The sequence below is a fragment of the Erigeron canadensis genome, chromosome 4, assembly GCF_010389155.1.
Source record: "Erigeron canadensis isolate Cc75 chromosome 4, C_canadensis_v1, whole genome shotgun sequence".
Classification (NCBI taxonomy): domain Eukaryota; kingdom Viridiplantae; phylum Streptophyta; class Magnoliopsida; order Asterales; family Asteraceae; genus Erigeron; species Erigeron canadensis.
In genome coordinates this window covers 44,372,894-44,433,426 of record NC_057764.1, presented here as the reverse complement: position 1 = coordinate 44,433,426, position 60,533 = coordinate 44,372,894, and the positions used below count along the sequence as shown (strand labels likewise).

General features: G+C 33.5%; 5 protein-coding genes, 1 long non-coding RNA gene, 1 other non-coding gene and 1 pseudogene across 7 annotated transcripts; 5 read left to right on the top strand and 3 right to left on the bottom strand.

The window, feature by feature from the left end:
* Window positions 1-1,326: 1,326 nt before the first annotated feature.
* On the bottom strand, window positions 1,327-5,967 carry LOC122598269 (meiotic nuclear division protein 1 homolog). The gene is made up of 10 exons (XM_043770866.1): window positions 5,822-5,967; window positions 4,820-4,900; window positions 3,701-3,817; window positions 3,463-3,501; window positions 3,223-3,330; window positions 3,065-3,127; window positions 2,931-2,982; window positions 2,435-2,479; window positions 2,274-2,353; window positions 1,327-1,560 (listed from the first exon to the last, which is right to left on the bottom strand). Exons 1-10 carry the CDS (start codon window positions 5,822-5,824, stop codon window positions 1,489-1,491), a joined length of 660 nt encoding a protein of 219 aa, XP_043626801.1. The 5' UTR covers window positions 5,825-5,967; the 3' UTR covers window positions 1,327-1,488.
* A 93-nt stretch (window positions 5,968-6,060) lies between these two features.
* TRNAE-UUC lies at window positions 6,061-6,132 on the top strand. The gene has a single exon. It is a non-coding gene; the product is annotated as a tRNA-Glu (tRNA).
* A 3,368-nt stretch (window positions 6,133-9,500) lies between these two features.
* Window positions 9,501-23,461, top strand: LOC122595695. The gene is made up of 22 exons (XM_043768119.1): window positions 9,501-10,576; window positions 11,972-12,087; window positions 12,332-12,540; window positions 12,979-13,098; window positions 13,613-13,747; window positions 13,820-13,945; window positions 14,298-14,353; window positions 14,436-14,526; window positions 14,644-14,761; window positions 14,838-15,050; window positions 15,374-15,701; window positions 16,379-16,472; window positions 17,487-17,595; window positions 17,753-18,024; window positions 18,531-18,658; window positions 19,126-19,360; window positions 20,253-20,441; window positions 21,134-21,417; window positions 21,913-22,093; window positions 22,186-22,428; window positions 22,874-22,965; window positions 23,037-23,461. Exons 1-22 carry the CDS (start codon window positions 9,696-9,698, stop codon window positions 23,182-23,184), a joined length of 4,368 nt encoding a protein of 1,455 aa, XP_043624054.1. The 5' UTR covers window positions 9,501-9,695; the 3' UTR covers window positions 23,185-23,461.
* A 4,983-nt stretch (window positions 23,462-28,444) lies between these two features.
* LOC122598117 (glutathione hydrolase 3-like) lies at window positions 28,445-32,492 on the top strand. The gene is made up of 7 exons (XM_043770718.1): window positions 28,445-28,610; window positions 29,043-29,386; window positions 29,694-30,212; window positions 30,666-30,901; window positions 31,098-31,362; window positions 31,827-31,964; window positions 32,058-32,492. Exons 1-7 carry the CDS (start codon window positions 28,484-28,486, stop codon window positions 32,322-32,324), a joined length of 1,896 nt encoding a protein of 631 aa, XP_043626653.1. The 5' UTR covers window positions 28,445-28,483; the 3' UTR covers window positions 32,325-32,492.
* A 959-nt stretch (window positions 32,493-33,451) lies between these two features.
* Window positions 33,452-40,085, top strand: LOC122595200 (mitochondrial-processing peptidase subunit alpha-like). Its single transcript, XM_043767532.1, has 13 exons — window positions 33,452-33,680; window positions 34,675-34,914; window positions 35,261-35,557; window positions 35,654-35,821; window positions 35,963-36,130; window positions 36,237-36,317; window positions 36,838-36,904; window positions 37,395-37,492; window positions 38,153-38,225; window positions 38,886-38,956; window positions 39,049-39,098; window positions 39,195-39,307; window positions 39,699-40,085. Exons 1-13 carry the CDS (start codon window positions 33,642-33,644, stop codon window positions 39,743-39,745), a joined length of 1,512 nt encoding a protein of 503 aa, XP_043623467.1. The 5' UTR covers window positions 33,452-33,641; the 3' UTR covers window positions 39,746-40,085.
* Window positions 40,086-44,203: 4,118 nt separating this feature from the next.
* LOC122597704 lies at window positions 44,204-45,546 on the bottom strand (annotated as a pseudogene).
* Window positions 45,547-46,675: 1,129 nt separating this feature from the next.
* On the bottom strand, window positions 46,676-50,953 carry LOC122598241. Its single transcript, XR_006323563.1, has 3 exons — window positions 50,670-50,953; window positions 47,700-47,819; window positions 46,676-46,958 (listed from the first exon to the last, which is right to left on the bottom strand). It is a non-coding gene; the product is annotated as an uncharacterized LOC122598241 (long non-coding RNA).
* Window positions 50,954-53,539: 2,586 nt separating this feature from the next.
* On the top strand, window positions 53,540-55,947 carry LOC122594884. The gene is made up of 3 exons (XM_043767184.1): window positions 53,540-53,892; window positions 55,582-55,663; window positions 55,798-55,947. Exons 1-3 carry the CDS (start codon window positions 53,562-53,564, stop codon window positions 55,838-55,840), a joined length of 456 nt encoding a protein of 151 aa, XP_043623119.1. The 5' UTR covers window positions 53,540-53,561; the 3' UTR covers window positions 55,841-55,947.
* The last annotated feature ends 4,586 nt before the right edge of the window (window positions 55,948-60,533 follow it).

Here is a 60,533-nt window from a genome sequence, read left to right as displayed (position 1 = left end):
TAATCAAACTTAATGAACCCACTCTTTTGAGAGAATCATATAAATTTACTTAATTTACTGTTAATGAATTAATTTACACTTTTAACATTTATTTCTAATTTGCATCACAAGTCATTGACTTTTAAAATATCTCTACAGCATCTTTACATCAATTACATTTACACTAATCTACACCACTCGACGGCGTCATCACCACCAATAGTCGTCGCCACTACCAACACCAGACATTGGTAATCTATTGACACCCTACAATTACTCTACGAAAAAATAAATCATACAAAATTACATCTTATACTTCTTCATAAAGATTTCATGCTATTAGTTAAATATGTCTGTTGTCTTTATGTAATCCGTTAATTTACATTTACTTTATCAAGATTTATTAATTTTACATTAATTATCTACTTTATTTTTAATATACTTATTATTACAGTATATACTTAACATTAATTACCTTAACATCAATTATTTACCAACACCATTATTTACAATACGCGATAGTTGATACCAACACCATTACCACTAATCGCGTGAATATACCCCTCTAGTTAATGTTAATCATTATTCATTTTGTGTTATTCACGAGGTCACATCTATCACCAAACATTTTTGAATCAAACAATTGTCTGTTACAACAAATTAACAAGCCTCTCACATGTGACATGCCTATAATCTAGTCACTCGTCATTACATACACTAAAAAATTACGAAATCTTCTCGTGGAACAACAAATGGAACCCACATAAGGCTTGAAAGCTTGATCTTGATTCTTGAATGACCATAGGATGTGGTTTGCAGTAAAGTTTTACTATGGGTATAATTTTGATAAAGTGGAAGAACAGAAATGGAAACTACATTTAAACCCTCAAACCAAACACACGCTTAGTTTGAATACACCAGTGAGGTTTTACGATGGGTTTGGCAAAGCTCCATTTTTGTGAGTTTTAATGCCTTATTCCCATCTTTATAAACCAAATAGCACCTATAGCGTTTATACCTATTACTATATTTTCAAAAACCCAACACACCCTTAGTTTGAATACCTTTCAATTATGATATTCACATTTGAAAAGGATACATAATCAAGTTATGATGTTTCATTTTGCATACTTTACATGACATATGGGCATGCAAGTTGTACACTATATATAGGTGAAGTATGCATAATTTGAGCGAGAAACAATTTACACGGAACACGTAGAGTATAGAATAACATGCATTCGGGAAAACGTATCTTATAAGAAAACACTAGCAATGCTTCGTTAATCGTTATATTGATATCAAGTCTGACCAAGTAGGATAAATCCTTGTGTAACAAACAAAACATAAGGCCAAAAAGTGTCTGGAGACTAGATTTAGAAATATTGGATTCAAATGTGCATATGCATGTGTAATATAATAACAATTTATGTCGTTATGGGCTACCAGTTATGTAAAGATACTGCAGAAATGAAATTAGAGAACGAGAGAAGCTGTGGCTTCCAGTACCTATTCATTATCTTGCTTGACAGGCACTACTGCTGGTAACTCTATATAGTCAAAATCATCAGTTATCCCTACCTGGATACCACAAAAAGTAGACCCATGTAAGAACCATACATTTCTGGTTTCTCATAAATTATTAGTGCATAGGTTTTGTTTGTTTAGAGATATGCAATTAAATTCAAAACTATTTCGGTAAGCATAAGCATTTTCATGCAGCCCCTCTTCCAATTTTCCTAACAAGAGAACACATAGATGTTGGTGACATTTGAAGGTGGCATTGAAACCTGATTACTAATGAATTAGTCAGCTCGAGTAGTGTCCTATCGCTAAATAGACAAATGACCAAACGGGTAGAATAAAATCTAGTGAGCAAACAGGTGAAATAAAAATAGCTCTGAAATCCGCCCAAGGTGACTTTTATTGCATTATAACTGAAACCCTCTCTATGACACTGATTATTTATGAAAAGGTACAAAGAAATTGGACAAATGCATGCTCTGGTTCAACCCAACTCAAAAAATCTGCTCTGTACCCATTCCGGAATTGCCTAATTAACCCAAAAACATGACCACACCATTCTGTCAACCTCTAAAGAGGTCCAAATATCTGGTCCGAAATCCAAATAGACTTCAATACATATTTATTTGCTGCATATATATATACACACACACATATGTGTGTGTGTGTTCTTTTACAGTCACAGGGTGGTGTGTAGAAATAAGAATGATATTAAATGAGTTAGAAAGAAGCAAATTCATTGGTTCAAAGAAATTACGATTCACATTTACCTCATTGTACAAGTGTTCAAGCTGTTCTTTGGCCTGAGGAAAATTGTTTGAACACCACTGCCGCAATGTAAATATATTATCTGCAAAATATTAGCATGGTGCAGTAAGAAATAACTGAGGTGAAAGTGTGGAACTAGAGCTTTCTGTGTGGGAGATCAAACCTGTCCATCTGTTCGCTGCTTCATAGGCAACTTTTATTGCTTCCTCTGGAATCGGTAAAAGATATCTCAGTATGTTTGTACAAATTTACTAATTTCATGGCAGAGGAATTTTGGCTCATCTACTTATCAACAGAGTTGAGCAGGTCAAATAATGGAGACGGGGAATATGAGTTATATTTCCTCTTAGATCGTTTTAACTCATGTTTAGATGAATACTGTAATGATAATGCTTTTAATATCAGAAGACTTAAATATAATGATATCTTTTAAGTGCAGGAAAAAGAGTCTTTGCAGCCAAACCTGATCCCACCCATTTCGACTCTAAAAATGACATGTTTCAACTGTAATCGTGTTGACCGGTTGACCCAGCCCACCCAGGAACCCATCTTGCCAACTCTTGTATTTGAAGTCAAATCCTCAAAGAAAAAGGTGCTTTACACCATAAAAAATACTAATATAAGTGAAGAAAAAAAAAGAGCATGTGTCATTTAATTACTCATTGCTTCGAATGTAGCTGGATCATTGTCTGCATATTGTCCCATTTCTTTCTGCAATTCAAATTATAACCGTGTCACTATATTTAAAGTTATCTAGTGATTAAGATTCGGAGACAATGAGAAGTGACCCTACTTTCAGATCACTATACTTTTGTTCAATTGCTTTAAGCTCACTCATTGCCTCTTCTCGTGCATCCTGAAAAATGATAAGTTAGAAAGCGGCTATAGAAAAGATACATAATAACTTGTTTCTACTCGTGGAACAATGACATTAAATTATCACCGACTCACCGAATCCTCTCTGCCCTTCTTTAGGGAATCACATTGTTCCACAAGCTCTACATGCCGCTTCTTGCTGCTTTGAAGCTCTGACTCAAGTTTCTTCGTAACATTTCTCAGCTGTTGAGCAAAAATGCATCATGCATGTATAAAAAAAATCATCCACAATGATGATTAGCAAAAATATGATTTAATACTATAGTATAGCCACAAAAAACTTATAATTTATCTTGAAGTGAAATCTTACTCTACCTGATTCCCAGCACAGCTAGGAAGACTCCAAAAGTAAACCTGAAAGTATGTTTATGAGCTATTACTTGAAGCATTGGACTAAAAAGGAATTACAAAAATTCTGCATCACAATGCAACTGTTGACAATAGATGAATCAGAATTAATATGCATGAGGTGTTATTTTCACTTTTTATTTCATGACCCATTCCACAAAAGAAACATGTTGCAGATTAGTAACCTATTTACAGATATTCTTACCGAGGTTCCAATCTTGTCTTTTGAGACTAAGTCATCATCCACTAGACTTTGGACAACATCTTTGACAGATTGGCTAATGACGCCTTTTTTGGGACCCAACTTTTCAAGTTCCTTAAGCTGACATTGATACACCAAATGCATATGTTAACATGAGTTTAACACATAATACCAAAAATTTGATCACAGCTTGGATGGTGCAGGATAAAAAATTTAACTGCCGTGCACTTTTGAAAGCATTAGCATGCATACAAACAGAACTTACTGAAGCAATCGATCACATCAGACTATATCAATGAACTCAAATCTATAATAGGGAAACCTTTACTTTCTATGCGGCTAACTTGTAATGACAGTAAGAGCCTAAGAGGGCAAGTAGAAATCTCCCTACCCGAATCGCTAATGACTGTACAGTATTAACCGTCCCGTCGGAACTGATATCTAACAGAATATCACTAACTAGAGAATATATAAAAAAAAAAGTTCAAGGGAGCAGTGGCGATTATACAAGACAGATACTATACATAGTTTTCTACATAACCTGATCGACTTAAAACGTATTTATTTACCCACTTTAATTATCAAAGGCTTGTGTTAGGATTTTTGCCAGTTGAAATAACTGACTCCATTGTTACATCGAAAATCACTGTAAAAACCTCTAGGAATACCAGTAAAACCCTTTTCATGTCTTCCTAGGGCTTATCTTTTAAACACCAAAAACTTAACCACAACGAAAACTAATAAACAACTGCTTCGAATTATTTTCAAATTCTTAAAATTGAAGCTACTTTTTCTTCCAAGCGCTAGACCAACATTAGGTTGTATGATAACCATCGCCCGCTAAAAAGCACACTACAGATCAAGCTAGACCAACATTAGGTTGTATGATAACCATCGCCCGCTAAAAAGCACACTACAGATCAAGCTTGCTAGTCAGGACAGCCTATGGCTAATGTCAATAGTATTAACAGTGAAAAAAAATATATAAGCATCGTCTAACTTTCTCATCAATTAACTTTGTATTATAAAAGGGAAATGCCAAATACGCAACTCTAGCACTTGAGCAGATAACAGAAACAATAATGTATCTAAATTTTACGTGATACTCTATTGTCTACTTACAAGGTAAAAATCTTGAGAGTCGTAAAAGATTTGAAGCATCTTCTCCCGTTTCTCTTCCAATGACAAACCTCTTTTCTTCGACTACACCAACATGAGAAGAAAATAAACTTGATATATACAGACAATAAGTAAGCTTAATTAAAACCATGATAAAAGGAGGAATAAAAAACTTAATTGCCATCATTAGCAGCAGACTATCATACATTACGGTCCACAAACAATACAGTATATATGATTCACAGCAGCTGAAAATCAGATCAGCCAAACTCTGCAATTACTCTATTCAACATACCGAATTAGTTCATTTGCTTGCATAAAAGTTCATCTAGAGAAAGCATATATTCACACCAAAAAGGGTAGGAAACAATCCTGAAGTAATTGGACTAAATGCATAAGATGTATCCAATTTCACACGTTTTACTATTTTGTGCGTCCAACTATGAACCTTGGTATTGGTACCTATCAGCCTTTCAACTATTTTCATTGTAAACGGAAATACCAATTACCGAATCAAGAGGTAAACGGAAACATACAATAACAATATTTCACATTTCAACACATACAATAGCAAGTTTAGAAACTGGATACAAACAATAACATTATGTAACAAGTTGGATACATTTATATGCACTTAGCCCTTTCACTAATTTCATTACGTTTTCGGAGATAAATACAAACTAACAAGTGAATACAAACACAAACACACATACATCTGAATTTATTCTAACAGTAGTTATTCACACAACAAAAATTAGAGCGAGAGATAAACCAGCTACTCCGTTGATTGACACATCATTTGCATATATTATAAAGTACGGAAAAATTAGGGCATCATATGTTTGGGTAAATGGGTTAATCCGCATATCAGAAATTGAAAAAATAATATAAAATACTCGTAATATTATCTAGTTACAAAACTATAAGAGTGACATATAGATCAATTACTTGTTAACAATTTTACAAATAAATATCATATATACATATACAGTAGATGAGACATACCATGGTGAATTTAGATGTTTCAGCTGCGGGGAAAAATGAACTGTAGTAGGTGAGAGAGAGCGAGTGATATGTGTGAAGTGAAATTTTTTGTGTCCAGTAATGTGTGAATGCACGAATATCCAACTCTTTTTTTCCCCCAAATTGCTGCATTCAAATATTCAATCTGGCGGAAATAATGAAAATAAACACTACTTATAGCCACAAGATATGAGCCATAAATAAAAGAGTTTGACAAGCAATCCATTGTCGTCCAGCGGTTAGGATATCTGGCTTTCACCCAGGAGACCCGGGTTCGATTCCCGGCAATGGAACTCTTTTTTACTTTGCGTTTTTTTTTGCTAAAACAACTTTTTTAGAAAAAAAAAAAATTTACTAACGAGTTTGATGTTTTAGCTTTTTTAAAATATATAAGGTAACTAAGTTGTTGACAATAGATGATCCTTTTTGTTGAAATCACATATTTTTGTTGATAAACTTACATAACTTGTATGGAAATGAGCCACATCTTAAATGTATACTCCTTTATAAAGATTATCAACCCCTTAAAAATAAAAAGTATTACACAATTGTTACATACGAAAGTATGAAATTGCTTTTAATAAAAACCCCATATGGAAAGTGTTATTAGAGATTACAAATTTCACTCTTAATGAATTAATTTATACTCTAAACCCTTATCTTGCTGATTTATATTCTAGGTCCTTATCTTAAAAAATATTCCCACTATTATCTTTACATCAACTTATACTACTCGACATCAATTGTCAATGTTATCACCACCTATCACCAACACCACTAAACCGTTGTCGCCATTACCGTCGCCACTAAACTGTATTGCGCGGGTACTATGCTCGTCTTAATTTATACATATTAATATATTATTATTATTATTATTATAAAAACATCACTTATATTAGAAATTGATAGAGTTTGCAAGAAATTAGTGGGAAGCCGAGGTACTATCTAGGTGCTCATTCCTTTAGCTATAGCAAAACTAACTCTACTAAATATATGTGCGGCAGCACGCGCACCAATGTCTTGAGTCGTTGAGAACCTTCGAACTCGCTTTAGTAAAGTCACTGCATCCTTTTCAAGTTCTCCAAATGATGAAAAAGAGAAGGGCAAAAACCCATATCCAATACCCGCACACTTAGCCGCATACTTGACACGTTTACGTTGGGCCGCTTCTTTCACTGCACGGCCATACACAAAGTCAGCCATACCAGTCTGTGTCAAGGGAGAAGACCCTGTCAAATCGACGCATACATCAAGTCCCTCGTCCTATGAGTAAAACAATATATCAGCTGGACGTAAAGGGTTGTCTCTTTCTCCCGTAAGCCCAATATCAACTTCTTTACGAGTTGAAATCCCAAACCGATAACAAATGTCAATTAAGGTGTCATGCACCACGTTATGCCGATGCTTAATATATGGGAAATTATTATTAGTATTATTATTATTATTATTATTATTATATGGGAAAAGTGAGTATGGGGTTATCCCCCATCTAAGCTTAGATGAGAACCCCTTACATACAAATATTTTAATATGTATAAATTAAGAAGAATATTGCTATGATCATATGTGATCGACTTGCATACATGTGATCATAGCAATATTCGTGCACATGTGATCAATAATCCAAATCTCCACATAATTGTATAACGGATGATAATCCATGTCCCACACAATCATAAACTTCAAAATTACACATAATTTATTCAGAAAATGATCAAAAAACAATTTTCATGTAAATAACAATCATCGGTTGGGCTTGATTTGAAAAGTTGTCAAAAGTTATCGCAAAAAAAAGGGTTCTCAAAATAACTTTATCATATATACATATATATATCATAGCGTTAACTCATTTATCTCACTTCAACTTATAGCTTTAATATTATTTATGTAAATTACAAATATGTTTTTTCATATTAAAAAAAATGTTATTTTGTACTAATAAAAATCATCATAAAAAATCATCGGATGTGTACAAAAAATGTATTTACCCCATTACTACATAATTAGATCAAAGATAATAATTCTTTTAATTAAAATTATTTTGTTTTTGAATCGTCAATCGATATTCGACATTATAGGATACCTTATCATACAATAGTGAAACTTTGAACGTATTTTATACTACATATATAGATCATGATCCGTGAAGCGATTAAACCCATAAAATTGTAACTTCAGGGAGTCGAACCCAAAATATATGAAAAAACCAATGATGCATCTAGATGACTACTAAAAGAATAAAATTGTTTAGCCCGAATGCAAGTCATAGTACATGGTGTTACAGTTTTCACCTATTTTTGCTAGATAGACCTCTCAATGCATGATAAACCAGTACAACCGTTTATTGCACAGAAAATGGTGTGTGTAGACAAAAAGGATAGTCCGACAACTATAAGCTATATATAAGTAGGCATAAGCAAATGACCCAAAAACCCAAAACCCCGCCAAGGCCAATTCGAACCAACCTGAACTGCCCGACCTATGATCTTATGAGCTGAGTTCGATTCTGATTTTCGAGCATCGTCGGATTTCAGGTTTTGTCGTGCTAGGTTTTGACACATGTTGGAAAACTATGAGTAAATGTCTCGAAAAAACTCGAGACCCGCATGAACCGACCCGCCCGAGAGCTTAATGGGTGAGATATCGGTTTTGATTTTCGTGCATCATCAAGTTTCACATTCTATATGGTTGGGTTTTGACCCTTGCTCATGCTTATACGCGAGTATCTGCCCACCATATGTTTGTGTAGAGAATGTTAACCAAATATGTATTCTTTATAAAACACATTACCCCTCCTTTTTTTCAACTTTCAATTTTTAAAAACTTAAAATACTCATAACTTTCAACACATTCTCTACCTACACATCACATTTACCTAAAACGAGCATGGTACCCGCACAATGCGGCGACAGTAGTGGGGAATGCGGTCTAGTGGTGTCGGTGATGGTACTATTGGTGGTGATGGCGGTGTCAAGTGGTGTAGGTTGATGTAATTGTGGTAGTGAAAATTTTTAGAAGATAAGGGCATAAAATGTTAATTATTATTATAAATGTTTAGAGTGTAAATTAATTCATTAAGGATAAATTTAATATTTTATAAAAACTTTTTCCATAATGATAATTTATTAAAGGTAATTTAGTAATTATGTATGTAAGTATTATGTAACTATTATAAAAATAGAGAGTGTGATAATTTTTATAAAGGAGTAAAGATAATTAAAATGTTAAGGGCAATTACAGTAATTCAAAAACATAAATTACTAAAAATTAAAAATGAGCCTTCTACTTTATAAGGGAGTAGAATAGAATAAAAATAGAAGTATTCTTAAAATATTTTTCCAACTACGTTTTATATTAATAATTACTCTGCCAACAACACCGTCAACACCACCCGTTACTATCACCGGCCGTATCATGCGAGTAGACTCGTAGCTAAAAAAAAAGGATTGAGATGTTTTAAAGTTGAAAGTAACTTTATAGGTAAAGTTATGAAATTATTGACCTTTAGATTAAATTCAAAGCTCAAGATTTAAAGATAATCTTTAAATCTTAACCCTTATTTAAATATAGAGGGTCAAGGAAAAAAAAAGAAAAGAAAAATGAAAATACACCCCAAATTTGTTCCATAGTACACGACTACACGTCTGGGTCTGACGAATAATCCCCAAATCATCATCTCTGATTCATGATTTTGTTATTAAAATTATACGTAAACACCTATATATATCTATCTATCTCATCTCCCCGGTGGGCGCCCACCGTCTCACCACCGCATCTCCGTCACTATCGCAATCATTCACTCTACACAATTAAATCAAATGAAACACCTAATAAATTCATATATTGATAATATGACATGATCTGTATATATATATATATATATATATATGATTCAAATTCAATTTACACTTGCTCAATGGCTACCCATATGTTATATTTACTAATTAATGTAATACTTATTACTATTAGTGGATTCACATATCCGAAATTTGTAATTTCCTCATCAAGTGTTAACGAATCGTTGATTTTTGAGTTATTTCACGGAGATTACTCGCCGCCCTCGCCACCACCGCCGTCTCCGCCGCCACATCAGCCGTCGCTATCATGCGAAAGTGATTTACGAGGTACGGGTAGTTTAGATAGTGTATGTGAAGTGAATTCTAGTTTGATATTTATAAATGATGTGTATATAGAAGGGAAAGGGAGTTTGATTATATCGCCTAGGGTTAGAATTAGTTGTGCTGTGGCTGGATGTTTGATTGTGGTTAATGTTAGTGATGAGTTTAGGTTAGGGTTGGATTCGGAGGTCGTAGCTGGGACGTTTTATTTGACGGCGGGAAATGTTACATTTGATGAAGGTTCGGTTTTGAATGTTACTGGTTTGGGTGGTGATCCTCCTGAGTATACGAGTGGCAGCCCGAAAGGTGTGTTGGGAGGTGGCGCAGGGCATGGTGGGAGAGGTGCTTGCTGTGTTGCAGATAATACCAAGTTACCGGAGGATGTTTGGGGCGGTGATGCCTATGGGTGGTCGGATTTGGGAGAACCGTACAACTATGGGAGTCGTGGCGGGACGACAAGTAAGGAAGAGGATTATGGTGGAGAAGGAGGTGGGAGGGTTTGGGTCGAGGTGGTAGATGTTGTTCAAGTTTACGGGGGGATTTTTGCCGATGGTGGCAATGGCGGGGTTAAAGGTGGAGGAGGGTCTGGTGGAAGCATATTCGTGAAGTCCCGGAAAATGTAACAGTCTCTTTCTTTGTTATTTTGTTTTTTTAATTCCTTTTACTGCTGTCTTTTTGAATTATTAGGATACATGGTTGGTTTTAGGGTTTGCCATATCTTGAATGCTCGTTTCTTGGTTCATGTGAATTTAGAGGTTTCGAATTTGAGATATAATATCTGACGACATGTTGTAACATTTGGCTTGTTGTAAATTATGCTGTCTTAGACATACATCCATTGAATATTCTTTTTGCTATATTTATGAAGAACCACCCTGGTGCATCATTGTAGTTCTTTCAACACCTATTACAACAATATGATATTGTGGTGTGTGTATCAGCTTGAGAGGACTTTCTATCAGATCAACTTGCTTTTCACTCTCAGACAACAAATCTGTATAATTAGTTTTTGGCATCTTATATCATGAACCACCTTAAATTTCGGAAACTAGTTGCTCTCCTCATCACCTATTCAAGGTGTAATCAAAATTTATGACATCATAAGTGAAATGGATAGTTAGATTTTGAAAGTATAAATATATGCGTTTGACAAAATTCTTTAAATCTTGTAATACAAACATACACATTTGTTTTTCTTTGAAAGACAAACTTTCTTACTCCTAAATAACTGGAATGCCTAGGATGAAACCTATGAATTCACGAAATACTAATAAATCCCTCCCCCCCCCTGGCTCGCGCGCATGCGTATTGGACCCTGGTGGGAAACCCCAAGGTACAAGTACAATAAGAAAGTGTTACTGACTCCCTAGTATAGTAGGGCTGAATAAGTATTTGAATTTTATTTATTTATGTTACATGGGAATTGCAAAGTATCAAAAGTTGGTAACATGGAATTCTTTGTAGGTGTGTAACTCTTGGCCTTTCAATAAAATAAGTAAACAGTAACATTGGGTTCTATAAGGCATAGACCACCTAATCTTAGATGGGAAACAAGAAAACCAAACTGACATTTGGATGCCCTTATTCAACAGTAATATGCATGTTGCATTACCTTAAGTCTACACTTAAAAATACACTTGCTCTTGTTAGATACTGTGGAAAATACACTCAGATTATCTTGCCACTCAAAGTAGGAAATTGGAAACCAAAATAACAAGCAACCATGGTCGAGTCTAGTATTTATATTTCCATCCTATTTTATTTGGGGTGGAGATCCACGCAGTGAAGTGTATTTTTTCAGTAGGATACACCGTAAGATCATTGGTGTGACGAGGATTTATGTGATTTCAACTTTTTATCAGCCGTCTGTCTTTCTATCTAGTTATGTAGTTAATATGTTCTAAATATTTTTTTAGTTTTCCATCAAACCTGATTTGATTATGTAACTGTCTATTAGGTTTGGGTTTTGACTACAAACCATAACAATCATCCTTGTTTGTTCTACGAAGAGCAGGACAGGTGGTGGCATCTTAAGTGCATCTGGAGGTAATGGATTTGCTGGAGGTGCGGGTGGAAGAATATCTGTTAACGTATTCAGTAGGCATGATGACCAATCAATTTTTGCTCACGGTTGGTCCATATTATCTTTTCTTTAATTGGTCTGTACTTTTACTTCTTGAATGAAGAAAGATTGTATCTGTAAATGTTGAGTCAAGTTTGGGACCTATCAGTAAATCATTAAAGCAAAAGTAGGTGTGACGAGGAATACCGTAATTCCATCATTTATGAATCTTATAAAGTTATCTTTGTGGTCTTGATCGGAAACATTTATAATTTAGATTTGCTCACGGAATTACATTCTTCATGTTTGCAGGAGGAGAAAGTTATGGCTGTCCTGCAAACTCGGGTGCTGCTGGGACCTTTTATGATGCAGTTCCACGAAGGCTCAGAGTTAACAACCATAACATGTCAACAGATACAAACACACCTCTATTTGCATTCCCGAATCAGCCCCGCTGGACCGGTGTTGAAATTCAAGAGTATGCTAAAGCTGCTGTTCCTCTGCGTTGGAGTCGTGTGCAGGTTGTCACGATGTTTACACAGAGGTGGCAATTTCAATCCATTTATACATGAATGAGCCGCTTCGGATTGTTTTCTATCTCTGAAGGATCAAACAAGTAATATAATTTTTTTTTGCTTACAATGAAAAAGGTCAAATGGGTTGAAAGTCACTCGAAGTGAGTTTTTAATCCCTAGGACCTTCAAATAAATCTATTCAAAATGTTTATGAAAATAATATGATTTTCGTAATGGTATCTGATGCTGATACGTTAATTATTGATAACATTGATAACGTTGGGCAAAAAGGTTGCCCATTTTTGATTTATTAAACAAGCTGCTCGACCCAGTCATTTTGCCACCTTTATGGTTACTGCGATTCTGGATGTACATATCCATTATAAATTTGATTGACCTTTTGGTTTATGTCAATATGTTATAATGTTACTTTGTAATATATAGGTTCAAGGAACACTTAGTTTGTCAGCCGCTGCTGTTCTAAGCTTTGGTCTTCCTCATGATGCTGTGTCGGAGTTTGAACTAATGGCAGAAGAACTTCTAATGAGTGATTCTGTTATCAAGGTATGCGTAGGGCATTGTATATGAGTCTACTTTTATATTTACACTACTAGCACGTTACCCGCGCAATGTGGCGGTGCTCGTGGCGGCGACAATGTGGTAGTAGGGGCGACTGTTGGTGGTTAATGAGGTGTCGAGTGGTGTAGATAATTGATGTAGAGGGTTAATGGAGATATTTTTAACAATAAAGGATTGATAGTGTAATTTAATCATTAATGTTAAGGAGGTAGTGTAAGTGAAAATATCTTAAGGGGTGCTAAGTGAAAATATTACATATTTTTCAACACTTCCAAAAATAGAGTGTTATTTTTTGTATAATATAGTATAGAAATATAGATATCTGCTTTTTGTTTCTTTACTGCATTATATGTTTTGTACATGTTACTACGATTTCTCTTTTACGATCAATTCCAGATTCTCTGCATTGTAAAAACTTCAAAAGTTTTACCCTTTCTACTGTGTTTTTATCTATTTTTGAAATGGAATACTTATTGCCGGATTTGATATATTTTCTTAGATATATGGGGCTTTACGAATGTCTGTTAAATTGCACTTGATGTTGAATTCCAAAATGATTATAGATGGCGATGGAGAGGGTGATCCGATAATTGCCACTTCATTGCTTGAGGCTAGCAATTTACTGGTTCTTAAGGTAACTTTTTGGTAAAAATGAGCCAGTCTCAAAGTTCAATGAATGCAGTGGTTAATAATTTTCTTATGCCAGGGAGGTTCTGTGATACAATCAAATGCAAATCTTGGTGTTCATGGACAAGGTTCATTGAATTTGACTGGAGCTGGGAATATTATAGAAGCTCAGCATCTGGTTTTATCAATATTCTGCTGTATCAGTGTAAGGCTAGTTGTGTTATTTATGTATAAGAGTTGTCTAATATGTGCCCTAAGATCACACAGAAAGTGCAATTAATGCACGGGATATTCTTCTCATAAAATGGAAAGATACCAACATTCTTATTGGAAAATGTAATGTTCACTTTTCGAGAAGAATATTTGGTGCATTAATTGCAACTTATGTTTACCCTTAGGGCACATATTAGACGATCTCTTATTTAAACTATTGGGCACATAGTAGATTAAAAAGTCTCTGGCTATTTGAAGACACTAAAATATAACGAATTCATGATACAAAAATACAAATGCGTTTGCTCATTTATTCGTAATTCAATATATTCGGCCACATGTAGGTTGAACCTGGATCTGTGCTCCGAGGTCCATTAGAGAACACAACTAATAATCACCTGTAAGTACCTATGGTTTAATGCTTTAGTTGTAGTCCGTGATTTGGTTCAGACTTTGGTAGATAATATATTGATATATGATAGGTCAAATTGTGAACTTGAGGTTTGCCCCATCGAACTAATTCACCCGCCTGAAGATTGCAATGTGAACTCTTCTCTGTCCTTCACTCTTCAGGTAACGAGTTACTATACTAAATTTGATTAAGCTTTTTCTCTGACCAAGATATATCTATCTGAGCTAAGAGAGTATAAGGTATTCAGGTGTTTTCTGATAGTCAAAATGTGCATGCAGATTTGTCGAGTTGAAGAGGTATTTGTTGAAGGTTCGATTGAAGGATCTGTTGTTCATTTTCAGTGGGTCCGGACTGTAGTTATCCAACCTTCTGGAGCTATAACTGCTTCTGGGCTAGGTATCATTTTGTATTTTGTATTTTTTTGCTATTATAGTTAATGTTTAATATTGACTAAGATTCGGAATTAATGCAGGCTGCATCGGTGGGGCGGGTAAAGGAAAATTCTTAAATGCAGGTCCTAGTGGTGGTGGGGGACATGGTGGGAGAGGTGGGAATGGATACTTCAACGATAGTATGATTGTGGATGGTGGGCTTACTTATGGCGATCCTGATTTTCCGTGTGAGCCTGGCAGTGGCAGTGGGAATGATAGTCTGGGCGGTGCAACTGCAGGTGGTGGTATCATAGGTAAGCTTCCGGATTATGAATGTTAAATCATACTCCTACCTCTACTCTTAGACGTGCTTACACAAAAATAGAAGGTTTTGAGTGCTCAAGGTTACGCACTTGCATGCATTAATGATCTTTGCCTTTAAGCACATACAAACCATCTATAGGCTATAGCTCATCTTTCACTTATCTTTTTGGTTTTGCCGTACCTCATCTCACTAAAGTTTTTCTTTTAGCTCTTATTGAACGGAAATTTTGAATTTATGTATTAGCTCATTGGCATTGTTTTCACTTCTATCTTTTTCATTTTTCATTTTTCATTTTATAAATAACTTGAATAGTGATGGGGTCATTGGAGCACTCTCTGTCAAGTTTGTACATCTATGGCTCACTCACTGCCGATGGAGAAAGCTATGGACAAAATATTAGAAAGCAAGATGTCAACTATATCACTGAGACTAGCCCGGGTGGTGGATCTGGTGGAAGTCTACTTCTCTTTGTTGATAGACTGGCTCTTGGTAATTCATCCTCCATGTCAACCGTTGGAGGCCATGGTAGTCCAAATGCTGGTGGTGGCGGCGGGGGAAGGATTCATTTTCATTGGTCAGATATTTCCGTCGGGGATGAGTATCAATCTGTGGCAAGTGTAAATGGAAGCGTTAATATTGGGTTTGAATCTTGACAAATTACTACTTTTTTTGTACTTTCCGTGCCGTTCATATTTTATTATTGGATCCTAAAGATAACTTTCTATATGGATCACCCGACCCAATCCTCTGAACTGTTTTTTCTTTAAATAAATATTAGTTATATTAATATAATAAAGGAAAAATCATACGTTTAAATAGTGATCGACATTTCTCAGAAAAAAATATGTAGGATGTTTATGATATTTTGGGAGACTTTCAATTTATATGAACCATTTTATAGCTAATGATTTGAATTTCACCCATCTAAGTTGGAGATAGAACAAAATTCGAATTAACCCATATGTATCCCTATTGTTGGATATATGATTTGTGATCTAATCATTCAATTCCATTTTAAGCAATATGGTATACCTGCACATATTTGGATGGAAAATATTATTTTTATTCCTGCATAATCTGTCTTGACCAAAATATTCGGGATGAAGTTACTCACTGGATGCTTTTAAAGTTTAAACACTACAGGATACCCATTGTTTTTAAACATAATTATTCGTCAATTTATATAGTGTTCATACTTCTGAGTTTTAATCTTATCATTTAACGTGGATCATTAAACTACTTATGTATGTATACTTATGACATCTAATTCCGTCTTTAAGTTCTCTTATTATGATTTTGGGTAAATTAATATCGCAGAGGAGGAGTTGGTAGAGGTATGGGCCAACCAGGGGACAATGGGACTATCACTGGGATATCCTGTCCAAAAGGGCTATATGGTATTTTTTGCGAGGTACATTTGTTTCTTTCCAAATTCCAACCCTTATGGTCTTGAAAGTGTAATATATAGTATTGACTTGTTTGAAGAGCAGAAAAAGTTACTAGAAATACTATTTAGGAAATTTATCTACTTTCATTTTCTTTTTATCTCAATTCTGTATTTGGCCATTTTAACGGTATCAATCGTAGATAATTTGACTGTCATCATTAAGGTTGGCAATTTCAACCCATTCTGGTAAATGGGTTGATCTGGTTTTACTTGCAATAGAAGTGCTCAGTTAAAAAAAATTAGCTTAAACAGAAACAGGCTGAACATGTGAGCATGACTAACGACCTTAAAGTAACCCATAGTCTATTTAAAGGCCTGAAACCTTCCAAATGTTCTTATAAAAGAGGAATTAAATTATAATTTTAATAGTATAGTTTAGATCAATTGGTACCGCCACCATGCGACCACATGGGCTTACAGATGAAGGCTGCAAGTCACAGGTTCAAATCTTGCCAAAGGCAAGCGGAGAAACTATATCTTGTGATTCACTCATGAGAATGGTGAGTTACTGGGCATGAGTTACATGCGGCGTGCGTTTTGGGTACCAAGACGGTACATGGGACCAGAGGGTTTCCATCCATTTACCCTTTTTTTTGGTTGTCTGGCTTACCCATATAAGTATTTTTTGTCAACCCTGTCGATAAATAAAAAAGTTACCTGTTATGACCTGTTATATGGACACCCATTTTGCTACTTATATAAGTATTTTTGTCAATCCTGCCGATAAATAAAAAAGTTACCTATTATGACCCGTTACATGGACACCCATTGTGCTACTTATATTATGAAGAAGGAAGTTTCAAGCTTTATACTAATTATGGACAACAATCACAAGATTCTTAAATAAGGATTGGTGTCTCTCTCTTTGTGTGGACTTACCACCGCCTGCTTTGTCTAGGAAAATCATTATCTAAGATATGCAATGTTGATGTTGGCTATTTTCACTTTCACTAGTTAATGGCGATAATTTCAATGTAGGAATGCCCACTTGGAACCTACAAGAATGTCAGCGGGTCTGAAAGAGCTCTTTGCTATGATTGCCCCGCTCTAGAGTTTCCACATCGTGCTATTTTTACCCCTGTTCGAGGTATTTCAGTTTTGGTTTCACTCGTATCTATGGGGAACATATCAGTTTCATTTCTAAGATAAAAAAAACTACAATATTATACCTAAGTGATGAAGTCAAGGGAAGTGGGCACCTTAGGGGGAGGTTTGTTGCTTTAACAGTGCATATAATGTTACAGGTGGTGTTACTGATATTCCATGCCCATACATGTGTGTTTCTGAGAAATACCATATGCCTCACTGCTATACAACATTCGAGGAGTTGATATATACTTTTGGAGGACCATGGCTATTTGGTTTCATGCTCCTAAGTTTGCTCATTCTTTTTGCTTTTGTACTTAGTGTTGCTCGTGTAAAATTTATTAGTGGGGATGAGTTGCCTGGCCTTGTTCCTGCTCGACGTGGCTTGCAATTAGATCACTCGGTTCCTTTTTTGGAGTCACTGAACGAGGTATGAACAATGTTATTGCTACATAGACAGCTCAGTTTCAGATAGTGGTGGCAAAATTAAAGGCTGGGCCGGGTGGGTAACAAGTCAAAATGGATTATTTTTTTGGTACCGGCTGAAAAAGGTCTGGTTGGACCAAAATGTTATGTCCCAATTATTAAAGTTTTATACCTTTTAGCTTGTGTCTCAAATATGATTACATAATCTTATTATTAAAAGCCTACCCTTATTGTAATAATAATGATTTGTTTCTTTATTATTTTTTTTAAATTATGCTTTTGGGACACTTTTAACCCATCTGACATTCTGACCTATTTATAAGGGGAGTGATACGTGTACTACAACAAATGATACATTTACGACATATAAGCATTACTGACTTGTACTGTATACCTTAAAACTTATACATTGTGGTGAATTAATCAAAAATAGTGGTGCAATTATCATTTTTCTATTCATAAGTAATTGAATACTTGGCCCTGTTTGTAACTGTAGCTTCTTTCTTCTAGGTTCTTGAAACAAATAGAAACGAGGAATCTCAAAATCATGTGCACAGGATGTACTTCTTAGGATCTAATACTTTCAGCGAACCATGGCATCTTCCTCATTCTCCTTCAGAGCAAGTAGCTGAAATTGTGTATATGCCTACTTCTCCCTCTGGTGTATTGTAATTTCAGTGGTGGCAATTGTGACTGGTCGAAATTTGCATTTTTTATTGCTCAAAATGAGAGTAGACCAAGTAACTTATTTTGTCGAAAACTTTGAACTAGGTATTAGTAATTAGTTACAAATATTATGTTATCAAAATAACAATCTAAGTTTGAAATAAAATGATTTGGGAGGTTTCAGGATTAAAAGTAGACTTCAGGCAACTCTTGACTCACCCGACTCGTTGGACATGTTTCTTTAATGGCAAATATATATATATATATATATTTATCCGTGAGACCTTTTTGCAATAACAAATTACCTGAATTGGCCTATCAATACTTGAATTGCTCGATATTACCATCTACACCCGTTTGATTATATTTTTTTAGTGAGCATTGCTTTCAGTTTAAAGGATTAAAATAACATGAAAATATTTAATTTTTGGCGTTGCAGATATGAAGATGCATTTAATAGGTTTGCAGAAGAGATTAATAGTTTAGCATCTTACCAATGGTGGGAAGGATCTTTTTACAGCATACTTTCTATCATTGCCTATCCATTTTCCTGGACATGGCTGCAGTGGTGTCGCAAAAAGAAAATACAGCGACTACGTGAGTTTGTTAGATCGGAGTATGATCATGCTTGCTTGCGCTCATGCCGTTCCCGTGCTCTGTATGAGGGCCTTAAGGTTCCCTTTTTATTTTTATTACCCTTTTTACACTAGCCATAGTTTTATTACACAGTTTGCATGTAGTGTTATATAAGTGGGATTTTATAATGCGGTGCTTGAAGAACTGTGTATTAGACCCATCTTTTAATGTTGTCCGTTAACTACTCTAAAGTTAGCCCATCTTTTGGCCCGGTTACACGTAATGCGGTTTGTAAACCGTGTTGGAACCCCAAACCCCACACAAACGCTCAAAGACCCCCCACCTGTCCAAGTAAACTTATGCCGAATTTTCCGCCATTACTGGCATTTTTTGTTCCTGGCAGTTTCGACCCATTAGCTTATAAATGGGTCGATTTGGTTATCTTTGATCTCTACTCGGTCAAATATTTTTATTTTAATTGGTCAAATGTGTCAATTGTCAAAAGTCACCAAAAGTTAATGTATAAAACCTTAAAAACAGTTTTTTTTTCCTTTCAAAAAATGAATAATATTGAGTAATAGAACTTATTAAGTTAAAAAAAAAAAAAACTTAGTATATTTGATGCACTTATTATTTGTCAGATTTTGATATTTTTGGACAGAAAGTGTGTCGAGTCAACGTGATCTGTTTTGGCTTACCTTTTTTGCCCAGAACACATTGTTAACTGGCTATCCAGCCTTATTGAATTTTGCCACCTCTAGCCTGATCACCACCCAGACTCTGTAATATGTGTATCCCAGATGGCTGAATATTTTGAGCTTGAATTGAGATTCAATGCAGGTGACCATCCAGTTACATTATGATACCACTAAACAACTCCGAACGTTATGGGTTTTTGATAGCCTGTATTCAATTTTACTATAGTTAGTTACAGTTTGAACAGCCACTGGGTGATTCAACCATAGTGTCTTATTTTTGTGTTAAATGCAGGTCTCTACAACTTCTGATATGATGCTTGCATATGTGGATTTTTTTCTCGGTGGAGATGAGAAGAGAGATGACCTTCCTCCTCCACTTCATCAAAGATTTCCCCTCTCTTTAGTTTTTGGAGGAGATGGGAGTTACATGGCTCCTTTTGTTCTTCATAGTGACAATATTATAACCAGCCTCATGAGTCAGGTTTGGCTTGATTCAATGTCTGACCCAAAACACAATTTGACAGTCTTATATAGAGGTGGCTAAATGAACAGGTCATTATGTTAGTTCAAAGGATCAAAATGGGTATAGTTTTTTATTTACGGAGTTGAACAGAAGTGATGCAGTTTTTCTTAGCAAACAAATGGCTCAAACACTAAGGATGAATCAAAGACATAAGTTGAACCAAAGGGTTCTAAGAACACAAGTTCTTCAATAAAATATCAATACTAAAAAAACTCCTTAAACTACAATATTTGAGACCATATATATAGAAGCTCCTAACAACAAGTTAGGCATGGAACTTGGATAACAATTTAAAAACTTAAACTAAGCAACATAATTTAAGATAGACACAAACCAAATCAATCCTAAGTATAAATAATATAATTAATAGATAAACTAATTTCTATTCCAGCATCAAGAAGTATCCTTAAACAAATGTGTTTGGTAATAATTTGGTTTTTGAATAATATGATTTAGGAGGTTTTATGGTATAAAAATACTTGTAAAGCAACTTTTCATCCTTTTGAGGTTTGACCTAGTTGACCAGTTACCTTTTTTAGTTTTTATGGACCTGTTGTGGATCAACCCATTAGTAAGTATATTTATCCAAATAGCCATCTCTAGTGCATTGAGTTCTAAGCCGATCATGTTTACTTCTGTTTCTTTTTCAGTCTGTTCCCTCAACCATTTGGTATCGGTTGGTTGCTGGTCTAAATGCTCAGTTACGCCTTGTGCGGTGTGATCAACTGAAGTCAACTTTTTCACCAATTATCAGTTGGATTGACACATTTGCAAATCCAACTTTAAGTACGCTACACATACGTGTTGATTTAGCTCGTTTTCAGTCTACTGCCTCTGGCTATTATCAATTTGGACTGTTGGTTTCTTCTGTTACGAATGAGTGGCCATCATCTTCAACTGGCAGGCCATCAGGTTTACCTGAGGTGCAGTCAAGGTATTCTTGTTTTGTGCCCTTTGGCTTGTGTTTATCCTCACATCTCAAATTGTTTAAATAAAAAATACAGGTTGTCACCAAATGTCTATTTTTCCCTAATTTGATTCATTCAAAGATTTAGTTTATTATTGTAGTAATATTTCTTGTGGTTCGACGACCTGTCATGTAATAAAAAGAATATACTATTAAAAGTCGGTTGAAAACAAAACTGGGATGAATATAACAATGACCATCAGTGGACTGAAATCATAATAAGGTTAGATTTCATATACAAGGATCACAATTCACATACACCTCTTGAAGGGGAAGAATTGTGTCCCTTTTGGGCACCTGGTATAAACCATGTGGATAAGAACCTAATGGAATGCTTCAAAGTTCAAACTAAACATGTTTTAAGTTTTGACTCGTTATTTAACCTGTTTACCTCTACTATGTGTGGTTTACTCTACCAAACTGTCCGGGATAATAATTTCATACTTTTGACATGATGTGTAGCTATTTTTCTAGTCATCGTATTAGAGCTGAAGAGCTTAGACCAGAGTCCGAATCTTTGATTTCACATAGAAGAGCATCAGGATGGATTCTAAATAGTAGTAGCTTACGAACACTTAGAGAGAACATGTTGTGGTACCCTTTATCTTTTGTTATTTGCAACACCAAACCAATAGGTCATCAGGTACTTCAAATTCTTCTGATTAGTGTGAAATTTGATGGTTCTTTTTTTCTTTAATATTTACTGAGATAATGATTTATTACTATCCATGGCAGGACCTCGTTGGGTTGGTGATTTCTATACTTCTTTTAGGAGATTTTATCCTTGTCTTGCTCATGTTACTTCAGCTTTACTCTAATTCTATGGTGGATTTCATTTTGGTGTTATTTCTTCCACCTCTGGGTATACTTCTTCCATTCCCAGCTGGGATTAGTGCTTTATTTAGTCATACACCAAAGCGCTCTTCAGGACTTGCGCGTTTTTATGCTCTGTGGAACATCACATCCTTGGTGAATGTTGTAAGTTCTCTACTTCTGAGTCCTGACACTCGAATGTTCATTTGGTGGGTGCTTGGTGTTTCTTCTTGCTGATTTAGCTATGAACTGGTCGATTGAGTTTTTTGCTGTCTAGAGTCAATGACAAAATAAAATAACAGGTTATACATGTCAAACAGGTCAAATAAATCCAACACTCTTTTGCAAAACATCAGTTAGTGCTAAAATAATATTTTGTTTGTAATTATATTTCATAAACTAAATACAGTTATTCAATTAGCTGAATCAGAGGCTAATAGTTAAAATGGGTAGTTGTGCTTGTGGCAAAGCTTTTAGGTTAACTTTTTTCTTTTTAAACATAATAGTTATATATACATATATTCATTTAGAAGTTTAGGAACAGAAGTAAGAATAGAATTAATTGTAACGCTTCTGTACATAAATCAAGTCTTGCTTCTTTGCGAAACAGGTTGTTGCGTTCGTATGTGGATATTTTCATTACAAGAATCAATTTCCACTCGACGACAATAATTCAACTGTTTTGTCGTGGAGCATTAGCATGTAAGCTAGTATTTCAATCTTCATCATATAGTTGTGGTATTAAATGTTAATATGATGGTCTGTGGCTACAGGGATGATGGCGGATGGTGGATGCTACCATTTGGGCTCTTTCTGTGTAAAATACTGCAGGCACAGTTAATAGATTACCATGTTGCTAATCAAGAAATTCAAGATCGAACATTATACTGTAATGACCCCGACACTTTTTGGCAGTCATAAGAAGCCACAACCCAAGAATGATTACACAAATTTTTTTAACACTTTTATGTTAGTCTTAGAATCAACAACCCTTAATACAACCACCTGCTGGCTTAGGTTTAGACCAGGGATTAATAGCTTGTGTCCTACCCCTATATTCTTTTTGTGACAGGGATCTTAAAATGTTAGATGGCTAGGGTTTTGTTAAAAAAATTTATTCATTTTTTTGCCCTCATTTTGGTGTCAAATTGATCCTCGTTATATTTCAAACATGTCAATGTTTTTCTTTTTCGCTCTAGGATACGGAGGAATTTCAGAAGCTTTCAACGGTCTTTTGTTTCTTTGCGTGTACATGAGCATGAATTGCAGAGTGTTTTTTTTTTTTGTGTGTGTGTGTGTTTGTGTATATGTTCTACAGATTCAGTCGTGGTCTCGTGGAACCATAATATATGTGGGAATAATCATAAGAAAAATTGTAGTGCTTCTGTGAAACTTTCCAATACATAAGTTTTCTACTAGATCTTTTGGGCCCCTTGCAATGCTACATCCACAAACAAAATTTTACAAACAAAAACTAGAAACACACGTGGCATCAATAACCACCAATGAAACTATATTTATTTTCTCTTTCTTGAATCACTTTTTTTTTCTATTGGGCCACATGTGTTTGTAAACATGGTTAGTAAACTTTTGTTTGTAACTATATCATTTCTCTTTATATTGTAAGATTACAATTTCTATCAAGTGAATGACAAACAAGAAACAAGTAGCCGGAGCTAAAGTCCACGTACACCTGTTTTATAAAATTAAAATCATGTCGCTTTAGTTGCATATTTTTTTATTTTATTTTTTTTCTCTCGGCATGTAAAGTTAAAGAGAAGTGATATTCGTACCACTTCTTTTGATAAATTTATCACAACTGTACGTTATTGGTTTGTACAATCTGTTGTAAAAATTATACGTTATGGTAAATTCATCAAAACTGTGTACGAATGTCATCTCCCAAAGCTAAAATGATGGACCGTTTTGGTGTTTTAGTTAGAAGTCTGGCACTATCCAATAGGGGTTTCCATTTATTTACTAAAGAGAAGTCAGAAGTGAACAAAAGAGTGTAAGGCCTTTGTTGCTATTATATAAAGGAAAATGATCCGTAGTGCAGACTTTATCTAAGCTTAGGTATTGTTATTTTAAAAAAAAGTTCAAATTAAATTTTTAATTTTGATAAACATATATAGTTCTTTTTGAATTTTACATAACCTTCTCATGAATTTTACATAATTTCCCCTGTTTTACCTAAGATAGATATTGCATGCTTTACTTAATTTTCCCCATTATATAAACATCTATTCGGGGGTGTTTGATAAGAGATAATTATAAAATGTAAAAAAGGTAATATACAGTAAAATAAAAATAATAGGGAAAAAAATGAATATTTAAAAAGAAAATAAAGTATATTCTTTAGTACAAATTGAAAATAAATATAAGAAAATACAAAATATATATTGCGTTATCAAATTTATTTATTATTTTCTTTTTAGTTTTCGTCTATTCTCTTGATTAATGAATGAAGAGAATGAAAATTATTCTTATTTATCTATCTTTTTTTAAATGTAATCAAACATGAAAAGTTCATTTTTAAACTTGATTAAAATCCATGGTTTATCTTAATTTATATCGTCTGTGTCCTTTTCATGCTGATGACGATGAATGTTACATCGCACTTGTCTTATTCAACCTTTTTACAAGCTTTGACAATGGAGTACATGTCATCAAGATATCTAAAAATTGAAAACTATTTTATCTTTTGACACATCATTGTAAAATGTTGAAATTGTTGTTTATATGTTTCATTTTTCAACTTTGAATGCACAAAACCTTATTCATAAATTTGAATGTGTTTTTTTTTTTTTTTCCTTATTTGTAAATGATCTTCAGTTTCAAATAGTGATTTTTGCATGTTATTGGCCCGTTTTTTTTGTTCTAGTTGTGTTTTGTTTTCTTTTATGATTTAGTTTTAAACAAACAAATATTCAATTTTTTAAAGTAGGATGGTAATGTTTTTTTTTATTATTATTTTGATGTGGAAGAATGAAACTTTATTAAAAGGCTTAAAAATCAACTTGAAAAATAGTTTGAAAATTAAGAAGAGATTATGAAAGAAAAATTGGTGAATTACACTTATCATGTGTCAAAGGTTTAAGACTCATTTCAAGCTATCTATTTAAATTGATTTATCATTACTTTTTTCTTTATTATTTGTTAACTGAATTATTAATATTGTTGAGAGTATTTATTCTTATATTTCTTTTCATGTTTTTCATATTTATTATTATCATTTGAGTAATAATACATACATTTGAAAATTTTGCGTAATAATATGCTTTTTTCATTTATTTGTTGTCGCATGTATTATATAATTTTTTCTTTCTTAATGTCTACAATTAATTTTGTCATCTGTCTACTCTTATTTGTTAATAATGTTATTAGCACTATTTAGGCACATTAAACATTTTTTTTTTATTATTTTGATCAAGACCCCCACAGTTAATTATATATGAGTTGTTTAATGTGCTTTAAATTATTCACTTAAAAATCACCTCACCATCCTTTATATATTGATGATGATGATGATGATGCGATAACATAGGTTTTAAAGTCATTGCTTTTATCAAATAAAACATAGGTTTTAAAGTCCTTGATTTTATCAAATATTTTGTATTATTTTCGTAATTTTGTTGAAAAAATATTTAGTAAACCAACCATCACATTTTGTAAGACTGTGGAAACAAGATAACTAAAGAATATTCTTAATTATAAAAGGATTTATGACAATTTTAATTTGCATAAAAAATCCATACATTACAGATCTAAAGTCCACTCATGAATTTATGTTAAAAATATAAATATTTTATGCATGTTAATGAAAAGCGTCAACCCATAGAACTGTCATTACTATTAATAAAAATTTGAATTGCATTAACTGATTAGGAATATTAGTAAAAAAAAAAACATGTGTGTTTCAAAACATGCAATTGTGAATTGTCTTATGTAATGAAATAAGAGTAACCAGCTATTGACTCCGCGCGTTGCCGCATGTATGTTTTTTATACAATAAAGTTTTGACAAATTTATGTTAAATATTCGAACTCAAACTTTAAAAATGACAACTTACAAAAAAAAAATTAAAAATATTATAAAGGAATAATAAGTCGTAAAAACACAAACAATAACTATATGAATGCTTTAAATGTTTCATGAATGTAAGACCTAAGCATGATGAAAATTATTATATATTATAAATTATAAATGTTATGTATATGTGTATAAAAACGGAAGAAAATAATCAAAAAAACAAATATATAAAAGTAAACCATAAATGTGTGCAAATTGTATGATGAAAACCTGAGAACCCAAAAGTTTAGTGTTAATAAAAATGAAAACGAAATTTTTTGTGGGATACAAGTTAAAAGATGAAACTTTTAATTAAAAAAAACAATTAAACATGTAGCAATACAATAAAAATAATATAAAAGAATATTAAGATGTATAAAAACAACATGAACGTAAGACGTAACGATGATAAAAGTTATTTTATAATGAAAAAGTTATATGTATAAAAAGACAAATGAAAATAATTAAAGACCAAATGTTAAAAAGTAAATCGTAACTGTGTGAAAGTTGTTTGATAAAAACATGAGAACCTAAAAGTTTAGTGTCGCAAAAATGAAAGTGAAAACTTTGATGTGGGGTAAATGTTAAAAAATAATAATTTTAGGGGGTTAAAACGAAATTTGGTTAAAATTTAAGAGGTTAAAACGAATTTTAGTTAAAATTAGTATGTGCTTAAAAAACTTGTACATTCCACGCATAAAGTACTTGTACATTTACACAAGTTTTTAGTATATAATATCTATATAATTATTAAAACAGTATTTAACCGAGTTTTTTAAAAGCGTTCTCAAAACTAAAGCTATGTTCAAATATTTCACGTAAGATTTTAGCTTATGTGACATCTCTATGTTTTATAATAATATTTATAATACATAAATATTTAAAATTGATCTTAAAAGATTTGGCAACAAAATTTTTAATCACAATTAATTTTAACTATATTTTAAAAATTAAATAATAGAAAATTATCTAATCTTATATTAAATCACGTACTAACCAAAAATCATATAAAATACTATTTATATTTATATCCATAATTACAAATGAATTGTTACTTAATAATATTTAAAAACTATAAATACAAAAACCTCTAAATCACGTACTTTTAATAATTTTCATATTGTATTTTTTTTAACATGTATTTATCTATTACATTAAATTTATGCTAACTAAACTAATTTTATTGGTTATCAATCTCAATATCAAAAACTTTAAACCGCACAACGTGCGGGTAAAAAACCTAGTAATATATATATATATATCTATACTCTCTATATAAACAAACTACTCCATGCCCAAATTAAACACTTTACCTTTAAAATCCTTATTTTACCCTTATAATTTACACTTTCCCAAACACTTTATTCCTGAACTTTCTAAAATATCATTAGAAAAATCTTATGCATCTACGTATCTATCATTCATATTTTGGAATAGAGATGTTTATGCGTTTAAGTAATGGATAATTGGATATTGTGGTATGTTGATATTTGCAGGTTATTCATTATGTATAGTCATGTAGATTGAAAGTAGTTTTTTTTTCAATTTTATTTTAATCTTTATAACGCTGATTTGATAAAGGTTAGTTGATGTAAAAGACAAGATCTCAGTTTAATTTCTATATTCGATTAAAATTATTAGCCGTATCACGTGTATTTCTATTCAATACAGCCCATTGTTTTTTGTTCATGATACCCCACATTTAACCACCTTTCTTTTTCCACAGGTGACGCTGCAACGTGCGGGTATCCCTTTAGTATATATATACCGATATACGCATTTCATATTTGTATTGTAATTGGCATATATAAACGAAATTACATACATTTTTTAACTAGGTGTGAAAGTAAAATGATTTAAAACTAGCAGTTCATCCTTCGTCTTTTTCAAATAATCTCAATAAAATCTTACCTTTTTATCCCCATAAATAAATAAATAAATGATAAAGGTAGCCAAAGTAGAAATTGTAAAATATATAAACAAAACATTTCCCAAAAAGTCAGACACCAACATTGACGGAGCTTCTATTCATTTTTCCAATAAATATACTATACGTATGTTATGTTATTATAATATAATTATATAAAGTAGTTTCTATAAAAAGGAAGCATTAATCCCCACGCATTTTCTATCTGTGTCGTTAGAAAAGATGATGAACGAACACACACCTCTTTTGCCTGAAAAACAAAATTACTATTATAGATACAACAAGAAATGTACAACAACAACATCTTCTGCTGTTCTGTATTTCATCATGTTACTCATCTCTATATTCTGTAAGTGATATATACATCATATCCTTCTTATTTTCATCTGATGTACTTTGACTTTTATCATAATTATATACTACATAGCTTAAATATATAGTTTTATAAATATACTTCACCTTGGTCATTATGATATGAATTTCCATCTTTAACTTGAATTTTACTGAATAAACTAAAGCCAACTGGATAAGAGAATCAGCATCAGAATCAAAACCCGAACCAGGACCACATCCGGTTAGATTCTGTGTTTGGGCTGTTTTGATGGGCTTAGGCCGAAAATTTAAGAAGCCCGTAAGTTTATTGAATTCACCAGTTTATGGGCTTTAAGCCCATAGTTGTAAACTAATAAAGCGGGTAAAACTTAAATAAAATACTAGTAACGAGTAAAAATGCCAATACTGTATGTTGATTTGGCTGGATTTTTATTTTCTATTTTGGCAGTTATTTTACTTACATTTGGAGGTGGTGATGTAAGTTCCAGTTGGTTAAATGATGGAGTTATAATAAGGTTTAAAAAAAGAGTAGTAAAAGTTAGTGATGTAGTGGAATCACTAGAAGCAGTGGTTGCTGCTGATGATGCTCGTTGTTCCGAAATTGGAGCTTCAGTTCTTCAAGAAGGTGGCCATGCCGTTGATGCTGCTGTGGCTGCTGCTTTATGTCTCGGGGTTGTGAATCCGATGGCTAGTGGTATTGGGGGTGGCGGTTTCATGGTGGTTCGGTCTGCTGATACCTCAGAAACACTAGCATTTGACTTTAGAGAAACTGCTCCCTCGGCTGCTTCAGAGGTTATTCTTTAGTTATATCCTTTTTATTTGTGCTACATATGCATGATACAACAATGTAGGTCGAAATTTTTGTGTATAAGCAATCTGTAAGTATATAAGTTACTAGGTACGATTATGACGAGAAATGCTTACAAATTAATGGGCGTGACACATGATGTGGACCGTCTGCGTTAAAATCTTGTTCTCTTTCTTATTTTCTTTTAATCATATACATTGGTTCTTTGCTATATATCCATAGCTACATAACCAAAGTGTGTCAAGTGTGAGACGGTATATGCTGAATATTAATAATGTTGTTATTTCACAGGACATGTATGCGAATGATATCGACTTGAAATATAAAGGAGCATTATCGATGGGTGTTCCTGGAGAGATAGCTGGGCTTCATAATGCTTGGTCAAAATACGGGCGTTTGCCTTGGAAAAGACTGTTTGATCCAGCCATCCAACTAGCAAAAGATGGGTTTTTGGTCGCACCTTATCTTGCCAATAAGATTTCAAGCAATGCTGATAAAATCAATAAGGATCCTGGTTTGCAACAGGTGTTTGCTCCGGATGGGGAGCTTTTAAAAGCTGGGGACATTTGCTACAACCCGAAGCTCGGCTGGAGCTTAGAACTTGTAGCAAATGAAGGACCAGACGCGTTTTATGCTGGTGTGATAGGGGAGAAGCTGGTTAAAGATGTTCAAGCTGCAGGTGGGATCTTGACAATGGAAGACTTGAGGAACTATAGTGTTGATGTTATGGATGCACTTGCAGTAGATACAATGGGGTACACTATACTAGGAATGCCCGCCCCATCAAGTGGTACCTTGGGTCTAGCTCTGGTATGTTTTTCTTCTTTATAAATACGTTGCTGAGTTGAATTCTACTACTCAACAATGTGTTTTCTAGTAGCAGATAACCAAAGGAAGCACCAAGTTACCACAAAAACTTTGATACTTAATTTACTAAATGTCCTTTAATAAGGATGTGGATTGATCATGATTGTTAGAAGTGTCAAGATGTGTTGCTTGGGTAACTTGTCAAATGAGTACTTAATATGGGTTGAACAGGGCCTGTTTGGGTTCTCTAGAGTCACATACACTTCTTTTTAAGGTATATAATTTTACTATTGTTAATAATAGTTAATGCACTGGGTATTTTTACAAAAGCAATATTGGTACAACAGTAAGTTATATATCACCGGCCTGAGATAAAACACAACCCAAATAATCCATTTGTAAGTACATGGGTCGAGATTGACACCGTAGATTATGACTACATATGTGAAAACATAGGTGTCAAACATTTTAGAAAGCTATGAGAACTCAAATGCTGCCAAAGGCTCGTTGGGTTTACACCGTTTCATTGAAGGTTTGAAGCATATGTTTGCTCTTCGGATGGATTTGGGTGACCCGGATTTTGTAAATGTAACTAAGACTGTAGCTGATATGCTTTCACCCTCATTCGCAAAGAACATTCAGGGGCGGATTTTTGACAACACCACATTCCCTTCGGCATACTACATGCCCAGGTATATTAGATCTTCAATATGTTGTTTTTCAAAGTCAAAGTTAGAGATGGCAAAATGGGTATTTAGGTTGGTAAGATACTGGGTCAAATGAGGTTGGGTGAAATTGAGTGTTTTAACGCACACAAGAAGATTTGTACATATTACTACCCAAAAATTTGCCAATTGATGTCAAGGTGATCTGTTATTGTTGAATCAGGTGGAGTCAACTTCTAGACCAAGGCACAAGTCATTTTTGCATAGTGGATGATGACAGAAATGCGGTATCGATGACAACGACCGTAAATTACGCCTTCGGAGGTGGGGTTTTGTCTCAATCTACAGGCATTGTGCTAAATAACGAGATGGGTGACTTCTCAGTTCCAACTGAAGTATCTGCAGATAGCCTTCCTCCTTCACCTTCAAACTTTATCAGACCAAACAAGAGACCATTATCATCCATGACTCCGATTATTGTCCTCAAGGTGAAATCCCGGTTCTTCATGATTTGACCTTTCAAAGTTAGATGAGCTATATCTGTGTAGAAATGACAAGACGGGTGGGTCATCGATTGGTTATCGGGTCAAAACGTGTAAATTTGACAAAAGGGTAGAAATTGCTAGCTTTAGTTGTTTGCACTAAGAATGTACTTGTAGTTTATTTTTCGCCCTGTTTACTTTTGAGCTTGTTTTTTTCTTTCTTTAAAAAACAAGTGAATTGACCCATTTATAAGTAAAGGGTTGAAATGAATGACTCAATGTTTGACTTTAAAATAAAATGCTGGTATAGAAAACAACATCTGACAATTCAAACCTATTAAGAGTTGCATCTGACCTTAAAGATACTTGTATGTATTGTCAGTTGACATTAGCATATTACTCGTACATAAAGATCCAGTTTTTGTGAGTCACATAGACTAAGTTTGACCAGAAAGTTGGGAATTTTACAGGATGAACAGTTAGCAGGGGTGATCGGAGGCAGTGGTGGAATGTACATTATTCCAGCAGTTGCGCAAGTTTTCATCAACCATTTTATCTTAGGCATGGACCCTTCAAATGCAGTTCAGTCCCCACGAGTCTACCACAAGGTCTAACCCATATTTTGTGTCCCTTTCAATCTTTTCCATTTTATTGTGTTGTTTTGTCTATCAATCTCATTTATGTTCTTTTTGTATATGCAGTTAATACCAAATGTGGTGTACTATGAAAACTGGACTGTTATTGATGGTGATCATATCCAGCTTTCAGATGATAGAATGAGATTCTTGGAAGAAAGGGGTCATGTGTTGGAGCCAAAAGCAGGTGGAGCAATCTGTCAACTTATTGTCCAAACGCTAAAGAAACCGATTGAGAATAGAAAACTGAGGTATGATCATCAACAGGTTTTGAAAGGTATGCTTACCGCTGTAAGTGATCCAAGAAAGGATGGCCGGCCAGCCGCTTGCTGATGATGATCTTTCCGTGACAGTGTTATTCTTCTTCTTGTTGTATATAGTCTTCCGTAAATAATTGGGGTTTATCTGGCTAATGCTTAGGTTCCTGCATAGATAATTTTAGTCAAAACATTGTGAACATGACTCATTTTACATGAAGGCAGTATGAAGCTATTGAAGTAATTTTATGAACTTCTTATAGTTTCATTCATATATATGTGAAAATTATAAATTACCCTTCATCATTTATAGGCTAATAATGACTAAGGTTCCTTGAACAAAAATGCACGAGTAAGTAATTTGATTTAGTTTCAGTTAAAATATTCATATTTTGATTTGATATTGTCATTTTAGTAAATGGTATTAAAACGTATTTTTTCTTTAAAAAAATCCATAAATATTGTTACCTTCATAACTTTTTTCATTTTGTCTCTAATATACTTTCCCATCACATGTTAATATTATCAAATTTTCCATCACAATGTTAGAGTAGAGTAATAAAAGGCCAACATTACTATGGAAATATGGTATTGGTTAATGAATTTACACTTGCAAAAAATCAAAAAGTTGAACCGCATAATAATGAACAAAAAGTTTATTTCCTCTATAAATTTTGTTGGTAAGCTTAAAGATGCTATTGGTTAATGAACTTATATATATTTGTTCAGAATCGAAAAAATTAATCACTAATAACTAGTTAGTTTTATTTCATTCCGGTCAAAAATCCAATCATTAATAACTAAATAGATTATTTTTGATTTATGTTATAAGGCTCTCCGGAGCAAAGCCTCTTCTTATGAGGCGTTTCTTACTTTTTTTGGTCCTACACAAGTACGCCAAGCTTGTTCTGTCAATTTTCTCACGTCATCTGTTGGTTTTTGACATAGAACGCCCCTCAGGGCATTGTTCCCGGGGGGTTCCGGGGCATTCTGGGGGAAAAAAGTGCAATCGAACGCTTTCCTCCGTTTAGTCTAAGTAAATACTCGTATAACATGTCTAAGGCGTTAGATACAATAATGACGGAAACCAACCATGAAAAAAAATAATAATAATAATTAAAAACCCAAAAGAAAAAGCCCGGATCTCACACGTGCCACTTGAGAATACCAAACTTATTCTCACACGTACGAACCCCCCAAAAAAATTCGTTCTCTCACAATTTGCCCCCTCAATCTGCTTGCTTCTTCTGGGCAGCAGCTATCTTAATCCAAATTAAATTATTATTATTATTATTACTATTACCAATTACCAAATCTATTTATTACAACTTTATTTATTATTTATATCGATTTTGAGTTGAAAGTGAATTAGTAAATCGATTTTTTCTTTGTCATGTATCGTGCCGCATCCTCCAAAATCAGAACCCTCAAGGTATATATATATATATATGTTTTGATCTAATTATATTTTGCTTATATATGTATATTAGGGTTCTTAAATAAGATCTGATCTTGATGTATTTTATATCTTTATGATTATTATTGCCAGCTGAATGATTTTATAGTAGAAACTAGAAATAAATAAACAAGTGCGAATTCATAAGGGGAATGGAAAATGTAAGGATTGAAGCTTGTGATTGGTTGTCATTAATTTTAGAATTCGGACGGGGTCGATAACTTGTAATGCCTTCGATAGTATGTGTATGTAAGAGAGAATTTGCAGGACATAAATAAATATCTCTCTTTCATACTTCTGTAAGAAAATGTTGTGGTTGTGTGATTTAGCGATTAGGCTGATAATGGTAGTTGTATGGAAGAAGAGTTTCAAACTGGTTTTCTCCATTAGAATATTGGGGAACTGTCTCATTTACTATTAAATTTACGACCTTTGAGTTGCTAACATGTATGACCTCATAGATGACCACCAATGTTTCTGTTCAACTGTAAATGATCGAAGTTAAAGTGTAATGAGGATGTCTAACTTATGGACTTTTTGACTCTCATTCATGTGGAGCAGTGGGATTCATATATTGTTGTGTTTTTGCATTTTGGGTACTGCTATGTCTTAGTGTTCATTTTTTATGGGAGTTTGACATTTTCACTTGTTGGTGGATGAGAAATCTGACCTTAGAATAGAAATATCAGACATTTATGTGTTAACTACGAGACTGGTTTTAACATGTGAGGAACATGTTGATTAATGTTATATTGTTCTAAGTATGAAAGACAGCTTTTATATCGCAATCAGGAACATCTTCATTTTTATATATCTTTAATAGTGTGTGTTATAAACACCTTCCCTCAAACATGAGAACTAATGAGTGCTATGAAATTCAGCGATTATGAACATTCTATTTGTACATCCTTTTTTTATGTTGTTAGTATATACTAATTGCTAATGGCTGTTGACATCGGGAATGGCACAGGGTCATGTAAGCAATAAATTGCCAACAAGGCTTTCAAGTTCAAGTGCAGTTGCAGCCAAGGCGTCATCAGGGGGTCTCTTTAGCTGGTTCACAGGAGGAAGTGCTTCAACCTCTACTCCTTTGGATTTCCCTCTTAAGGGCATTGAACTCCCGCCTTCATTACCTGATAACATTGAACAGGGAACGACTAAGATAACAACTCTTTCAAATGGAATCAAAATCGCCTCTGAATCTTCAACAGTAAGTCATGTTTTCATGCTTTCATATTTACCAACGGCGGGCCATTTAGTACACCATACTACCATGATTAAATTAAGGTTCAACATATTAGAACTGGAATAATAGTGAATAAGCATATCACAGCATTGACACACAGCAAGTTCAAAAGGAGCTTGTGTTGCAGTTTGAGAGTGACGTTAAACCATACGGGCTTACAGGACCCGATTGTTTAATTCTGATAGATAGATGGATACGTTTCTTTTGTGTTCATATGAAGCTCAAAGATAATGTTAATTGAATAAACCTTATATGAGCTGCTCAATGTTAGAAAATTTATGCTGTTGATTGATACTAATTTATTTTACAGAACCCTGCCGCTTCTATCGGGTTGTATGTTAATAGTGGCTCAATCTATGAAACACCAGCCTCATTTGGGGCTACACATGTTTTAGAACGAATGGCCTTCAAAAGCACTACAAATCGAAGCCACTTGCGCCTTGTGCGGGAAGTTGAGGCTATTGGAGGCAATGTGACCGCCTGTGCTTCTAGGGAGCAAATGAGTTATACTTGTGATGCCCTGAGGACATATGTTCCTCAAATGGTAGAGCTACTTGTTGACTCTGTAAGAAACCAGGCCTTCTTGGACTGGGAGGTTAAAGAACAGGTGCTCCCTCTTTTTTTTTACTGAATATCTGGTACTATATCTCTGTTTGATCTTTTGCATATTTTTTTGATTGAAAGTGACGCATTGTTGTTGCAGATTCAGAAAGTGAAGGCTGAAATTGGTGAATATGCTAACAATCCCGAGGGCTTGTTGTTAGAGGCAATTCATTCAGCTGGATATTCTGGTCCACTTGGGAATCCCCTTCTCGCCTCTGAAGGTTTACTAAACAGAATAAACAGTACAGTGTTGGAGGAATTTGTAGCTGTGAGTTTCATACCATGGAACTTTAACCATATGACTATATGAGTGATTTTTTACTCGCAAGTAGCTTCCGTTCCTTTCAATAATTTTAAAAAATATTATTCATTATATGTTGATTTGGCTCCTGAAAAATGCTTTAATTAGGCAAACTATACTGCTCCTCGCATGGTTCTAGCTGCATCAGGAGTTGACCACGAGGAACTGTTGAAATATGCAGAGCCTCTACTTGCTGATTTGCAAGGTGGTACTCAGGTTGCGGAGCCAAAGTCCGTATATGTTGGAGGTGATCACCGTGTTATGGCTAATACAGGGGTGTGTCTCGTTAGCTGCACATTTATCTTTCTTGTCATTATTTGTCCTTCGAACATTTGTGTTCTGCCCCTCCTAATGAATTGACCTAGTTTCCTTCTATTGTCAGAGTACTAGTTTTGCTCTTGCATTTGAACTTCCTGGTGGCTGGTCGAAAGTTAAAGAAGCCATGACCTTGACCGTTCTTCAGGTTATTTATCAACTTTGAACGTTTAATTGTTTATATATATATTTATTGACTGCAGCTATGCTCTTGACGAGCCAATTACGTTATTCCTTTCCCAGGATGCTTTACTTTTGTTTTTTTAACCTTGGGCTGGGGTGGTTGGATAATAATTTACAATGAGTAATTTTGAATTTTTGATACGCATCAAAATGGGTTCGTTTTATATATTATGATTTATGAACTAGTTAGTGCGTGAAATACAATTATGGTCATCATATCGTGTCAATACTAATGTATTTTTTTGGTTTAAAGTGATTTAGGTCTAAAGCACTGGAAATACACATTGCATTACTTTAAACCATTTGCTTTCGTCGTCTTCTTTTTTTCCTTTTTTTTTTATCTTGGGTTTACCCCATATGATTAGTCAGAAATAAAAAAAGATAACTCAAATCAAGTTATTCATAAGTAATGGAATGGTTTTGCTGCCTCTTACTGTATGGAATGTCATCTGATGACAAGGAATTAATATATTTTTCTCTCACAGATGCTAATGGGGGGAGGTGGATCATTTTCAGCTGGTGGTCCCGGAAAAGGGATGTACTCGCGGCTTTGTAAGTTACTTGACTGACTTGACTTCATCAATTTTGCCATAACTATATATAATTATATATGTGTATTCTCATCTTGTGAACATGCACTCTTGCATTAAATATTACGGATTTGTTGGGGACACAAGACTTTGTAAATATGAATGAACCAGGGGTTTAGGTAGAAGTACATCTAGACAAACTTTTAATAAAAGATGGTCTTTAAATATGAATGGATTAGGGTTTTAGGTAGGCGAACATCTAGACAAATTAATGATATCACGTTTATTGTTGAATGTTGAATCATAGTATCAACTGTATGTGGCCATAGTAGGGTCTCATTGACCAAGCTGGGCTGGACGCCTATGCTCTACCTGTTGACATGTGATGTTGCTCATTTTATTATTCTGTTATAATTAAATCTAGATCTGTTTACAATATATATAGTTTAAATTTTCAGCTCTTTCAACTATACTCCCAAATTTATAACTTTTAGAATTATTTATGTAAGCAGATCTCAGAGTTTTGAATCAGTACCCTGAAATTCAGTCATTTTCAGCATTCAATGCAATCTATAATCATTCTGCACTTTTTGGGATCCAAGCTACCACAGTAAGACATCTTTATGTTCTAATTATATCATTGTCTGTTATAATTAAATCCATTTGTATCCAAGCCACCACAGCATGACATTTATAATGTTTAATACCTGTTGAATCTACGTTTGGGTTAAAACAGGTCCTGTTTCGGTATATGCTAAAAAACGGTTCGGTCAACCCTAGGACCCCCCCCCCCCCCCCTTTTTTTTAATATGTTTTGGAACTCCTTATAAGTTGTTAATGTGTAACTTATGATTATATAAACATAGAAGCACTACTATTACATGACAATAAAAATTTAGATTTGCTAATAAATCACATTAAGAGGCGGTGTGGGTTAGAAGTAGATTTGGGGGACCTTTAACCTTTTTTGACTCACCCCGTTTGGTTAAAAGTAGATTATGGGGGACTTTGGACCTTTTCACAAATTCACGGAAGCTTTATTGATAAATTTGAGATGAAAGGCATTCCAAATCGACCCATTATATAACTCATAATCAAACAGGATGAAATTGCCATGTCTACCTTCCAAGTTTGTTTTCCTTTGATTTTCTGCTTGATCTAGTTTCCCTTTTTCCCCCTTGTTTCATTAACTGCTGTAACTATTATTTGGGTGAATCCCAAATGATATGCTTTGTTCCTTTAAATGATGGAGCTTATCAATGTATTGCAGAGTTCTAATTTTGTATCGGAAGCCATTGACATCGCAGCAAAAGAGTTGATTGCAGTTGCCACAAATGGAGAAGGTAAGTAGTTCAACTCTCTCTCTTTCCGAGTTCTATGCCAATTATAAAGGTTAAATGATGGGTGGGCTCAGTTGTGCTAGGTGACAAAGTTTTGAATTGGAAGAAGCATGAGAATCTTTAGATGATAACTTGATATGTTCATATGTGAACAAATTCGTCACGTATGAACATATCAAGTTATACCCAATATTACATATGTTCATATGTGTATGGTTTCCACATGAACCTTACCGTATATATATATACATATATATAATTTAGAGAATCATCTCCAAAGTGGCTTAGTGGCAACACATCCTGAAGGTCTCTGAAGAGACCCAGGTATGAACCGTTCTAAACATTTTGAGATGAGCAGGTAGAAAAATCTAGGAAACAGACATGTGAGTTTCAGTTAGGCCAGCGTACATCAGATCCAAAGGATTGAATTTCTCTGGGTAGCCTGAATAGGGATCACTCTCCATTTACCTGTTTATATATTAAAAATAGACTTCGTGTGGCTTTCAACCCGTTTGATCAGTTAGAGCCATTTCCCTTTTAGCCGAAATTTTCATGTGTCCCACATTTGAGATTAAAAACAACCCAAATCAACCCATTCATAATTCAATGAGAGAACTGCCACCTCTACATCTGTTACAAATTACTGATGTACCCATCTTTCAGTCAACCAGGTACAGCTGGATCGTGCCAAGCAATCTACCAAGTCTGCCATTCTGATGAACCTTGAATCAAGAGTATGCAATCTTAGCTTGTGTTTGACTGATCAACTATTCTATTAATCTACCGAATCATGTTTAATGTGCTTGTGGCTGGTCTTCATATGCAGATGGTTGCTTCAGAAGATATAGGTAGACAAATATTGACATACGGGGAGAGGTATTTACTTCAAAAACATTTCTCTGTCCACTCTCCACTGTTAATGGGTCCTACTAAACTTTACCCTAACGTTATGATTCCTTCCATCTTTACTAGGAAACCTGTTGATCAGTTCCTTAAAGCCATTGATGAAGTATCAGCTAATGACATCACTTCTATTGCAAAAAAGCTTCTTTCTTCTCCTCTCACCATGGCATCTCATGGAGATGGTAATTTCCATTAATTTTAAATACGCCATGTGAAAATATGGGCGGTTAGGTTGCTGGTTGAAATGGGTACTTTATTGCATGGTTCAGATTAGGCAGACCAAAAACATTTCACACCAAAAAGTTTAGTTCTATAAATGTGATTATACAAATTATATTGCTTTAAAGATATCTGTTAAAAAGTTTTATAAATTGAGTTTGGAGGTTATATGCACTAAATATACACTTTGGGCGACTTTTGATGATCTTTGCCTGTAATGTGTATAGCTAATTCTTTTACTTTACCATATGACCGGCTTTAGGTTAATTAAACTTAACAGTTGTATGCTAGTTATATTTTTATTTGATCTATTTCTCTTTTGGCCTTTAACTAAATATGCCTACTTTTCGCCAGTTATAAACGTGCCAACATATGATTCAGTCAGCAGCAAATTTCATTAGTAGTGCAGTCCTTTCAAAGCGCCAAAATCAGTACTCTTCATCACCTTGTGAATCTTTTGAGGTATCTTGCAGCTCATAACGATAATAAGGGTTTTTTGTATTCCATCTGCCTTTTTAAATGAATAATATAAGGCAATCCCTCAGCACCAATCATTTTTAAGCCTTGATATGTATTCCATGTTATTTTTTTTGTAAGCTATTGAGTGGATTGGCCAATAGAAATCGTACTATGATCAAAAGTACACTTTGTAATATTTAAAACAAAATTGGGGTTCGAATCAACCAATCACTTTGTTGGATTTTATGAGCCTGAAACCATATTATGTATATGTTTTTGATACGTGACTGTGTCATTCGGCTAACTTGGTACTCTTTGAAAGTTTTTTTTTTTTTAATAAAAAGTAGTATAACTTCAAATATAGGCTACTTGAAAAAAGTTGACATTTAGACCCATTTGATCTTGAATCTACTTGTTTGAGCCAAACTACCAAAGTCAACCCCCAACTTGTAAACTAGCCTGACCCCATTGTTTAAGACGCAATGGTTTATGTCCTGGTTAATATGTTTCAGGTCAGAATTGAAAATCTCAACCTAGTTATGTAATAGGTTCGGGTTGGGTGATATCAACCTGTCAAATGCCGGAGTATTATTTGAGGTGTCAGGCGGGAGTATTCTTTGACCATTGATATGTCTTCCCTGTTGTAGAATAAAATCTTGCCATTCAAGAAATATATTGCTTCAAAAAAGACATTTGATCTTAAAATTGACTTGCGAATATAAAAACATGTGATCTAATATCATTGTGTTAGAATGACTTGATGTTATTAATTCAACTTTAAAATATATCATCATTAATTTTTCAGATATATAAAATAAAAGTTTTTAAACGGAGACCAGCTTATCCGGTTCGACCGGTTGAACCATGAATCGTCCATTGAACTGATACGTCCGGTCCTGATTCTAAAAACATTGAGCAAAAATATTTTTTTCTGTTTGGGCCATTGTTATGTCCAGATCTTAAAATAACAGTTATGCTCAGAAAAGAATAGTCAAAAAGACTCGAGCTGTCTCCCAATGTGAAATCGATTCAAGTTTATGGTTACCTAATATCTTTAAATAGCTGTAATAACGTACTATGTAATTATGCCTATAAGTTGGGGGATATAACGAGGCCGGCCTAGGCATCGGGGGATATAACTAGTTAAGCTTTTGCAAGGAAAGAGATGATTTAGTTTTGCGTATATGTGTGTGTGTTTTGTATATGTGTGTGCGTGATTGTTTTGTATGTGTGGGTTTGAGGTTTATTTTAAAAAAATTTTGGCGACAAATTGAAAGATCAGGCAGACTGCATTTTCTGATGTGGTGAAGATGACAAAGTACCACACTTATTTATTACTCGTATTTATTACCATTATCAATAATCACTTTTAACACCATTATCAATAACTTTTCTGTCATTTATGTAGAAAATGGAAAGCAGTTTTTCTATTTAAATTTATTTTTCTTTCTTTCTTTTTAGTTGTAGATTTTGTTATATATACATCAATTTAATAGTTACGTCATCCGGTCTTTTAACTTAGTTGAATATAAGGTATTAGGTTCAATATGCGTTCTAGTTTTCAAAATGTTGTTAAATAGTAGTATGTCTTTACAAAGTACTTTTTACAAGAATAACTTTTTCAATATTTATTGATATAACGTTTATCATCGTTTTTGAAAAATAAATTATACAACTTAAATAATTGAGCTTAGCCTAGGGGCCTTTTTCCGGTTCGTCTTAGGTACATAAATCGCAAGGAATGTCATGGATATATGGAAGTTGTGGTTATTTATTTTAAAAAATTTTTTTTACTCGCATTATCTTATAACAAAAGACCACTCTGATTAATTTTGGTTTTTTGCCTATATTCATTAAAATAAAATAAAATACAGAAGAAGCTTAAAGTATATTATATAATGTAAAATGATCTAAGTCACTTATTTAATTTTAAAGTTGAGACAATACGCCACTGGTTGTAACTATCATTTACCCTAGATGTAAATCCCTTAAAAACATAAGGGATAATATGAGTAATATACTCACACCGAAGGTTTAATGTGTATATTTAATAACTTTAGGGGTAAATGTAAACGTTTTCTCTTGAACGCTGGTACCGATAATGTCCCAAAAAATAAATGGATTATTAGTTTATTACTTTACTAGTGGCACAACTTGAGGCTAGAAATGTACATTCATTTCAGTTGAGGACGAACTATACAATATAAAGTAAACCACAAGGACCACTGAAGTAATTGTCTATCATCAAATCAGATCATCTCTGAAACAAATATAAAAAGTATATAGTCGTTATTTCTCCCGCTCAAAGAGTTGAAACCCTAAATTCCCAAATTTTGATACTCCGACGAAATCAGACGAACGGTAAAAATTGAAAAAGAAAAAGAAAGGAGGAGATGCAGCCGGTGAATGAAGGAATTGAAAGATCGGAATTTTCCGACGAGATTGAGTTGAAGCAGCCGGTGAAGTTGACCGGAAAGATGACCGATCGGTTCTCTGAGATGCCGGATGACATGATTTTGGACATAATAAGAAGAGTAGATGCACCAGAAGTAGGTGGGATGGCCGGGATGAATCATTACTGGAGAGAAGTGTTATATGATCCGGATTTTACTAGTTCGTACAACAGGTTACGCTTATCTCCGTCATTTGTACATGCTCTTTTGGATAAATCCTCTATTGCTGGTTGCCTGATAGGGTTTAGGGATTATGACCACAGACGTATTACCGTTTCGCTTGATAATATCTTTGAAAAGAATACCGACAAATCTGTTGTAACAAAAGGGGATGCTTTGTGTGCTTCTAGGAGTTTGTTTCTTTTTTCTCGTATTAGGGATGATACTGCGGTTGCGTTAGTAGTTGTGAATATCACAAATGGAAATACAAAAGTAGTTCACTGCCCCGACCCGATGAAGGCTACATCTTTTGTGGATCATCGAAACAATATAAAACTTGTTGTAGATGAAGCTGATCTGGAATTCAAGATTATTCATGTTCTTTCGGTTGTTGATGATCAATCTGTAGTGTATTGTGAATATGATTCTCGAAACGGGGGTATGTGGACCCACATTGGTAAAGCCCGGTTGCTTTACCCTGCAGAGAGGTTGGATACCTCTGATTACCGGCGAATGCTTATGTTGGATACCGATCCAATCCCTTTGATCTCTTTTGATAAAGATAGACCGGTTTTCATGGCTGTCAACGGGCATGATCTGACACGTAATGCAATGCGAAAGTTTCATATAACTCGCCGAGATCTGAATCCCCTTGAGCAATGGGTTGCCACTCCGGGTTTATATCATAGCAGAGGGAATGATGGGTGGAATGTTCATACTATATGGTATAAATACAATGCCTACTCTCGTCTTTGGAAAATGTTTTTGCTACGCCTTATCCCTGCCGACTGGAGCGAGTTCGAACTTATTGAGACTGTTGTGGATGATAGGATGCGCGATCCTTTCTTTGAACTTGTTGGTAAGTTGCAGGTTGAAGAAACAAACGGGGTTGTCCATATAGCTGCCTTAACCCATACTGAAAACCAAGATTGGTCAATGCTGTTTTTCAAGTATGACATTGCACATAAGTCCTGGTCGTTTAAGCAATTAAAGCCCCATGATCTTTGCAGATGAGGTCTTTCCTCCCGTTTTCACATCCCACTTAACACTCTAGGTATCATCTTTTCCAATACCCTGCTGTTATTATTCGTTTCATGTGTGTGTGCTGACTTCATTGCAAATGATTTCTGGTCGTTTAATTAAAGTCCTGTGGTTGTTGCAGATAAGGTCTTTTCTCCCGTTTTCATATCCCACTTAACACTCTAGGTATCATCTTTTTCAATACCCTGCTGTTATTATTCGTTTCATGTGTGTGTGCTGACTTTATTCAACCCTACAGCAGATTTTTTAGTGTTACGAGTGACTATAAGATTACCTTTGCTTATGGTATTATTGTGTCAATTAATCATTAGGTACTGTACGTGAATTCAAAGGACAATCTGTTCCAAACAAGGATCTTGGCGAGTTAAATCTGAATCATGATCAGAATTTTGAAGTTTTGAACCATACTCTGCTCTACCTTGGATTTTGTATGTGCATATGGGATTTGAGTTTTAGTTACATCTAATGAGCTGACCTTATGGCGCAATGTTGTTTGTATTACATTTCCAAATGTGATCCTAGGATATTGTGATAATTGTGGTTTGTTCTTTATTACATTTATAAGAAAAATAATAATAATTGTGGTTTGTGTCTTTGTGAATGTGACTCCTCACAGTTTTTTATGGCCCTTAGATACAGGAATCACTCTGCTGACCATTTATGTGCCCGGCCATAGGGAGTTAATTTAATTTCATATGCTATACATACTAGATTTTACATAAAGAAGTGAGATAAAACAGACATGACCTAGCAAAACAAAAGTTTAAATTCCTGAGCACTCCATCCAAGACCCATAGAAGATATAGCAGAAGGCGGAGACCATGGGCCATCTTCCCTGCGAGCAATCACCAATCCAGTTCCAATATTGTAGGTTACCATCATACCAACCTTCACTATTGAAAGTATTGCAAGACCCTAAGCATTTCTTAAGATCATATCAGGAATAGACTTCTCAGGTCTCGAAGAACAAACCTGCAACAAGCCAACAATACTTGCCGGATCAAATAACTACATACTTTTCTTACGGGTGACAAGATATGCAGGTAGGTTGGGTTACAAGTTCATGAAGAAACCAAGGTTCTTTTGTACCAGTCGATTGGCCTGGTTAGCTTAAGTTGACCTGCAAACCCTTCTTCACTCGTTGTTAATTAATCCAATAATTATAATAAATACTATAACCTTAATAAACTAATCTTTCAATTAGAAATGATTTAGGAGGTTCATTGCAAAGTGAACTGTCTCAGTCTTACAGCCCGTATGTCCACCTGTTTCACCAGATCGACCCGTTCTTAAGAAAATGGGTTGAAATTGCCAGCAATAGATTACAATACATAGGGCACCTTTTAATAAAATCGACAAAGTAAAAAAATTTATTGATTTACAACCTTGAGTTTACCTTCCTGTATCCTTGAATTGTGTTAGTGGCTTTGTAGATCTCATACTCCATTGACTGCCCCCAAGGGAAATTCAGGCATGATCTTTAATTGTGAAGCTCAACTTACTTGATCCATTAAAAACGGCTGGACAGCCTCAAGACGAACAAAACACACATCACAGACTCGTTCCGTGTCAGCAGCTAGGAAACTTTATAGGCAGCAAGCTTCTTCCTTTGGTACACTCACTGCAGAAAATTCCTCCACAAAACCGGCAGTGATGCCTGGTACACATGATAGGATGAAACCTCACAATACACAGCATACAAGCAGCAGTACAACTATCGGGAAGCCATATAGGAGGTTCAGTTTCAAGGATTTGCTGGACCTCCAAAATTGGCAGGCCTCAGCAACAAGATGTCTAGATATGCATGAAAAGCCATCCTCAGATGCCAAAACATTATCCCTTCCACGAGCTGCAAGCAGCATTTCGAGTACCACATCCCACATGTTTAGTTCCTTGTCTTTCTCAAGAAACTGAGACCATCCCATATCTTCATCGGGAAAAATTCCACCAGCCGAGGAGGAGAAACCTCGGCTCCATTCTTCATGGTCAGTTTCTGACATAGGAGGAACAGAAACCGGTAGCCATACTTCCGTTTCTTCAGAGAGTGGTGGATCATAAAAGAAGTATTTTCCTACTGTTATGCGAGTCATTAGACTCATCTATTGTTTCTTGCATACGGGATTCATCATTCAACCTTAGTGGCAGAGTTGAGATAGTGCGGTCTCTGGTTCTAGTAAGACAAGAGTTTTAGTGTCCTGAAGTGCATCATGAAAATTTTGTATATATAAAGCAAATGCGGGAAACAAATTGAAATATGTACTCTTTGCCAACTATATATATATACATTATTATATGCATATATGACATATTAGCTGCACTTTACTTATTAATTGGGCTAAGAGCTTAAAATGTAATCAACTTTAGTCCAATGTATATTGTGTGTATCCAACTTAAAATGTTTCTACTGTGTATATCCAACTTTTAAATATTGATATTGACTATATGGCATGTAATCTATGTAAGGCATCCAAATAAGTTGTCATGTAGACTGAACATACAACAGAGTTTGGACAAATTTAAATACATTTTCAAACACTCATAAATTGGTTCCACTCAACTGGGAGAAACAAGTTGTGGCGAAATTACCATTAATATTATCGTGAACTGTTTATTTGAAAACTAAACTTTGTATGAAACTAGTATGATTTGAAACTTAACACAATGTGTTTATGGCTAGTTAAGGGCAGTTTAGCTTTTTTGTTTTAGCTTATGCTTATTAGCTTATTGCTTGTTTTCCATAAGCTTATCAGCTATTATTAATACTAGCTAGGGATGTTTATTGTGGTGTATTATGAGCTTTTGATGAGCTATCATAATTTAGTGGAAAAAAAAATTGAAATTATGTAACATAAGTCTGTAACTAATCTATACTGCAATCAAAACAAAAACATATTCGTAACCTTATAGTGCCTTACTTCTAATATATAAGTGAAAATGTAAAAAATCATATGAAGGTAAAATGAATAGTCATGAATAAATAACAATCGTATCCTGTTTAATCAATATCCATCAAAAGTGGATCAACAAAGCATATACCGTGTCTTGTTCCTTCACTGATAAGCATCAAAAGTTGGTATTCATTGACATTGTTAGTTGGAGGTCCAATTTATCTAAAATAGAAATGATTTTTGATTTAAGATGTTGACTTTTTGACATTTTATAATAGTAAGATTTTTGAGATCCAATTTTTGGATCCTGCTCTCAAAGAAGAAACGACTATTTACAGTGTTAGATGAGGCTATATTATAACCAAAACGCTACCCAAATGCATTGTACAGAAGCCAAAAGAGAAGTTATAATAAGATGCTAATATTGCATTTGCCCAGATTGATCCAGGCATTTCAAAGAGTCTTTATCAACACTAGTTTAACTGATGAAACCTAACAACTAAGAACAGAGCAGATTCAGCTGTTATCACATGATCTGCTCCTCGATCAGTTCACATTTTCATTCTTTAAATCATGGTTACGGCAGCATCATCCTTACGCTTCAGCTTTGATACCTAACAATTTACCAATACAAGTATATACCATAAGCCAAGGTGATAGCAACTTTTTTTTATATATATACACCCAAATAAATGAATAGGCTAATTTTAACTATAAAAACCATATCTCCGGCCAATCACATTTGTCAAACACGTTGAAAGTTGCCCTCGGGAACAATTTACAATAACGAGCTACGAATGCATTACGTCAAATAGATCAAAACATTTTACATATTTTTGGTAGTCAAATGGTAAAACCAAATTACTATATAAAGTGGATTTAATTGCTAAATTGCTAAATTCAAAAACCATGTTCATCAAGATTAATTAGTTCTAGAAAGATTAGAAACTTGATATTTACGTACAAAGAACGGGGGAACCCTTCTGGGTTGTATCCAAATAAGAGGCGAAAAAAATCTTTAGTTAGTCTTACTTAAATGATTATGTATTACTAGTAATAACTACAAAAAAATTGTTCAAAAAAACTACAAATAAAAGATTTTTTTTAACGTAACCTTAAAAAACTGGGACTAAATTGCCTTATGGGAAGCACAGCACGACCCACTTATATATTAACCAAAAGATCATACATTCATACCCAATGTATTGTATAAAATCCAAAGTAAACTATATGATTTATAGTAAAATAAGATGGTAAGATCCAAAAGCTTCAAAATATCTATACATTGTTAGTTGTTTGGTACCAGTAATCAATGAATGAAACCAACCAAAATAAGAGTGGGATTTAACTGTTACCAGATGGAGTGGCTGTTGCTGATGAATCTGTTGCGGGGTTCGAAGTTTTTAACTTGGTTTCACTTGACTCGCCAAGATCCTTATTTGGAACAGATCCACCTTTCAGTTTAGGACTGTTACCTATTCATTAATCAACATGATAATAAAATAAGCCAGTTACATAATTAATCCATTAGTTGGATCAGCTGGTTGATCTCTTACGGAGGGAAAAATAAAGACAATGCAAGGATACATAACATTAATTTGACACTCAGGATGAGATAAACTGTATCATAACAATAGACTAACGGCCAGACTTGAGTTTTCTCAACTACAATCAAAATTTTAGATATGATTCTAAATCAAATTACATCAAAACGGTTTGCATAACTGTGAAGTTATGCAGGCCATCGCTATTTATTGTAAATTGATCTAAGACTCACAAGTGCAAGTACCTTGGCAAGTTTTACCAATACCAATCATACAATTCAACTAACATTTGATATTCCTGAGGAGGTCTGGAAAGGGGTTTGCATGTTTACATTGAAATGTTTTCGGATGAGATGTGGATTTTGTACGACTCAAAGGCCCCAAAGACAATCAAGAATGGAAATATGTTTGAAAATAGTACAAGGTGAGAGTTAGTAGAGCAAGAGAGAGAAGAAAATCATACATAAAGCAGATCTTAATTACCACTGCCTAAAGGTGAATTTAGTTTTCCAAACAAAGCGAAAGGTGTAAAGTAGTTAAATTGTGCTTTGGTCTGGTTTATTAAGTTAAATGAGTTAATCGTTCAAGTATCTTTTTCCAGGTTGGATGTAACTGAAGAATGAGAGGAAACATGTTTTCTTAGATGCGTAATGCTGATTCAGTGACCGAGATGCCTAATTCTATTGATCTGTTTTAAGGTTAGTGGTGTCTCAAGTGTAAAGCTAAGGCTTCAGGCCCCTGATGTTTGAAAACCTCACCTCACGTTTGTGTGCATATGTATATATAGAAGTTCGTTTTTTTAACTCAAACAGAAATTTGAGTCAACTTTTGAGGGTATGTATCTTACTTTTGAGGCAAAGGTGAGTTGTAAGAAAATAAGCAAAACGTGTCTACGATAAGCATAGTCGAGTTTAAGAATGTACGTCTTGCATGATACCATTCTTATTTGCTCCTATGACTTGCTAGGAGGGGGATAGGGGGAGTTTTATGAATGTAGTTATGTTCATTATGTTTTTATGTAATTATGTTGTTTAATATGTTCAGATAGGTACTTATAAGTTATATTTTGTTGGTTATTCTCTAAGGTGTGATACGTTGTATGTTTAGTTACTCTAGCTATTTCTTAATGTAGCCATGTGACACTCGACCGACTGGTATGGTTACTTACCCCTTACACTCTCTCGCTCTTTCCCGTTTGTCGGAGGTCCTTGCGGGTAGAGACAAGGCAGTCTACATCTCACCTCTCTCATACCCCGCTTATACAGGGATTAGCTATTGTTGTTGAGTTTAAGAATGTAAAATTCTTAACCAATAAGGTCCGATTTCATAAATGGTGTAATGTAGCCAAAGTAGGGTTATGAGTTTGAAAGTTTCTCACAAAATTAGCATGCATAAGAATTAGTTTTACATAAAAAAGTAACGGAAAAAGAGGGAGTGGACTCAGGGATAAAAATATTCGATGGACTAACAAGCCTGAAGGGTGGGAAACTACCTCCGTATAACAAATGTTGGCGAACTACAAGTATATATTAGCAGCATAATCAAACATACAATCCTCCAACACACACACGCACACATATATATAACATATATATATATATAGGGGGAAGCGAATATGAGATTGTCCACCGTTACACGGGAGACCCTCCATCTTGATTATTTATTAAATAAAAATTATGGGGCTTAAAGTATTAATTTATTGCGTTTAGTATCTGGAAGTGTAAGAAACTTTATCACTTTTCCTATTGTATGAATATAACTTAAATTTGGTGCATTGTAGGAAGAAACTTTATAAAACTGTTCAAATAAAGTAAAGTGTATACGTGGCAAATTATATGAGCTAGCACGTGTAATTTTTCGATTGGTTCATGTCAAAATGTTACATTATTTGAACAGTTTTACAAAGTTTTTTCCTACAATGCACCAAATGTAAGTTGCATTCATACAATTAAAAAAGTGTAAAAGTTCATTACACTTCTAAATACTAAACTCTAATTTATTTTTCCCAACAAATATTAAAAAACTTGTATGCTCTAAGCTTAGGGGACAATCCCACTTTTGCAATATATATATATATATATATATATACTGTCATAATGCCCGCGCGTGCAACGGTGTGCCGACGGCGGCAATGGGTGGCGGTGACAGCGATGGGTGGTGGTGGTGGTAGCGGTGTTGATATTAATGTAAAAGTGATTGATGTAAAGGAGATGGTATTATTAGTAACTTAAATGTTTAAATCCTAAAACAATATAAAGATATGCCTAATAGATTAGATGTTTGACATATGTATCATGTAATGAGTCATGATCTTATCTTTAGGCATACTATTTAGGCCTATTTATCATTATCCTTAACTTAATGAACAAAGACAAGGGTATTTTGAGATTATCAACTACTTAAAGTTGAAAATTTTGGAGGTTACAAATGCTTTATAATGTAGTCAATAGTAAAATAGAATACAATAGAATAGATATAGATATATATTTATTATTAATATATTAATATGGGATTTGCTAACTAGTGCCCCTAGTGCACTAGTTAAGAAGCATTTAATGAACTTGATATTTCCTTAATAATCAAAATTTTTATTTAATGTGTATTAATTTAACTCAACAATTTCTATTTTTAATTGAATAATTAATACATATTTCTATATTTTAGGAAAGTTAGACTTCAATAAATACTTCATTAAATGTTTCTTAACTAGTGCACTAAGGCACTAGTTAGCAAATCCCTATTAATATACATATAGATGAGATGTAATGAATGAATAAGGACCTGCAGTCTCGTTCAGATCGTCCTTGCGAGGTAGGTATTTTTTTGAGGGTCGGACCTTATAATTTCTTCAGTTGTTGGAAACCTGGCTAATGGCCTACTGAAAAACTCCATCACTTCCTCCGGCTCCAACACCCTATTATAGTCTTCGGCTTCCATCACACAAATAATAATGATATTGTAGTGATTGATTATGATGATGATCGATAAGTTTTTCGAATCAATTAGATCAATTTTTTTTAAATGTATTGTATGTATGGTTAATATATATTAGGGTAAAGTACGGTACAGTTTTAGATTTTTTTACTAAAATCGATAATCAAACCCAAATAATTTGGTTTTTGAAGACTTAGACTATACTGGGCTTGGGTTTAAATGGTCCGTTTGGGCCAATTTGCTTCGGCTTTCTATTTTCAGTCCAATTTTATCTGCTTGTGGATTTGGACTCCAAGGGGAAAAAAGTTTACAGTTTGTGTCTAGTGATTACATGATAGCAATTCGACGTCATTAAGTGATAAATAATTTATTTAATTATGTAACAAATAATATTATATAAAAACTCAATACACAATTGATATTACAGTACATTTTAGACCCGTGTCAAATACACAGGTTCTATAAATTATCAATATAAGAATTAATATATGGAACAGAAAAATGACTTATACGTTAAATGTAAAAATATATCTAAAAAAAATTGACATATTCAAATGTTAATACTGAATGCTAAATCATATCAATGATGGATGGTGTAGCAGAATTTTTTTATACAAACTCTTTTAAATAATCAATATCATAACTTTTATTACACAACTGACCGAGTTTTCATTGATGTCTTTATTTTCGATAGTCATGGTCGTTCTTAGTTTAATTCAATTACTAAAAAAAACAATGATTGCCTAATTATAGTCTGATTACAATTATTTTTATTACAATTACTAATTGTAATCAAATTTGGTGGATATTTTTTTTTTATTAATTTTATTAGTTGGATATTTGGGATAAACATAAGTTTTATATTTTATCTATTTTATTTTAATAAAAGTATTACTTTAAGGAAAAGGTTTAAAAGTGTAAATTGGTGATGCAAAATCAAAAAGTGTAAGTTAATTTAGACATGTGCCAATTTAATTAATTTTGAGAAATTAAGAGATGTAATTGGTCAATTGAAGTTAGGTCAATTGTCTTTTTGTATATACTAGATTTTAGACTTGTGTCAAATACACGAGTTTTATAACATAATCAATGTAAGAATTAGAGTTAATTGCAAGAGTGGTCCCTGTGGTTTACCGACTTTCGTGGATTCCATCCCTCCTTAAGATTTTTAGTGAAATTGGTCCAAAATTTATCCTTTTGTTGCACATTACATCCATTAGGCTCACGCCGTCAGTTTATTCACGTGTTATCACATGCCACTCACATGAGTGCATTTGGTAATTTTCTACCCTTCCATCTGTTTTTTGGTTTTCTCTACCTATATTTCCTCTTTTTATTATTATTATTATTATTATAAATTATTAATAATAATGATTATCTTATACTATATAAATCAAGCTTTTGTAATACAGTTAATTTGCCTATGTCGCATACTTAAGGATGCAAAAAACACCCTCAAATCCTATGTGGCATCCTCAAAAACTTTTGGAGCAGCGGTTGCTATGGAAAGAGCGGTTATTAACTGTGGCCCAATTTATGGTTTTTCTTGCCTTCTCTTTCTCCCCGCCCTCTCTCTCTTTTGTTGATTCTGTGTGTGTTTCTCTTTTTTATTTTTCTTTTCTATTTCTATATCATTAACCGCACACACAATCGTAACCATAAGTTTGGATATCGCAACACCAATAAATATAAGTAAGTAGTCCTAATTGGAAATTGAGGGTTGTTACAGTAGTATACATTAAAAGGGTAAATTAGAGATTTTAAAGGTAGAGTGTTAAATTTTTTAGGGGGTAGTTTGTTTATATAAATAATATAGATTAATATAATATAGTATAGATGAATAAAATTATAATTTTGTAATTCTAATTTATACTAGCTGATTAACCCGCATATTATGCGGGCACCTGAATAAACTTTGAATTTATAAAGATACAACACAACGAACATGTTTAACTTCTTATTATGTTGGACACTACTATAATGTATATTTTGAATGAGCGATTTTAAGACTACATTTTGTTTAAAAATCATAAGATATAACAATTATACATCACATGAGCTATGTTAAAAATCTAATGATAATTCAAATCCTATACCTTTAACTCCAAAATGATATTATAATAATTAATTTTGATCTACAAATTTGTTTCCTATTTTAATAGAAAATATTTCATGATTTATCTACTAAAAAAATTTAATATCATAATATTTTGAAATAAGTTTTCATATTTCTTTTTTTCTATGTCCTATTTTATTTTATTTTTTTAATGATGTCATAAATATATCATGATTGTATGTTAAGAAGTCTTCTTTATTAAAGTGACTTCATATCAATTTTGTTTTATTAATATAACACTATGTTCTCTAGTATTTTTTTAAAAGAAAGAAGAAGAATGGAAGAGAAGGGGTACACTTTTCATCCTTTCAAATCATCCTGAAGATTTGTTGGACAAAATCAACTAAAAAATTCACTCATTTCATTTATTTTCAATTCTTTCCTCTCCTTAAAAAAACTCAAGAACACAATTTGTTTTGAAACCTTTTATAATCCTTTCATTTCTTCCCTTAAACAAACTCAAGAACACAGGGTAAGAAATTAGGTTCTGCAAAGGCATTTAAAGGGGGGAAAGATGGATAATCTTGATATTTGAGGGTTCAGTTTGTAACATTTTTATTATTATTAAATTGTTTTTTTTTTGCTGTGCATATTCTGCAAAGGAGAAACAGAAACTCTAATCGATGGAGGAACAAGGCGGAGAAACTCGTGAATCTAAATTTTCCAGGTTAGAATACGGCGGCAGTAGAAACCCTAACCGGGAGGGCATGGAGGAACCAGTAATATATCAGGGGATACAATTGGGCCGCGAGACGGATGTACCACCTGAAGGATACGATTTCATGTATCACAGGATGCAAACAGAGACGGGTGAAAAATTGTTACCAATCACGATAGGTGGTATCCCCATAACACTGCCCAAACCCGGTTACTTTGATGTTAAAAAACCCGGCCCATTCCCTGGGATTCCTCCTGAAATTTTGAAGTATATGTATCCCGACTATGATCCGTCAGGTATACATATTTTGTTAATCCATTTTACATCTCTATGCTTTTTCTATATTTTCCTTTAGGTAGCTTTCCGGTAAGAACATGTTGAAAATGAGAACGGTAATAATAGTTTCTGGCCATTGGATGAAAAAAATTAAAGGCTAAGATGATTGAGAGTATTTTTGAAATATTTAATGAAATTAATGGTAAATGTGTCTTTTTACTTATATTTTAAAGGACATTAAAGTAATTGAAAATGAAAAAGAAAGAAAAAAAAACCCGAAAATATGCATACAAAATAACACCACGTTCACATGGCAGTTTTCCAATTGGAAGTTACATCACGTATATAGTTTTATTGCAACCTATCTATTTAGGAATTGAAATTCAAGTTAGAAATGCATCCTTCTTGGAATTCTGCATCCATTTTTTTAAAAATATATGAATAGCGGTATATCTCCAATGTTATAAAAAAAGGCATATACATCCATAAAAGAATAAACCAGTTTACACATGTTTGATTTGTTCATATTACAACGAATGAAAGTATATATTGTGCATCCATCCTAATTTCTAGAAAAACCTATACTTGAATTGGTTGTTCATCCAATATATTAAGATATTGTGCATCCCATTTATATTAAAGGCATCATGCATCCTATTTATTTTCAAGTAATAGTTCTAGTATATTAAAGTATTATGCATCCATCGACAATGATGCATAAAACAATTGCAGCAATAAATTAACAAAAGATAATGATGTTGAGTAATTTTAAATGAAAATCAATTAACAGTGTGATGTAAATTTAGATAAAATGGAAACTCAATAATTAAATATTATAATGCAATAACGGAATGTATAACCATAACCATGTAATAAAAAATGTAATTAAAATTTGCTGGTTAACTATTCTAATTGTTTTAAAAAAAGTTAAATTAATTGTATTTTGCAATTGTCTTAATTACCCTTTGTAAAGTTTGATGATTTGGAAGTTTCCTATTGGTTCTTACATGTTCTTATTTTTTTGTTGTTCTTATTGGATGGCCACTATATATATATATATATATATATATATATATCATTCGTTCTGTTCCTCTATGCATCTTTGTGATGGGTAAATCTCCATAAAAAAAAGAGACAACTTTCGTGTAGTTTGTAATTGGATGTAACTATTCAGATTTTTTCAATATCTATACTCCCTATATAAACAAACTACCCTCCTCCCAAATTAAACACTCTACCTTTAAAATTCCTATTTTACCCTTTTAATTTACACTACCACCAAACCCTTTATTACTAAATCTATATCTATACTATATTAATAAACAAACTAACCTTAATTTTTAACACATTCATAACTCACACTAAATCTATCCAATATATTCTTAAAATATTTTACACTCATATTTTTCCAAACTATCTATCTCATTTATTAATTAATTTAAATATTTCCACCTAATATCTATATTATATTTTTAATAAAGTTATTTACAAAATATACATCTCTTAACCATAACATAACTACATTACCATTTACATCTATTACTTTAAGATTAATAATCACATCATTAACACTACCGCCCGTTGCTGTCACCGCTGCATTGCGCGGGTACCCATCTCGTATATATATAATTCAACAGGGCCTTTGAGAAATAGAATATTTTTTTTTTCTCGAATTTGATATTATTAACCAAGTTCAATTCATGTTATAGATCCCCATCTAGAAGGTCTTAAAGGACGCAACCCCCCTTGTCCTCCGAAACCTGTTGTCTTCTTGAATGAAGCGCGGATTAGGTGAGTTGGCTGCTTTTAGAATGTTGTTTTCATCTAATTAATGCAATCTGCATGTTACTATTACTTGGGCAAATGACAGCAATTCACTTATGGTATTTGTTTTTTTTGCGTTCGGTTGATCAATATGCGAGCAGCTTCCATCCAGAGGCAAGCCGATCTCAAGCGCCGCCAGGATGAGGCTTTGGAGAATTATGACCGTGACTATGCAGCATATTTGTCCGGTATCCATTAAATTATAGGTTTGGATTGGGTGCAAATGCGAGCCAATTGCCACTGCTACCTAGGATGTCCAAGGGTTGGGTTTGTTTGATGGGTGTTGAAAATGGGAAAAACAATAACCTCATTTCTCCTTTTTGGTGGTTATGGATCTTTGTACTAGTTAGGCGTCAGGTGGGAATATTTTTTGAACATTGATGTGTCTTCCTGTGGAATAAATTTTGCCATCTAAGAAAAAAAAAGATTGTGTGGCGAGAATGATAAAATATACATGTGAACTAAAAAAAAATGTGTGATATAATACATTATTTAGAAAATATTATTTGTGCTAGGGTGACTTTGATGTTATTAATTTAACTTTAAAATGTATAATCACTGATATTAATAGATACATATATGATAAAAATCTTGAAACGGGGATAGGTTTGACCAGTTTAATCGTGAACCACCCGTTGAACCGGTTCTACGTCCTGTTTGGTTCTGAAAACGTTGAGCACAAATGGATTCTTTGGTTTGTGCCATTGTAATGTCTGGTTGTTTGGTTATCTGTTTTTATGTTAATCCTTTTCTTTAAATTATTATTAATACTATGGTTCCTTCGTAAAATCCTGATTCTCATATTTTTAAGATCCAATTTCTGGATCCTGCTCACATTTGGATCCTGCTCTCACACAAATAATGTAAAAGTATTCAAAAAAGAAAAGACTATCTGCAGTCTAAGATGCACAAAGATGGGGCTATGTTACCAAAACAACACCCAAACGCATTGTACAAAGGCCAAAAGACAAGTTATAATAAGCTGCTAATATTGTATTTGCCCCAAATTGATCCAAACATTTCAAGTATCTTTATCAACACTAATAATCAACTGATGAAACCTAACAACTAAATGATATTCTCCTCCGTTCACCTTTTCATACTTTGAATCATATTTAAAATACATCCTTCTCACGCTTTAGCTTTGATACCCTAACAATTTACCAATACAAGTACATACAACAAGCTAATATTAATTATAGAATCCATAAATCCGACCAATCACGTTTGTCAAAACATGCATTTCAACGTAACCTGTGTATTTGCCCTATTGGAAGCACAGGACTGCACGACCCTCTTATATTAACCAAAAGATCATACCAGTACGTGTATTGTATAAAATCCAAAGTAAACTATGTGAGTAATATATAGGAAAATAAGATGGTAAGATCCAAAAGCTTCAAAATATCTAGACTGGTAGTAGTTTGGTACTAGTAATCAATGAATGAAACCCACCAAAATAAGAGTGGGATTTAACTGCTACTAGAAGGAGTGGCTGTTACTGATGAATCTGCTGCAGGGTTCGAAGTTTTACTTGACTCGCCAAGATCCTTGTTTGGAACAGATCCACCTTTCAGTTCAGGACTCTTAACTGTTAATTAATATTAAAATACCATAAGCCAGTTTGTTTTCATCTTCGATCGAGATTGATGAAACTACCGGCCTCTACATAATTCATCCACTAGTTGGATCAGTTGGTTGATCTCTTATGGAGGGGGGAAAATGCAAGGATACATAATTAATACAAAACAGCTTATCCCTTTTTGTTTTTTATAAGCAAATAATCATCCTTTAATTAAGAATCACAAGTCACATCCATGAAGATGACGTAGACAAGGGGGTTAAATAATGAGTTTTAATGCTAATAATCTAATAAAATGTTCCTACATATGTTTAATCGATTGTTATGCTACTAACTCAAACAACGTTTATGTATGGATTAACGAAATCTAAGGAAAATATAACATTACTCTAACACTTATACTCTGTAATCTTGACAATATAAAGTGTTTACTACATTTTATCGAAACGGTATAAGTTGAGAAAAAGGATATATATTATAGTCATGTGGACCCATGTTGGTTATAGTCAACATTCAAGAAATGAATGGTGTCAACCAATTAAGAATTTTGATTCACTCCATTGTTTGGACAAAAGAAGAAATCCAATCAAAGGGCGTGTTTACTTCTTCTTGATTGATTTTTGGCCATCGATTCATTTTCATGTGTCACTTATTAACGTAGATTTTTTCCAAAAGAAAATAGGACAACAAGATATGCACATGACCCAAATTACAATCATGGCCTCTTGCTTATCCTCGAACAATATTTGGACCATTAATCATTTAAACTTTGACTATCCATTATATAATGTCATACGGTCTTCATTGTTTTTCTTTTACCTCTATTGTTTGTAGTTTTAAGTTTTTAGTTGTATTAGGAATTATTAATAAAGTACTCCGTATGATTTATTGTTTACATATTGGTTGTCAAAAACAGCAGTACAGGGGTGAGACACATATCACCATTTAACCCAAAAACAAAATAAATTGCCCAAAAAAATCTTTGCTTTAATTTCCACTCCCCATTATGAGCTAATGATGAGTTAGTCCTAATTAATGATACGAGACAACAATGAGCGGACGAGTACTTGATATGAAGACATTGGGAGCACTCTAATGAGTAATGACTTAATAACCCAAAGCTTAATTCAAGTGATTTCATTTTCAGGATATCCGATAATACAATACTAAACAAATTTATAAACGGGCTTTTATACCATACCATTGGATATATAGTCGAATTAAACTTGATCATATTATTGTTGTACAATGCGGTGAACTAACCATATATATAAGACAAAAACTTGGTAGTTCACCATTGCCACCCGTATTATAATAACCAGAGATGAGAAGTTTAATTTGGCGTTGCTTCATTAACATGCTAAGTGAATCGCAAGGCATACTTCAAAGAATACAGGGCCAACTTCTTTTTTCCTAACAATATATAGATATAAAATTAGAATTTTTATCTAAAAAATCAATATTTTAATGATGAGCCTAGAAAAGAAGTATCGTTCAATAGAAAAAGAAAGAATGCTAAGTCATCATCATGTTTCGCCATGTAATATTGGCATATGGTAGACCATGAAAGATGGGGGTTCCTTTTCTCACTCATCTATGTGATCATTATATTATATGTATTTTATATATGTGATTATTGTGATTTTCTAAAACACAAAACAAAAGGTCAAAGACCTAACGAGATGTGAACAAGAAGGCCAATATATGTAACTAGATAATCTAATGACATTTAATTTAGTGTGTAGTTTGTGATCATTTTGCTTAAGGGGGTTGCTAAGCAACCAACATAGTAGCAAGTAACAACCCATTTATATACACTTTTTCATATTTTTACATTCGTTCGTAGTTTTCTAACCCAAAGGTGAAAGGTTAACTTAATAGTTTCTTTTTTCCCTCTCATTTTTCATAAAATCACGGTATTCTTTATAAAATAGTTAAACTACAATAATTCTGTTTCATCCTTTAAAACGGATTCTATTCGCACCAGGAATTTTGCTATCTCAACTAATAAAGTCTTTTGGGCCGATAGAATTTGGGCCACAGAGTTCAAGGTCATTAAATAATATATGTAAATACTAAATTTATTAATACTAATTTATTCACATCTGAAATAATATTTTATTAGACCAATACAATTTAAATAACTAATGTTCAAATTAAAATAAAAAATACAATCTAAATAATTATCTTTTGTCATGTGTCAGTTTATTATAATTTTAAGTAAATATGATTAAAAAAAAAAGTCTTGTCATTAAAATAGTTATACTTTATATTATAGAATTAAGGGGTACGTTTTTGGTATGAAAAATACAATCTTATTTATGTATACTAATGACAATTCTAAGACTGTAGTTAACATTTTTCATGATAAAATTTGATAAAAGTTTTTCTATATTAATATATCTCATAATAAATATGGGGAAAAAAAATCTTAACTATATGATCGAGTACAAGTTATAACAAGTTTTTAGCAAAAAATGTGCTTTTAGAAAAAATAGTTATCAAAATGATGTGTTTTATAAAAATTTGATAAATTGATTTCTTTTTTTAAAAATATTTATTAAAATGGTGTTTGATAAGTTTTACATCAGTTTGACTAAAAACTCAATTTCTTGATCGGTTTTCGTTCTCTCTTATTAACTACATATGAAGAATTGGTTACGACTAAAAGGGACGGGAATATAAGGTTGTCGGGTATCTAACCTTAGGTGTGGAACACTCACATATTATTTTTTTAATCCATAAAAATCATGGGGGCCCATGCATTTATTTATTAAACAAAAAATGATAAAATATTAATTAGTATGTGAGGGGTTCCACACCTAAGCTTAGGTGTCAGACAATCTTATATTCCCTTTTCCCTACGACTAAAACCCAATACCAATATGTAAATCAATCTACCAATAAACTAAAACAGCATTCAAGCATCCTTTAATCGACACATGTCATAATATATAAACGACACGTGTCCCTTTTAACCTATTATTAGAATAAATATACAACTCTAATTTTTTGTTACCTTAAATAATTATAAATACCTTATTAAATTTTTGAAGATATGTATATCATAATAAAATTACTATGTATTTAATAAATTAACAAGTACGTGTAAACATTATTTACACTATCCCTACATCAAAGTTACCATTAATTACTTATTAATATGAATTATAATAGGATTGAAAATTAGTCTACTAGATTTTAGACACGTGTCCAACACTGGACACGTGATTTACTATATTAACAATATTAGAT

Bases quoted from the DNA above. Each gene is read 5' to 3' on its own strand.
- LOC122595695 (XM_043768119.1), top strand. From the start codon at position 9,696: ATGATCTGTATATATATATATATATATATATATGATTCAAATTCAATT. The intron at 13,946-14,297 runs GTAAGGCTAGTT...GGCCACATGTAG, and splicing joins CAATATTCTGCTGTATCAGT to GTTGAACCTGGATCTGTGCT. The intron at 15,051-15,373 runs GTAAGCTTCCGG...TAACTTGAATAG, and splicing joins TGCAGGTGGTGGTATCATAG to TGATGGGGTCATTGGAGCAC.
- LOC122595200 (XM_043767532.1), top strand. From the start codon at position 33,642: ATGTATCGTGCCGCATCCTCCAAAATCAGAACCCTCAAG. The intron at 37,493-38,152 runs GTAAGACATCTT...AATGTATTGCAG, and splicing joins TTGGGATCCAAGCTACCACA to AGTTCTAATTTTGTATCGGA. The intron at 39,308-39,698 runs GTAATTTCCATT...ACTTTTCGCCAG, and splicing joins CATGGCATCTCATGGAGATG to TTATAAACGTGCCAACATAT.
- LOC122598117 (XM_043770718.1), top strand. From the start codon at position 28,484: ATGATGAACGAACACACACCTCTTTTGCCTGAAAAACAAAATTACTAT. The intron at 31,363-31,826 runs GTGAAATCCCGG...GGAATTTTACAG, and splicing joins CTCCGATTATTGTCCTCAAG to GATGAACAGTTAGCAGGGGT. The intron at 31,965-32,057 runs GTCTAACCCATA...TTGTATATGCAG, and splicing joins CCCCACGAGTCTACCACAAG to TTAATACCAAATGTGGTGTA.
- LOC122598269 (XM_043770866.1), bottom strand. The intron at 3,502-3,700 runs GTAAGAATATCT...ACATACTTTCAG, and splicing joins AAGACAAGATTGGAACCTCG to GTTTACTTTTGGAGTCTTCC. The intron at 3,128-3,222 runs GTGAGTCGGTGA...ATCATTTTTCAG, and splicing joins AGAAGGGCAGAGAGGATTCG to GATGCACGAGAAGAGGCAAT.
- LOC122594884 (XM_043767184.1), top strand. From the start codon at position 53,562: ATGGAGGAACAAGGCGGAGAAACTCGTGAATCTAAATTTTCCAGGTTA. The intron at 53,893-55,581 runs GTATACATATTT...TTCATGTTATAG, and splicing joins TCCCGACTATGATCCGTCAG to ATCCCCATCTAGAAGGTCTT. The intron at 55,664-55,797 runs GTGAGTTGGCTG...ATATGCGAGCAG, and splicing joins TTGAATGAAGCGCGGATTAG to CTTCCATCCAGAGGCAAGCC.